This window comes from Capsicum annuum, chromosome 11, assembly GCF_002878395.1.
Source record: "Capsicum annuum cultivar UCD-10X-F1 chromosome 11, UCD10Xv1.1, whole genome shotgun sequence".
In the NCBI taxonomy this organism is placed as follows: domain Eukaryota; kingdom Viridiplantae; phylum Streptophyta; class Magnoliopsida; order Solanales; family Solanaceae; genus Capsicum; species Capsicum annuum.
The window spans coordinates 69,589,120-69,653,774 of NC_061121.1; the positions used below are offsets into that span (position 1 = coordinate 69,589,120).

General features: G+C 36.4%; 1 long non-coding RNA gene across 1 annotated transcript; it reads left to right on the plus strand.

Annotated features, from left to right (window-relative positions):
* Nucleotides 1-49,769: 49,769 nt before the first annotated feature.
* LOC107878405 lies at nucleotides 49,770-54,546 on the plus strand. Its single transcript, XR_007046664.1, has 4 exons — nucleotides 49,770-50,040; nucleotides 51,373-51,441; nucleotides 53,054-53,416; nucleotides 54,271-54,546. It is a non-coding gene; the product is annotated as an uncharacterized LOC107878405 (long non-coding RNA).
* Nucleotides 54,547-64,655: the final 10,109 nt, after the last annotated feature.

The window sequence follows — 64,655 nt, forward strand, 5'->3', positions numbered from 1 at the left end:
AGAGGTACTCATCGTATGGTTGGGTACGACTTGGGTTGGGTTAGTCGTATGTTGGATAGTGTTAGGTCCAAGGGGGAGTCCTTGGTTGTGTTTGGTATATGGAAATATTTTCCATGGAAAATGTTTTCCTGGAAAATAAGTTGGTTTTCTACTTATTTTCTCATGTTTGATTAGTGAGTGAAAAATATTTTTTGAAAAATATTTTATAGTGTTTGGTTGGTAAAGAAAATATTTTTCAGAAAAATATTTTCTAGTGTTGGGTTAGTGAGTGAAAAAATATTTTTTTACAAAATACTACTAACTGTTAACAAGTATATTACTGCCTCTTGCAACCCAACAATTTGTAAGAACTAATTTAAGCATAGCAAACAATATCAATATTGAATACTAAAATATTACAAGTCACTAAAATTTAAGCAACTACTAATTATCAAATACAATCAGTAGAAATACAACGGAACAATAAGCTTATTCAACCTTGTGAAACAAGCTACATTGATGACAAAATGAAATATGTAATTAGCAAAAGTAACACAGGTAAGTCTTACTCCTTGCATATGGAAATAACAGTACATTCAACAAATATTGAAAAAGGGGAAAATTCGAGCTTCACTATTTTTTATTGCAAGCAGTGAAAAATTAAAGCAAAGCACAGTGAAAAATATTTTTGAGTAATGTGATTTTTTGGAGTAATGTGAATATGAGTGTTGTTGGGGTAGGGAAGAGGGGCGGGAATGGGGGCATGTCACATTTGTCATTTTTCTGGAAAATGACTTCCCTAGACCCATGAGGGAAGTCATTTTCCCTTAAATAGAGGAAAATAAGTTATTTTGGAAAATATTTTCCCAATATTTTACTATAACCAAAAAAGCTAAAATAAGAAAATAATTTCCAAAAAAAATTTTCCATCATACCAAACACACCCCTTAGGTACGAGTAGTGGGCACCACTCGTATTAGAGGGTACGACTGGTATGGGTGAGTCGTACCATCTGATGGGACTTTTAAGCAGTTTAAGTTGGGGGTAATCTGGACAATTCCTCACTTATCCTCTTAAGGCCCCATGACTTATATCACACTTGGAAGGTTATTTACCTTATTATTCTAATCTTAAACACTTAGAAATACTCTCTAATTCTCTATAAGGCTCTTGGTTAAAGGAAGTCCAGGGTTTTATTTAGAGGATTAATTCGGGGCATGTACGGGTGATTTCTCTCCATCATGTTCGTAACCTAAGGCATGTAATCCTCCCTCATTGTTAGTTCCAAGTAAATTCATATTTTATATAATGTTTTCATGGCATGATTATTGTATGGTTTTGGGGGTTTTCAAATATATGTTTGGGGTTTTTGTATCAAATGCTTGGTTATGGTTTTTCCATGTTTTAATTATGTTTTTACATGTTTTAATGATGGTTTGGACAATTGGTTGCATTGGAACGGTTAATTGGTAAGTGGAATTAGCTTTGGAAACATTATGCCCCAACATGTTTGATAAAATACGTATGATAATGCTTTTACTATATTATGGGACTTTTAATGGAACTATTGCATGGTATGGTTTGGTATTGGAACCCTAAATGGTCTAAATGGCTTATATGGTTTGGAATGATTAAAATGAATGGTTTGGTGGTCATGGTTATGCTTAATTAAATTTCCTTGTGGGGTACATGGAATCCCCCAACTATACATGATAATGAACAACTTGTGGGGTACATGAGATTCCCCCAAGCAAACTTAAAAATGGAACACTTGTGAGGTAAATAGGATTTCCCCAAGTCAACTTAATAATATAATCTATGGGTATATAGGAATCCTTTCTACATAAATAGGTTGGCTAAGGATATTTCTTGCAAGATATAGTCGATATGACGATACTACTACTTATAGACTTGGTTAATTATAATGGAATAATGGTTTAGTTCGTTTGAAATGGTTTTAATTGGGTAATAATGGTGGGGTGTGATAGCTAACCTTGAACGTACGAGTCAAATGGATGGACACTAGAAACTCATGTTATCCGATATGAGGGGTAGTCATAATGACCTTATATGATACTATGAGGTATATGGGAATCTTCTATGTACATTATACATAAGTATCATGGAGAGCGAAGGGTACTTGGGAATCCACTACTCTTATGGTATCTTCGGTTCATGCGGTTACATGCATCGAGGCCCTTCCAGGGGTGACACTAGACTCATATAGCCTATGCTTGGTTATAGGATGGTTAAGCTACACATACGTAGGTTAATAGTTTTAAAGGCATGTTAAACCCGGTTCCCTTACCCGACATGTTTATATATATATATATGCATGATTTGTATGCATATGGTTGGTTTAATTGGTTTTACTGGATGACATTATTTTATCTTTATCCTGAGTTCATACTACCGTTCACCCGCTAATCCATCTTAAGGTAGATATATCCTCACGCGATGCAGGATTTGGTCGTTCTAATCCTCCTGCTTAGTGATTGGATCCAGGATCATCTATTCGATTGAAGTGATAAGATTACATATTCAAGAAGGCTGTATTTCATATCATTGATATGTTTATATACTTTGGTTTATTTATGGATATTAGTTTTGGCTATAGTTGGGGGCATGTCCTAACTGGATATTGTTCTTCTTTTGGTTAGATGGTTGTGTGACTACTATAGGTTAGAATAGGCGAGATCGGTATTGGTGTCAGCCTTAGTATAAGGATTGGTATTAGGGTTGATACTATTAGACTGAATTTATGGTTGTTCCACCCTATTTTATTTTGGATTATATATTTATACTGGAATTTAATTGGTTCACGATTAGGTTCGATAATGGTTATTGGTTGGATAATGGATGGTTGGAATTATTTGAGTTAGTCAAGGTTATAGAACTATCCTAGATCTTAGGTTATGCTTACACACTCTCTTGTTATATGTTCAGAATTTATTCCACTTAGGGTATGCATATTAGAAGGTTAGGTTGGGTAACGGGAGTGGTCTCTAGTCCTGGATGGACTTGGGATGCCCATTATGATAAGGCCCTTGTTCGGATCGTGTCAAGTTGGTATCAGATCTTTATGTTAATGGTCAATTAGGAGTCCACAAGCCGTGTCGAGTAGAGTCTCTTTTAAGGGTGTGTAACGCACAACACTCACAAAGAGGCTACGTGTCATTTAGGAATATTTTACTTTCTTGGTATTCTATTTTCAAGCTCGGAGTCTAAGTCTTAGAATCTTCTCTAACCATAGTTTTTTCATTTTTTAGATCATGCCTCGACGATCTAAGACTCAAGAAAATTCCTATGTCCCAACTGGGAATGATGTTGAAGGGATATGTGCTACTCAGGGGATCTATACTTGGTCTAGGGGTCCAGTCCCTGATACTTACGGAGTTCCACCAATTGCTACTAGTCCTTCTCTGGGTGAGGTTAGTAATGCAAAATTTTGACAATCGATTCATGTTATTTCCTAGTTGGTTACTGCTCCGGCTGAGCGAATTACATCTAGTATTTATCTGCTTAGGCCTCAAGTATTAGCTAGTTTATGAAGATGAGTCCTTCTACTTTTATAGGTGTAAAGGTAGAGGAGGATCCTTAGGTTTTTTTGGATAAAATGGAGAAAATCTTCAAGGTGATGTAGGCCATAAATATGGAAGGGGAGAATTATATTACTTACAAGCTTAAGGATGTGGCGTACCAATGGTATGAGGAGTGGGATAGGGTAAGAGGTTATGTTAAGGAGTCGACCTTATGGGAAACTTTCTCTAATGCTTTTTTGGACCACTTCTGCCCTCTGGAGATAAGATAAGTGAAGGTAGAGGAATTTGTCAATCTGAGAAAAGGGAAAATGTCGACTAAGAAATGCCTTGAAATTTCACCAACTATCAAGGTATGCTCCAGAATTGGTGTCTGATATAAGGTCAAGAATGAAAAAGTTCACTTCTAGAATATCTTAGGATTTGGTCCTTAAAAGCAAGACTGCATTACTAGTCAAGGATATGGATATGTCTAGGTTGGTGGCTCATACGCAACAGGTGGGGGAGAAAAAAAGAAAGTAGGATGAATTTAAGAAAAGTCATGGGAAGAAATTCAGATCTTCTAAACAAGTGGTGGACAATAACAAGGAGGCCGGGATAGTGGTAAGTGGCCAAAGAAGAAGTGGAGGGAGTTTTAGTTCCTTCTCTACATCTAATGCTCCTTACCCAAAATAGTTATGTGATAGGTATCAATAGGGTGGTGATGAGTTTTTGGCACAGGTACCTAATCCCAGGCAAGTAGAGCTCAGTCGGCCTCATTATACCCTTCTTGTCAGTTCTGTGGTAGGTTGCATAGGGGCTTCTGTGATGAAGGGAGGGATAGGTGTTTCAAATATGGTTAGCCCGATCAAATGCTCAAAATTATCAGGTTGGTAAAGGTGATTCGGGAGTGAGTATGGCTCCAGTTGCTTTATCTTCTGCTCTTGAGCCTAAGGGTGATGCTTTTGCATTAGATTTTGCTTTTGGTACTGGTGCTGGTTGGAATAGGTTATATGCTCTTGCTACTCAACAGGAATCTGAGGCACACCTGATGTCGTGAGTAGTATGTTATAACTCTTTTCTCGTGACATATATTATTTGATTGATCCAGGGTCCATCTCTATTAAGCGACCTCATTTGTGGCTATCTATTTTTTTTTATCCCAAGGTTATTTCAAATTCTTTTGATGTTTCTACCTCGATAGGTGACTCTGTGGCTGTGAAGAGAGTCTATAAGGGGTGTGTGGTATATGTTGGTAGTAGGAAGACCTTGGTGGATATTGTTTGAACTTGATGTAGTGGATTTTGAAATTATTCTGGGGATAGATTGGTTACACTCTTGTTATGCATGCTTAGATTATCAGACTCGAAAGGTTGTCTTTAGGTTCCCTAGTGAACTGGTTATTGAGTGGGAGGGTGGTTCCCTAGCTCCTAGGGAGAGGTTTATTTCTTATCTTAGAGATCGAAGATTAATCTCCAAAAGGTGTCTCAATCATCTAGTCTAGTTTAAAGATTCTAACTCAAAAGGTCCTTCTTTACATTTGGATTTTGTGTTGAATGAGTTTCATGAGGTCTTTTTGGATGATCTTTTCGGTGTTCCTCCAGATAAAGATACTGCGTTTGGTAATTATTTTATTCTATACACTTGTCTAATATCTATTCCTCCTTATAGAATAACTCCGGCTGAGTTGAGAGAACTCAAGGAGCAACTTATGGATCTCCTAGATAAGGGTTCCATCCATCCTAGTATGTCCTCTTGGGGTGCACCGGTGTTATTCATGCAAAAAAAGGATGGTTTCCTTCGGTTGTCCATTGACTATCTGTAATTAAATAAAGTAACGGTTAAGAACAAGTATGGTCTTCCAAGGATAGATGACTTGTTTGATCAATTTTAGTGTGCCAAATTCTTTTCTATGATAGATCTTCGGTCTAGGTATCTCAGCTTAAGATTAGGGGGGTGGATATCCCTAAGATGGCTTTTCATACTTGATATGGGCATTTTGAGTTCTTGCTTATGTCATTCGGTTTAACTATTACCCCAGTGGTATTTATGGATTTGATGAACAGGGTTTTCAGGAAGTTCATGGATATTTTTATCGTTGTGTTCATTAATGATACCTTAGTGTATTCTAATAGTGATGTGGATCATGCTAATCACCTCTGTGTGGTGTTATAGACCTTAAAAGAGCAGTAGTTTTATGCCAAATTTTCCAAGTATGAGTTTTGGTTAAATGTTGTAACTTTTCTCGATTATATTATTCTAGTGAGGCAATCATGGTGGATCTATAAAAAGTGGTAGTGCTTAAAAAATGGCCTAGAACTATGACTCCAACCTATATTCGGAGCTTCTTAGGTTTGGCTGGGTATTCTAGGAGGTTTGTGAAAAGTTTCTCGATGATAGTTCCCCCATTGACTAAGTTGACTCAAAAGAAGGTCAAGTTTTCTTGGTCGGATGCTTGTGAGGGTAGTTTTGATAATCTAAAGGATAATCTAACTTCGGCTTCGATTTTAACATTGCCTGAAGGTAATGAGGGGTTTGTGGTTTATTGTCATGCATCCTGAGTGGGACTTGGTTGCATTTTATTGCAGCATTGTAAGGTGATTTCCTATGCTTCCAGGCAGTTGTAGGTACATGACAAGAATTATCCTACTCGTGACTTGGAGCTTTTAGCGGTGGTTTTTGCTTTGTTAATCTGCGGCATTATTTGTATGGAGTGTACGTGGACATCTTTTCTGATCATAAGAGTTTATAGTATGTGTTTATTTAGAAAGAGATAGATCTCAGGTAGAGAAGATGGTTGGAGCTTGATAGATCTCAGGTAGATAAGATGGTTGGAACTTTTCAATGAAATTGATATGAGTCTTCACTACCACCCATGTAAAGCTAACAAGGTTTATGATGTTCTTAGCAGGTTATCCATTAGGAGTTTGACTCATGTGGATAAGTGGAAGTGGGATTTGTAAAGGATATTCACCGCTCGTCTAATCTTGGAGTTCGTCTCTTGGACTCTAACGATAGTGGTGTGATGGTACAGGAAGTGGGTCGATCTCTCTTGGTGCAGAAATCACAAAGAAGTAAATATTGGATCCTATCTTAATGAAAATCAATAATGATTTTGGTGGGCAAAAAGTAATGGTATTTAAGATCAGTGGTGATAGTACTTTAAGGTACCAATGGAGGTTATGTGTTCCTGACATTGATGGTTTACGACAAAGGGTTTAGCTGAGGTGCATGAATTTCACTATGTTGTTCGTCCCGATTCGACAAAATTGTATCATGATCTCAATGGGATGTATTGGTGGAATGGTATGAAGAGGGATGTGGCTGATTTTATTGCCAAGTGTTGAGTGTGTCAATAAGTGAAAGTTAAGCACATAAGGCCTGGAGGGTTGTGTCAGGAAATTAATTTGCCTGAATAGAAATAGGAGGTAATCTATATGGATTTCATTACCGATCTTCCTCGATCTCAGAACCAATTTGATTTAGTTTGGGTCATCGTGGATAGGATGACAAAGTTCGCTCATTTCTTATCAATGCGGACTACCTTATTGGCTGAGGATTATACGAGGTCGTATATTTACGAGATTATGAAGTCGCATGGGGTACTTTTTTTATTATGTCTGATCATGGTACGTAGTTTTCATCTCACTTCTGGCGGTTTTTTCAATAAAGGTTGGGGGACTAAGGTTAGTCTGAGTACAGATTTTCATCTTGACATGGATAGAAAAGCAGAGAGGACTATTCAGATATTTGAGGCTATGCTCCGGGTATGTGTGATTGATTATGGTGGAAATTGGGTTGAGCATCTATCTTTGGTAGAGTCTGCTTACAACAATAGCTATCATTATAGCATTGGGATGGCCCCTTTTGAGGCATTGTATGGTAGGAGGTGTAGATCTCTTATTGGTTGGTTCGAGCTTGGTGAGGGGGATATGTTTGGTCCATGTTTGGTTTATCGGGCTATGGAAATGGTAAAGGTGATTCGAGATAGTCTTAAGGATGCAGAAAGTCACCAAAAGTCCTGTGCGGATCTATGGTGTAGAAACTTGGAGTTCAAGGTTAAGGTTAAGGTATTCCTAAAGGTATCTCCCATAAAGGGAGTAATGCGGTTTGCTAAAAAAGAAAAGCTTAGTCCCCAGTATGTTAGTCCTTATGCGGTTTTATGGAGGGTTGGTAATGTGGCGTATGAATTGGAGTTGTCTTCTAGTTTGAGCTCCATTCATTCGGTATTTCATGTCTCTATGTTGAGAAAGTGTCTTGGTGTTCCTTCTTCGGTAGTTCTTTTTGAAAGATTGGATATCTCAGATTCTTTGTCTTATAAAGAGGTCACGATTGAGATATCGGATTGAAAGGTCTATTGGTTATGGATCGAGGATATGGCCTCAATTGAGGTTCTATGATAGAAACATAAGGAGGAGCAGGCTACAAGGGAAATGGAAACGGACATGAACTCCATATATCCGTATTTGTTTTCTGCTCTAGATATTCGTGCGGAAGGTATGTGTTCTTGATCAAATCTTTGTTTTCTAACCTAGTTAAGGGTTAGAATAAATCCTTGTATTTTTGTTTTCTAAATTGGTTAAAGGTTGGATTGATATTTGATAATGCAAATGAATCATGCTTGTGTTTGACCTACCTTATCCGTCATTCGAGGATGAATGATCCTAGAGTGGGAGACTAAAACACCTTGGGTTTTGGAATCTTAGCAAATTTCTTGGATTTCTAGTTTTTGGTCAAGATATGACTAAGGGTATAGGTCAAATGATAGGGTACGGTTGGTAAGTCTTGGTTGTACGATAACCAGTGTTGGTTTGTGGGTTGGATTGGTTTCTAGAATCGGAATGACTTGGTGGTAAAAGTTGGATGGTTGGATATGGGTCTTATAGTTTGGGTTTTTTCCTTCACTTAATCTGAGACTTAGTAACTTAACCTGGATTTGAGTACGAGTGGCTCACCATATGCCATAAGATAGGGTAAGAATTGTATCATTGACTCGTATGGTCGACAGTGATCAAACCTTCTTTGATTCTATTCTGCCAAAGATATGGCTTAGGGGTACTGATCATATGGTTGGGTACGACTTGGGTTGGGTAAGTCGTATATTTGATAGTGTTGGGTCCAAGAGGGAGACCTTGGGTACAAGTGGTGGGTACCTCTCGTATTGGAGGGTAAGACTAGTATAGGTGAGTCGTACCATCTGCGGGAGTTTTAAAAAGTTTAAGTTGGGGTAATCTAGATATTTCTCCACTTAACCTCTTAAGGCCCCATGACTTATATCACACTTGGGAGGTTATTTACCCTATTAGTCTAATCTTAAACAATTATAAACACTCACTAATTCTCTCTAAGTCTCTTGGGTAAAGAAAGGCTAGGGTTTCATCTAGAGAATCAATTCGGGGCTTGTATGGGTGCTTTCTCTCCATCATCTTCATAATCTAAGGCATGTACTCCTCCCTCATTGTTAGTTCCAACTAAAGGCATTTTATACAATGTTTTCATGGCATGATTATTGTATGGTTTATGTGGTTTTCAAATATATGTTAGGGGTTTTGGTATTTAATGCTTGGTTATGCTTTTCCCATGTTTTAATTATGTTTTTACATGCTTTATAGTGGTTTGGACAATTGATTGCATGGGAATGGTTAATTGGTAATTGGAATTGGCGTTGGAAACACTATTCCCCCAACATGTTTGATAAAATGCGTATGATAATGTTTTTACTGTATTATGGGACTTTTAATGGAACTATTGCATGGTATGGTTTCGTAATGGAACCCTATATGGTTTAAATGGTTCGGAATGGTTAAAAGGAATAGTTTGGTGGTCATGGTTAAGGTTAATTAAACTTCTTTATGGGCTAAAATAGAATCCCCCAAGTATATATGATAATTAACATCTTGTGGGATACATTAGATTTCCCCAAGCAAACTTAATAATGGAACACTGCTGGTGTACACGGGATTCCCCTAAGTCAACTTAGGAATGTAATCTATAGGTACATGGGAATCCCTTCTACATAAAAAGGTTGGCTAAGGACATTGCTTGCAAGCTATAGCCGGTATGATGATACCACTACTTATAGCCTTGGTTAATAATAATGGAATAATGGTTTGGTTGGTTGGAAATGGTTTTCATTAGGCAATAATGGCAGGGTATGGCAACTAACCATGAAGGTGCGAGTCCAATGGACAGACACTAGAAACAAATGTTTGCTGACATGAGGGGTGCTCATAGTGACCTTATATGATACTATGAGGTACATAGAAATCCTCTAAGTACACTGTAAATAAGTATCATAGAGAGCGATGGGTACTTAGGAATACCCTACTCCTATGGTATCTCCCTTCGTGTGGCTACAAGCATCAAAGCCCGTCTTGGGGGTGACACTAGACCCATATAGCCCATGGGTGGTTCTAGGATAGTTAAGCTACACATACCCAGGTTAACTGGTTTAAAGGAATGCTAAACCCGGTTTCTTTTCCCAGCATGGTTATATATATATATATATATGATTTGTATAGATATGGTTAGTTTAATTTGTTTTATTAGATGACATTATTTTATCCTAATTTTGAGTCCATGCTAGTGTTCAGCTACCAACCTATCTTCGGGCAGCTGTATCCCCACGCGATGCATGAACCAGTCTTTCTACTCCTCCCGCTTAGTAATCAAATTCGGGATCAGCTATTGGATTAAAGTGGTGAGCTTCCATATTTTGGAAGGCTCCATTTCATATCATGGATATCTTTACATGCTTTGGTTTTTTTATGGATATTGGTTTTTGCTGTGGTTGGGGGAATGTCCCAATGAGATATTATTCTTCTTTTGGTTAGAGGTTTGTGTGACTACTATAGATTTGAATGGGCGAGATCGGTATTGGTGTCATCCTTAGTTTTGGCATTGGTATTAGCGCTGATACTTGTAGACATAATTTATGATTATTCTATCCTCTTTTATTTTGGATTATATATTTATACTAGAATTTAATTGGTTCACGATTTGGTTTGGTAATGGTTATTAGTTGGATAATGGATTGCCGGACTTTTTTGGGTTAGTCATAATTATAGACCTATCCCAGAGACTTAGGTTATGCTTACAGGCTATCTTGTTATACATTTGGAATTCATCTGACTCAGGGTATGCGTATTATAAGGTTGGGTTAGGTAATGGGGGTGGTCCCCAATCCTGGATGGACTTGGGATGCCCATTATGACAAGGCCCTGGTTTGGGTCGTGTCATAAATCCACCAACGTTCTTTAGTTCTAAGTATGAAGAGGATCTATAGGGATTCTTGGACATTTTTCAAAAGGTGACTGATATCATAGGTGTTACTTACACTGAGAGTGCTAACCTAGCTGCTTTGCAAGGGGTGGCTCATACTTGGTTCAAGCAGTGGAAGGAAGATAGAGGTGTATACATAGGTCTAGTAGAGAGGGATGAGTTTGTTGCTACATTTATGGACAATTTCTTTCCACTTGAGTTAAGAAAAGCTTCGGTGAAAGAGTTCATTAACTTGAAGTAGGGAAATATGAGTGTTAAGAAGTATTTACTAAAGTTTACTCAGTTACCGAGGTATGCTCCGACTATGGAGGCTGATCTAGGGCCCGAATGAGTAAGTTTTTGTATGGTGTTTTTGAGAGTATGGTTTAGGAGTGTATAACAGACATGTTAATTAAGTATATGGACATCTCTAGGTTGATGGTTCATGCTCTACAGATTGAGAAGGAGAAGCTCAAAGAGAAGAAATGGGAGAATAAGAGGGTCAAAACTGGTAGTTTCAATTTCTCACAACCAAGGTTAGATGGTAGGAATTGTTATCAGTTCTACTAGAAATCTTCAATCACAACCCCATCGTTTGCTAGTGCTCCAGTGCCCAAGTTCAGATAGGATACTCGTGATAGGGTGTCGATCTCTAAGTCCCAGGGTAGCATGAACAATTATTGCACCAACCCAGTTTACAAGAGATTTGGTAAGAACCACAAGGGTGAGTGCATGGCCGATAGTGATGCTTGTTTTGGCTGTGCCAAGACAAAATACATAATAAGGGATTTCCCAGTGATTATGTAGAGAGGTAGGAATGATTGTCAACAGGGTCAGACTAACTCTTCAACAATTCCAACGGGTTTCCATACTCAGTAGGGTGCCACTTCTAGCGCAACTAGTGGACAACATCAGAATAGGCTTTATGCCCTTCAGACTCGACAGTCACGAGATTTCTTATGATGTGGTTACTGGTATATTACAAGTCTTTAACCTTTATGTGTATGCATTATTAGATCCTGGAGCCAGACTCTTCTTTGTGAATCCCTATATAGTAGTAGATTTTAGTGTCTGCCCCAAAATCATTATAGATCCCTTCTCGATTTGTACTCTAGTTAGTAGTTCCATCATATCCAGACGGGTATATAGAAATTTCCTGGTTACAACATCCCAGAAAGTCTCCTTAGTCAATCGGTAGAATTAGACATGAACAATTTTGGTGTTATCCTCCGTATGGATTGGCTTCACTATTGCTATGCTTCAACTGACTATAGAAACAGTATAGTCCAGTTCAATTTTCCCATTGATCTAGTCACAGAATAGAGGGGTAGTACCTCAACACCCATAAGTCCATTTGTCTCTTTCCTTTAGGCAAGAAGAATGATTTTCAAGGGGTGAATCTATCATGTTGTTAGAGTCAAAGACTCAAGTTCTAAAATTTCGAGTCTTGAGTCAGTTGGAGTAGTGAATAAATTTCCAAAAGTGTTTCCTGAAGATCTGTCCGAAGTTTCTCCTGAGAGGGAAATTAACTTCGTAATAGATCTCTTGCCAAATACCTTACCTATCTCAATTCTGCCTTAGAATGGCTCCAAATGAGCTTATGGAATAGAAAGAGCAATTAAAATATCTCTTAGATAAGGGTTTCATCATGCCTAGTATCTCTCCATAGGGTTCTCGAGTTCTATTCATGCACAATAAAGATGGTTCTCTCAAAATGTGCATCAACTACAGTCGGTTGAACAAAGTCACAATCAAGAATAAGTATTCAATCCCCAGGATTGCTGGCTTGTTCAACCAACTTCAGGGAACTAATTATTTCTCTAAGATAGACCTAAAATTCATCTATCATCAGCTCAGAGTCAAAGAGTGTGACATCCCAAAGACAACCTTTAGTACTCGTATGGTCACTTTGATTTTGTAATTATGTTTTTTGGACTAACGAATTCCCCTAATGCTTTTATGGACATGATGAATAGAGTGTTCAAGCAGTAATTGGACATATTCATTATTGTGTTCATAGATAAAATACTTGTTTATTCTTGGAGTGAGGATAAATATGTAGATCATTTGAGGATCATCTTGCAGGCTCTTAAAAATCGCCAGCTATTCACTAAGTTCAATAAGTCTAAATTTTAGTTGAAATTAATAACATTCCTTGTTACTATCATTTCCGGTGAAGGCATTTGAGTTGATCGTAAAAAGACCAATGCAGTAAGGAACTGGCCTAGACCCGTATCTCTATCAGATATTAGGAGTTTCTTGGGTTTAGCCGGCTACTATGGTAGTTTATAGAAGGATTTTCCTCTATTGCTTCTCCTATGTCTAGACTAACTCAGAAAAAAGTCAAATTCCAATGGTCTAATTCCTGCACAAAGAGTTTTCAAAAGCAGAAAACTCGACTCACCCCTGTCCCAATTTTACTCTACCAGAAGGTTCAGATGGTTTCATAGTATATTGTGACGCTTTTAGAGTTGTTCTTGGTTTCGTGTTGATGTAATAGGGTAAGGTTATAGCATATGCCTCTAGAAAAATTAAACCTCATGAAAAAAACTACCCGACTCATTATCTCGAGTTGGTAGCAATTGTCTTTGCCTTACAAATTAGGAGGCATTATCTCTATTAGGGTTCATGTTGATGTCTTCACTGATCACAAGAGTCTTTAGTATTTTTTCATCCAAAAAATCTAAATCTTTGTCAGAGAAGGTGGCTACAGTTTTTTAAGGATTATGATATGGGCATCTTATATCACCCGGGCAAGGTTAATGTCATAGGTGACGCCATTTGCAGATTATCTATGGGAAGTGTTCTTCACAGTAAGGATGATAAGAAAGAGTTAGTTTGTGAGGTTCATCGTCTTTCTAGGTTAGGTATTGTTTGGGCTTAGAATGGTTCAAAATCTAATTTGGTTGCCAAGGTAAAGGAAATGAAAGATAGAGATCCTATTTTTCTTAAGTTGAAGGAGGCGGTTCAAAATCAGAAGGTTGAGGCTTTCTCCCAAGGGGGAGATGGTGTTCTTCGTGGTTAGGGCAGATTATGTGTTCCAAATATGGAATCTTTGAGGCAGCAAAATTTAGAAGAAGCTTATGATTCTGGATATTCTATTCACCCAGGAGACATTAATATGTACTGTGATTTGTGGGAAGTCTATTGGTAGAATGGCATGAAGAAAGATATCGCAAAATTTATGGCTAAGTGTCTAAATTGCCAGCAAGTTAAGGTTGAGCACTAAAGGCCTAGTGGTATGCTTCAAGAGTTTAGTATTCCTACTTGGACGTGGGAAGTAGTGAATATGGACTTCATCATAGGGACATGATTCTATTTGGGTTGTTGTGGATCGAATGACTAAGTTAGGTCATTTCTTGCCAGTTAACACTTCAGATTCAGCTGAAGATTATGCTAGAATCTATCTTAGGGAGTTGCTGAATTTGTTGGAGTCATTTTGATCATTATTTCAGATAGAGGTACCCAATTTACCTCTCATTTTTAAAAGGCTTTTCAGAAGTGTCTTGGTACCCAAGTGGCTTTTCAGAAGTGCCTTGGTACCCAAGTTTATCTTAGTGCCACTTTTTACTCACAAAAAAATGGTTATCCCGAGAGGACCATTTATGCCTTTGAGGACATATTGAAAGAGTGTGTGTAATTGATTTCAAGGGTAGTTGGGATGATCATTTGCCTTTGATTGATTTTTCTTACAACAACAACTCCACTCCAATATTTTGATGGCAACGGTTGAGGCTCTTTATGGTTAGAGGTGTAGGTATCCTATTGGTTGGTTTGAGGTTGGTGAAGCTCCTTTGATAGGGCCAAATTCATTGTATGAGGCAATTAAAAAGGATTAGTTGATTAGGGAAAGGCTGAAAACGGCCAAAAGTCATTAGAAATCCTATGCAGATGTGAGAAGAAGGGAGGTTGAGTTTGATGTTGGTAATTTTATCTATTTGAAGATGAAAGGGGTGAAGAGATTTGGTAAGAAAGGAAAGCTAAGTCCCTGTTATGTGGGTCCTTACAATATTTTGAGTTAATATGGTAAGGTAGCCTATGTGTTGTAATTGCCTGCAGAGTTAGCATTAGTGAATCCAATCTTCCATGTCTCCTTGTTGAAGAAATGCATGGTTGACACAACATTAATAGTCCTTTTATAAAGGATTGATGTGGAAAATAGTTTTTCTTATGAAGAGGTCCCAGTTGAGATACTTGATCATTAGGTTCTATGTTGAGGAATGAAGAGGTTGCCTTAGTAAAGATTTTATGGAGAAATGATTAGTCAGTTGAAGAAGCTACTTGTGAAGTGAAGGCAGATATGCTAGCCAAGTACCCCCATATTTTCTCTTCTAACCCAGTTCCAGCATGAGGTAATAGTTTCCCTTAATTAATTAATTCTTTCAATTCTATCTTCGAACATCCAGTTATTTTCATGTCATAGCATTCATTCATGAGTTTAGTTCAGTCATAAATTTAGACATAAACATGGTTCAGTTTGTAATTATTTAGGGCAAATCCCAGCTTTCTCCCCCTCCCCCCCTCCCCCGAAATGCTTAAGCTTAGTCAGTTTTATTCAGGGATGAATAATCCCAAGGGAGAGCTATTGTAATACTACAAAATTTCAAGATCTAGACCCACCCAAAGAGAGGCCATAAAATTATCTTTCCACCACCACCAATCTCACCTCAATCCAATTTTATAGTGAAAAATGATGGAAAAATTACTAAGAAGCTATCAAACTACCAGTGATAATGACTCAGGCAATGGCCCATTAACAGACATAACGAGTTGTTACCACATTAGGGAAGAAACCAAGGGATTCAACTCCTAACCAGGACTCTTCATGATGACCCATTATCAAACATAACGAGTCATTAGTAGTGACTTGTTGTCAGAACAATGAGAACCCAAGGATCGGTCCCCAAGTCACTACTCCAAGCCATGACTCATGACCAGTCATAACAGGTCATATTGTAAGTCATTACGACTGGAACTAGTAATTTCCTGCACGATTTAAAAAGCATTTTTTGGTCAATTCCCATTCTTTTAATCCTAATCCCACATTATTTGAGAACTCCTACATCAGTTATTGGGGGTCAAATTTACCCTAACACCTCATAAACTCAAAATCACTCAACCCTTCAAAAAAGTGGCAATTCTTTCTTCTCTAAAGCCAAGTTGGGGTTCCTCAAGAACAAGCTCAATTCCAAGGATTTCTCCAAGGCTTCAATCTTCAGATATGTGGGATTTCATCAATGGATTCCTTCCAACCATTGAGTCCCAAAAAATTTTCAATCTTCAAGTTATTTTCCCCTCAAGTTTGGGTTCCATGTCAAATATGAGATTTTCGTAAATTCTACATTTTATTCTTTTATAAAAACCATGAACACATGTTTCCCATAATCGAAGCATCTTCCCATGTTTAAAGAATCATAAATTCCCTGAGTATGATAATATGTTTGATTTCTTGTACTAGAATTGGGATTTCCGTCAAAATGTACAGTTAATATTATCATGTTTAGTGTTGGTTGGTTATGAAAACCCAATACGTAGGAATTCAGACATACATCAGTTTACTTGTTTTTGAGTATATCATATTATGCATGCATTACTATTTTCAAAAAGATATCATGATGAGATATTCAGTTTACGCTTCAGTGTCATTTAGTTGAGAGTCATACATAGGACCGAGTAAACACAGTGATGATGGCACCCCCCGTTAGTTAGGTAGAGACTGTTAGTAGCAGTCCCTACGTTCTAGAACTACGGTTCCACCATAGGCTACAAGGGGTTCCCCATCAGTTGAGGCATGACACCGTAGTCCTTTGGGACATCATTTTAGTAGATCCACGCCAACCAGTGTTGGTACCCTTAGCAACATACTAGCACTCTTCTAATTGGGGTTACAGGTTAGACCCCAATTTGCTCAGGTTGGGTTTTGTCATTTATTATTGGCTCCCACAGTCCAAAGTTTATGTTTAGTTCAGGTTTGTATTGATGTTGTATTTAGTTATTCAGATATTCAGTTTACATTCAGTACATGATAATACTTGGTCTTGCATTCAGTTTACATATTCATGCATTCATGTTCAGCCTATACTAGTTAGTTTCCCATCTCTTACACTTAGTACATTCAAAGTACTAATTGCATACTTCTTTGCACTATATTATCTCATAATATAGGTTCGGATGCTCACTACCCAACCGCACTAGCACGTTTTCGCATCACTAAGCAGTAGCTTTGGTGAGGCATTCTTATTCGAGGGCTAGTTATTAGTTAGTTATTTCAGTATTTTATTTTATTTCAATTAGTTGGAGGCTTGTCCCAATAATTCATTATGACTTAAAGGCTTTCAGACAGATGTTTAGATTATGAGCATATTGGGTTGTCAAATAGTTCTATTTCCAATTTTGATCAACATTCAATTTAATATTATTACTTCTATCAATTATGTCAGTAAGCTTCCGCCCATTATTTTGTTATTTCCTTATTATTCTAATGTATGCCAGGCCATGTGTTAGCTTGGGGTCACTTGTGGCTCTAAGTATCATGTTATGACAAGGGGTAGTCTCTATTCAAGACATATGGTGGGTACAATCAAGAGTAACACTAAGATAAAGATGGAACAACAATGATAATAACCATAAAATGGGCCAACGTGTGAAGAGCATACTTGATACTCCTTTTCGGTCTTTACTTCTAAATCTTATCGGTTCTTATCAGATTTCTAATTCAAAATTAGTATACATACAGGTCATAAATGCCAAACTCAAATCAAAATTAGAAAATAAGTCAATAATAGTAAAATGCCAAACTCAAATCAAAATTGATTAATAACAATAAAGTTGTTGGATACTGGTCTCAAATCAAAACTAATAAATAATAGATAAAAGTAGCAACAATTTTGAGTATATATCTCAATTAAGTCCAACCAATCATAAAATAAAAGCCAGGTGGTTAATCCTCCAAAAGTGATGCAGGTCCAAATCTCTAAGATGAAGGTTGTGATTTACAATCATTTACTATCCTACTAGGGTTAACAAGGAAAAATAGGGCTTTAAAAACTAAGTCATCCTAAACTCAAAAATTAACCTAAGGTAACAAATAGAGGTCATTAGATCCACGAGGGGTTATTCTAGGTATTCTACCTAAAAAGGGGATAGTAAGGCCCACTACCAATCCCAAACCCAACCCAAGGCAAACACCTACCCCAAACCTAGTCAGAGACCAAGGAACTAAGTAAGTCAAGACTAGTCCTAAGGGATAATCATATACAAAAAAATGGAAAATGGGGCCGAATTCTACCAAAAAGGGTCCCTAATCGGCTAATTCATCTAATAAATTCTAAAATAACAATCAACTGATAACTGCCCATCCATAGATAGCATAATACTACACTAATACTATAATAAAGTATAGTCTAGAAGAAAAATAAGATTAGCAAATCCTCTACTCTAGAGCTTTTCCTATCAAAGAAGTCTTCGACCATTGACATGTATCAAAATAAGGTTCTACATGTCAAGACGAGAATATCGATTCTCATAGCGCATATATACTCTGGGCCAAAATCAAACTAAAACTCCTATGTGAGGCCCACTTGCAGAATCACAAAACTAAAACTATTACGTCCTTCTCAGCATATGAATATTTGCCCCAAAAATGAGCAATTTGTGTCCAAATTAGTACTGAAATAGGCCCAAGCATAATTGCAAATTAAAGAATAGAATTGGAGAATTAAAATAGTATTAAGAGGAAACTTACAAGAATAAAGACAAAGATATAATCACATAAACATCCCCAATCAAACTCCTGCACCAGATAGTCAATCCCTCATACTTTTTAAGCTCATAAGAGTCTAAAATGGTGATTTGGACTTGGAAAATTAGCAAAAATGAAGCATCAAATTTTTACTACCAGGGGTCCTTCTTTGTGAATATGAGATCCCTATCGTGATCATGGGAGCTTACCCAGATAGACCTTTACGAAAGCTGATCCACCATAATTGCAAAGATGAAGGCTGGACGGGCCTGGTCAGCTTTGCATTTGTAAAAATGAAAGATGGCGCAGAACGTAGAGAGAAAATCCTTAACCCTCATTATCACAACCAAGGCACACAAACATAGAGACCATTTTAGGCCTGCACCAGGTACATCAGCACCAACAACTTAACAAGTTACCAATATTTTTACCGAGTGCTCGAAATTCATTTAGAATCTTGTGAACATAAATGAACTATGCTACCCCGCCAAATTTAGCATTCTAGACTCAACTGCGCCGTAGAAATTTTCATCTGAGGTTGTTTCAATAAAATATGAAGCCCACGCACAAGGATCCATTTTAGTCAAAATTCATCCAATATCCTAAAATATACGAGTAGCCTCAAGACCCGGACCAAGGTCCTCCTAACCTAAAATTGACATTTTAGAGCTAATAAAACTGTCAGAATTGACATCTGAGGCTATTTACTTGAAATTTAGGCCCTAAATCAGTTTTTTCAACTTTAAAAGATCTAAAATAAGAAAATGGTTATAAAATCAAACAAACTACTTAGTAACTAAACTATCAGTCCATCAAGTCATAAATGACTTGGGGAAGCTATGAGAAAGCTTTACACATTGAAAAATCATGAAAATGAAATCAATGAACTGGAGGTTCATTAGAAGATCCACTACTAAAAGGACTTTGATTTGTGAAAGTAAAGGGTTAAAAAGTACTTAAAGGCTCGAAAAGGTAGGGACACTGGGTCTATATCTTATGCTTGGTCACAAAGATAGCCTCCTCAACTAGATGGTGTCTCTACTAACCCTTAACCATAGGAATATCTCTAGAATACAACTGTCTAACATCTCTTGATAGGGTAGATACTAGCTCCTGAACAAAGGCCAATATCTTATCCAACTTAATCGAGTACCATTGGAGCACATGAGACTTATCTAGAATATAATGTCACAATATAGATACATGGAAGACTGGATATATAGATTAAGACACTAGAGGGAAATCTAACTCATATGCTACCCCTCAACTATCTAAAATATCTCAAATAGTCTAATATGCCTGTAGTTTAGCTTGCCCCTCTTCCTGTACCTCATCACACCCTTTACAAAAGATATGTTAACAATGACTTGGTCACCAACTCTGAATCTCAAAGCACAAAGTCTATGATCAACATAGCTCTTCTCCCTGCTCTGAGCTACCCATAGCTTATCCAAAATCACTCGAACCCTAGCCAAAGAATTACAAAGAAAATTAGTACTATGGTGTCTAATCTCTAAAGTCCCAACCAACCGGAGATCAATAATACCTACCATACAATGCCTCGAATGGTGCCATCTAAATACTTGAATAGTAGCTATTATTATGGACAAACTACACTAAGACTAAAAGTTTCTCCCACTAACCCCCAAAGTCCATCATACACCCACGACATATATCCTCTAAAACCTAAATAGTCTACTTTGACTGTCCACCAGTCTAGGGATGAAAAATGGTGCTAAGGTTAGACTAGGTACCCAAATCTTCCTAAAATATTCTCCAAAATCTAGAAGTGAACTTACTAGTAGATTAAAAGAGCACTTTGGAATGACATATATAGATTACATATCCTGGATCAAGTAAAATCTCTAACATTCCAACTGAGAGCATCTATTTAAACTATATTTTCCATCCTTAGAACACAAATGCAACCGTCGAATATCAAAATTCTCTCAAAAGGTATACCTCCTAGATTCACCTCTTAATACTCAATATTGAATGCCACACAAAACATTATCCTTAGATTGATGACCTAAATTTGCACCAACAAGGTAGATCTAGCCTCCACACTAACAAAAATCTTCCTAGGTATGATATATCAAGTCGAACTATCATGTTGGCTATGGAATAAATATCGAAAGCCAATGGTCTCTTAGAAACTGAAATGAAGGCTAAGCTTCCCACATTTACCACCTTTCCTGTTAAGCCATATGCTACCATATTTGCCTTGCTCAGATGGTATAGAATGGAAATATCATCGTCCTTTAGTAACTTAATACACATGTATTGTCTCGAATTAAGCTCCTTCTAGGTTATAATATACTGAACACTATGATAGTTAGTTAAGATCACTCAGAAAACACCATACAAGTAATGACTAAATCTTAAGCGTGAAAACTACCATCACCAACTCTAAGTCATGTGTGGGATGGTTGCACTTATTGACCTTCAGCTGCATCAATGCATAAGCAATAACCCAATCCCCTACATCAAAACATACTCAAAACCAACACCTGAAGAATTAAAATAAACAATAAACCTCTTACCCTCATCTAGAAATGTTAATATAGGAGTTGAAGTGAGCAGGTCCTTGAGATTTAAAAAGATCACCTCACAACTATCAAACCACTTAAACGAAACCTCTTTTCTAGTCAGTTTAGTCATAGGCACTGCAATAGTAGCAAATATCTCAAGGAACTTTCTATAGTAGCTTGTCAACCCAATAAAACTATAAACTTAGTTAGAGACGTAGGCCTAGCCCAATCATAAACAACCTCAATCTTCGTTGAGTCTACCATAATCTCATCATTGGACACCATGTGTCGTAAGAAAGCTATAGACTTAAGCTAGAATGCACACTTTGACAATTTGGCATAAAGCATGTGATCTCTCAAAGTATGGAGCACAATCCTCAAATATTACACATGCTCCTCCCTACTCCTTGAATATAAAAGGATATCATTGATAAAAAAATCATAAAGGGTTCAAATAAGGCCTGAAATACAGTTCAGCAAGTCCATGAATGTTGTTGGGGCATTGGTTAACCCAAACAACATTACCAAGAATTCGTAATTGTTATAGCGAGTCTTAAAAGCTGTCATAGGGATATACTCCACCCGAATCTTTAACTAATGGCAACCAAACCTCAAATTATTCTTAGATAGCACTGTCGCAGCCTGAAGCTAGTAAAATAAATCATCTATACAAAGCATAGGATATTTATTCTTCATTGTCTCCTTATTCAGCTACCTAAAGTCGATAAACATAGGCATAGAACTATCTTTATTCTCCATGAAAAAAATAGGATCATCCTAAGTCAATACACTTGCCATGATAAAACCCTTACCCATAAGGTCTTAAAGATAAATATTTAGTTTGTTAGCTCAGTAGGAACCATATGATAAGCTTACTCCCTAGTGCACAGAGCAAGAGTAAGCCACTTTACTCGATAAGATACATGCTAATGATTGACTTAGATATAGATACCTCTTTTCTTTCCAAGCTAGCTTTGATGCAATTTCTATTAAATTATCTCTTAGGGATATCATAGGTAAGAAGGAAGCCAATATTCGAGAAAGTTAATCAATCATAAGAGGTTGTTAAAAAAGGTTTGTTACTTACCCGAGTAAGGAAGGGATTGACCTAAGGAAAGGTTAAATTATCCCACTCTTGTGCTGGTAGGAAGCCTCATTTTGAATAGTCTTATAGGTCAGACTGATTCCAACTATTCTAGCTAAGGAGATGCCAAAGAAATAGGTTGGGTGCTTGCCTAAAGGATAATACCAAACTCTATGTCATGCTTAGGAGGAAAGTTAGGTAGGTCAATAGGAAAAATATTAGGAAAGTCACAAATAATAGAAACTGAGCTAAGTGAAGGACTCTCAATGCTAATATCGCAAGCATAAGAAAGGAATGACTCACAACTGCTCAATACCGGTCTCTTATCCTAAATATAAGAAATAATCCAGTTGGCGTGTGGCTAACAGAATCCTACCACACAATTAGGGGTATGCCAGATATTACTAAGGTAACAATCTTGGCAAAGAAATCCAAGACTACATGGTAGAGGGATAACTAGTCCACGCCCAAAATTATATCAAAATCCACCATACCTAGCATAATAAGGTCATCCTGACTGTCATACTCTCAAGAAATCACCGAACACGATCTATATACTCGATCTACTACTAAAGAATAATCCACAGGGGTAGCTACATACAAAGGCATAGATAAAAGCTTTGAAGATAACCCCAACCATGGTGTCTCATATAAGGAAACATATGAATATGTGGAACCCAGATCAAATAAAGAAGAAGCTAAATGATGGCATACTAAAATTGTATCTATGATCATAACATTTGAAGCCTAATTCTCTGGCATACCAAGAACAACATATAAGCGACCTAGTATGCCTTTAAACTGGGTACCCACCTGACCTAACTGAGGACCTTCTCTCAAACCTTGGGGACCACCATTGTATCCCAATTCACCACCCTAGCTTAAGGCTATATTGATCTAATAGGTTGGGTACTCAGTGCGACTGGTTCAATTATCCCATATCAGGAACACTCTCTAGACTAATGACCAATAACACCTCAATCATAACATGCTCCTACTATATTCAGTCGAGAAGTTTTACCTGATTCAAAATTGCCACCAGATCTAATATGAACCCCTAAAAAAATGACCATTGTTCTACCTGTATAAGTCACCATAGCCAGGCTGACTGATGTTGCCCAAATTATACCTTTAAGTAATATAATTTGGTCACTATCAAATATATAATTCAACAAAGGTTGGGGCCAAACCCACAGGGAAAAGGCCAAATATCTATCTCAAATTTGTTGAATTAGATAAAAAAAAAAGCAGGAAAGTAAATTGGGTGATTTTGTGAGAACAGTATCAATAGTAACAAATCTTGGTCGTTTTTGGTTGAAATTAATATGAAATAAATATTAGGACTGTGTTCTCCCTGACTTTCTATCTCCATAAATTTATCATGCTCCGCTGAACTATCCTAATAACTTGTATACAGAATTTGATACGATATGTATCATCAATTATCTTGTGAACACCTCTGGTAAATTTCACTCATTATCTTTTGAGTATCAAAGTCTCTCCTTAGTAACCCTTATCCTGGATCCCAGATTAACTGTTACCTTTTTAGTTCCAAGTTAATTAGATAAGGGTTAGTAGCCTCAAATTACTATTGTGATCTCCTTTTCCTAATATATAACTCTCTTTTGAAGTAAGTATCAAATACAGGCGGGTTTTTAACTACTACTATCATAAATAAAGATATCATACGAAAGAATATCATAATACATGCAAGATTATTAATTAAGAATAACTTTGCACTTTCTCTGCTTTGTTATTCCATCTGGATTCCCACAACCATAGTTAGGTGGTTTAGCTGCTCATGTTTGTAAGAACATCTATTGAATTTATAAAAGAAAGCATATGAATAATCTTACAATAATCTAAAAAACTAGAATCTCAAATTAATATTCAACCATAAAAACAAAGAACAATGGATTCCAAGATCAGAGTTAAATCCCAGAATTAATATAGTGTTGTGAATATAAAGAGTGTGTATATTAATACAAGAACATCAAAGAGGTATGTATAGAATACATCATGACCCTAAAATTCCTAACAAAAATGAAAAAGGAAAAGTAAGTCGACAAAAATTTATGGACCCACCTATGGGCCGTAAGTACTACTTATAGCCCCTAGGTGGGTCGTAATGGTTAGAACAACTTTTCATGTTGTATAAAACCACCTACAATGGAACTTATGAGGGTTTTAAGTACCACTTACGCCCCATAAGTAACCCTCTATAACTCTGAGAACAAACTTCAGACTTCAGATCTTTAGAACATTATTCTTCTGACACTTATGTGACCACTTACGGTGGTTGTAAGTGCTATTTATGGCTTGTAAATGGGACCTTAAGTAGGTTCCTATGAAAAATACAACTCTTTTTCTTATTTTCATCTCCAAATCCTAGTTTCCTACAAAACATACATAAAAATACATCATATCTAACAAAACAAAACATAAGTACTTTTATATTTTCCATTTTTAGGCATCAAAGGAGCCATAATACCATGGCACATCACTGAACCCCTTCAAAAATGTGGACTAATAGATGGACCCTAATGTCTATAGGTTTGATTCTAGGATACCTACTCTAAACCTTCTACCTCAAAACTATGGGATATTGTGGCTCCCACTATAATTATCCTGCTAATATTGTCTCTTATGGCTGCAACCTTAAGCATCATGATATATCTCCTTTATAGTCTGTACATAATCATAGATATCTATAAAATACTTACCTATAGCTACCAAACTCTAAGAAACCATGTGAAGGAGAAGACACATCCCTCTAACCAAATACTGAATCCGTTCATACTTAGTTGGTAGAATCATAGTGACATGTTTGGCCAATTTGTGGAACCTCACCTCGTACTCTACCATAGTCATAGAACACATCTCCAATTATGTAAGCTAATCTCCCAAATTCTTATGTAGGCTACAGAGCATATACCTCTTTAAGAAAGCCTCAGAAAACTAAGTATATGTCATAGAGGGAGATCCAAGTGGGCAACAATCAATATAACCCTCCATAACTATCTAGATACCCAATAAAACTAAGATATGGTGTAGTCCATGCCACAAGACTTTACCAAGCCCAAATTATAGAGCCTCTCCTCACAACTAGTCAAAAATTTAAATGCATCTTCATCTGGGCCCCTACAAATCTAGGTAGAGAAAATTACAGAAACTAGCCTGGAATTTGCTGTCCCTCTATAGTCATAACTAGTTGGGCTAGTATTACTGGTGGAATTACTAATGTTGGTGAGGGTGGTACCTCTACTCTAAGAGCCACAACTGCAGGTTCCACTCTTAAACCAATACCTCCCTAGGCAGCGCTGTCTGAGACTCATTATAGTCGAACCACCTACCAATCCCAAAAGTTGTACTGAGTCATCACAAAGAATTGAAGACAATATAAACCGCGATGGGCCTTTGGTTGTCCCCTAGACCACTTACTATTATGGCGATTGACCTTTTGGTGTTATTTCTAGATCAATAGCAATAATAGAATTTGGGAAACACTTCCAAGACCGATGATGCAGCTCTAACCTATCCTTGAACTTTAAGTTGGCTTTAGCCTCTAATAGGTTCCCTGGCTATAGGCTTGGGATCTTGATCCTCAACTATCATGGTCATATCCTAGCCATATATGAAAGAGTGACATAAATAAGAATATAGAAACTAATATAGACACAATGCTTGAAAATAAATTAAAAGGGTGAGATTTTCCAAAGAATATGTTGTAGGCTCCCAAAGATAGGATACGAATGTCGTCATACCAATTTGTAAGACTTCACTAGATACTTGCTATTGTACCAATAATATCGATGAACCTAGGATCTAATATAAAACTAACATAACCCAATTTCTCGAGTCATGATGGCACCTACTTTAACCTACTAGTAGGTAAGTTTATCCATTGCTTAAAATAACAAGTAACGGGCTAACCATGAAAGATAAGAAGAAAAAGGAATATGTATGCAATAAAATTCTAAACAGCAAGGATAACATTGTTACTATAGACAAATATGCTTATAATAGAATGAAAAGGACAAAATATGCTACATTAGTCCCTCCATTACATGGTAAGGCCGGTACAAAAGCCACTAGATCAAAATTGACTACTAGACAGTGCCAAATATATAACATAGTATCTAAATACACAAAAATACTATCAAAAAATAACAGGAGGAGGAGGAACTACTCTTAACTATATTATCTCACCCAAACTTTAAACAATAGCACAATCTGAGAATAACTTTAGCGACAGTGAATTGTACTTAGATTTACATCAGGAAAAAGATGTAGAAGTGAAACATAGGTACAAAAACAATAGGTACTCAGTAGGCATCATAAGTCGATTGAGCTAAATTATAGTAGAAGTATAAAAAAAGTGCAAGAATGTAACTAAAGTCAGAAATAAAGAAGAAAAAATAAAAATAGTGGAACATGCCAAGCGGATGCGATATATAAGTAAAATAAGTACATAAATATGAAGGTAGAGTCTAATGATAATACAAGATAAATTGCCTCTGGACATTTTGATGAGATACGTATGATGCTCGAGGTGCTTGATGACTCTTTAGTACCATTAAAATAAGCCATATGGATGAATATTAACATTAATAAGGGTCAAAGGACTTTGATGAGGTCGAAGGAGTGCAAAATGGGGATCAAAATCCCCTTGGAAGGGTCATGCACCCAAGGTACTTTGGATCCGCTATTTATCTACTCTAGCATTTCAAAAGCGGGTCAAAACATCCCCTAGTGGGAGTTTTCTTGAATTTTGGTCACTTATAATCCCAAATTATGTAATATTTTGCCAAATAATAAATACTTGTAGCTAGGGTTATTTAGTTTGTTTTGTTGATTGATAATAATGAATTCATGAACCTCTATTAGGAGTGTGTTGAGAGCTTTGAAAAGTAAATGTTGATCTTTGATTAGAAATATTGGTTGTAGGATATAAATCCACTTTGTAGTCACATAAGAGATATGTGCTATTTGGTAATTTTTAAGAGAGGTTTTTGGGTTTGATACACCCTTTGATAACCCTTTTGTTATCATATTTGTGTCTATCTATATTTGATATCCTACACCTCTATCTTTACTTTTCAGATTTTTGATTCTAGTCATCATGTCAAGAACCATATCATTTGGTATCATATTCGAGCTTGATTTCGTTCCTATGAAGTCAAATCTTTGGTCTAGTCGTCTTAGAAAATCAAAAATTACAAAAAAAATTATTGTTCACATTTTAGGTCTTAGGTCAAATTTTAAGTTTTTTTATTTTTGTGAATTTTTGTGTTTCTAGTGTTTGAATTGTGTTCCTTAACACTATACGAGTCTATGAACCAAATTTGAGTCAAATTAGAGCTTATTTGAGTGCTCAATCCTTGTTGGAAGCTTGGGTTGAAGAAGTTTGAGGTAAATTAAAAATCTGAAGATTTTTGTGTATAATTTTGACAAATTGATGTTTGGAATGATTTTAGAAGGCTAATAAGTGTCTATTTTCAAAATTTCAACTAATTCCATACTCCATAGAAAAAGTTAGAAAGAGTGATGTTCTTGGTGTTCTTGGTGTGTTCTTGAGGAGATTGTTATATTCATGTTGAAATTTCAGCCAAAGGTTCTTGTTTGATCCAAAAATAAGGAAGAAAAAAAGAGTTAAAATTATTTATTCTAAGTCATCTACAATGATTCCAAGGATAGCTCAACAAAAGAGGACATAAAGGACCAATTGGAGGGCATTTTGGCCAATTCAAAGGCATGGGGCGGCCAACTTGCTTTGCAAGTGCGCCCAAGGTACTACAACACCTCAAAGAAATAGAACCTATGTCCAGGCTTCCTTGTACTTGTGCCCCACCTGCTAGAGCAGGTCTCCAAATGCAGATCAGCCCCTTCCAACGCAGATCAAGTCCCAAACACAAAATTCAAGCCTCCAAACTCAATTCAACACTTAAATTACTCCATTGCTCAAGGTTTGATACCTTAGTTTGATTTTTTTGATTCCTTAACTCATATTTTGATTATTAAACTACTCAACAACTAAGTAATTCATCTACTAAGTTGATTAATTAGTTCTTGAGTCCCATTTCTTTCATCGTCCAATCTCATTCAAGTTTTTCTTATTTTCAATTCGTTGTGATTTTTTGATTCAAGTCCTTAAGTAATTTTTATTTTGAGTTATTTAAAAAAGAATCCACTCTGGTCTGAAGTAGTGATTGACACCTTATTTATCACAAGAGTATAAGAAATTTTCAACATTCGATGCTCCAATTGTGTGGATCACAAAGTGAGATTCATATGAGTGTTGGTGAGGAGCTTTACTAATAATCTTTTTTGTTCAATTTGTAGGTACTAGTTGATATAAGGAAGTATGTCTTTAATAGCCTCGGATAATTATTACTATGACACATGAGACTATGATTATGTTGAAGATAGTTATGGCTACAAAGAAGAGGGAGATTATGGAGGTTATGAATATAGCTATGATAAATATTTGGATGAAAATAAGAGCTACTATTCCTAAGGAGAATATGAGGTAAATGATGATCCTAGTTCTTATAGAGAGTATGGAGATGATAAAGAGCCTTATGATGGTTTTTATAAGGAAAATAGGGCATATGAGGAGTATTACACTTCCCACTCTGAGCCTAGAGGTTATGTAATGTATAACCCATTCATTTACAAATCTTATGAGGATCATGGTAAGAATGTACATGAGGATTGTGAAGTTTTGTATTCCTCGTCTTGTAGTACTTCTTGTCAAGGTCGAATTGATGTGAATGGTTATGCTAACTATAGTAGAGGTTGATCCATGGGAATGAAAGAGCATGCATCTCCAAAGCCTAGAGTTACTACATCTTAATCTTCTTATCCTAGAGACCAAACATATGGAAATGGGAACTAAGATAGATATGGAGGGTATAGTAAGAGTCAAAATCTTCCTACTCTCCCTATTTTTATAAGAGAGTTGGCTCCCAAAAAATATCTTTATTAGGAATGGGAGTGTGAAAGGATCTTCATGGATAATGGTATGAGCAAAGTTAAAAAAGCTATGTGTACCCTTAAACATATTCAAGGTCCGACTACGTTATAGTGGGAATACAAAAGGAAGTCCAGCCAAATGTGGAGTGCCTTGAAAGAACTTATGAGGGGTACCCATGTACCAATGGGGTATACCAAGCTTTATAATGTTGATCGAAAAAGAAATGTTCACTCTAGAAAGGTAATAATTTGTTGGGTTTTGGGATGCCTCCTTATGCTAAGTGGTTGGTGCTATAGAAACTACATCATTCTACCTATGGTTTCTATCTAATGATACCTCGAGAACCTCTACGTGTTTCATACTTCTTGGATAGGTATAGGGTTTCTATGAGAGTGAAGACTTCCTTCACCTGATATGGGCACTATGAGGAGGTATGTTGTGAAAGATTCACTTTGGAACATGGACATTTAGGCTTGGGTGCCAATTATTTTGCATAACATAAGGTTCCAAATATACAAAATTGGCCTAAGATTGTAAAGGACCAATGGGAAAATCATCTCTTTCCATTCATTCTTCCCAAATCTCAAAGTGATATGACCACTTACTCTAAGCCTAAAGAAATTGAGAGACAAAGACTTGAGTTGAGTAAGAGATAGAAATAGAGAGGTTGTGAGGAGTGAAGTAAGGGGGTTGCCACCAAATTGAGCAAGGGTTGCCACCAAATCGAGCAAACATTGTTTGTCTTTCTTTTAATAAGGACATATGTGTAGGTACTAATATGGAAAGTGGAGGAGAACAAGAACCAAAAGAGAACATTAGCTTTGAAGATTCGATGAGAGAAACCTTATATGCTTCCAAGGCTTGTGAGGGACCTTTACACAAAGGCAAAGAAGAATATTCTCAAGAACTTTAAGGTAAAATAGCTAACTTTTACACTTTTATACATGTGAATGATATTGAGTGACTAGTAACATATTAAATATGAATATTAGCTTATCTATATGTGAGTCTCATGATTCTTTGCCTCTTGTTGATGATGTACCCGTTGAGAGTGTGGAAACACTAGTCGATTCTATTGATGACCCCATTGACTCTTCTAGTAAGATCAATTTGAGTCCACCTAGTGTTGAAGCCAATGTGATAAATAATGTTACATTGTCTTGTGAATTTTATGTTGACCAACTTATAAGTGAAACTAGTACATCACTTTCGGATGATTGTGATTTGATTAATGAACCTCAAGTTAGTGATGTTGTTGAAAATGTTGGTTAAGTAAATCGGAGTGACCCTTTGAGAATGTCCTTTAGTGGATATCCTATTGTTGTCTTGGTCATAGGGAAAATTATGTGTTTGAAACATCTTTGGAACTTGATAGTTGTGTTATTGAGAGTGAAATTACAAGTTCTAATCCTCATTCATAAATTGATCCTTCTCTCTTAAGGTACAATATCATGTTTGAAGATGGTATAATAACTCCTAGTGAACCTAGTGGTGTGAATAATGTTGATGGTGTAGATCGACTTGAGGGTTGTAGCCTATATAACAAACCACTATGGTATGACTACATTTCTCCTAAAGATGGAAATCACTTCCTTAAACATTAGAGTACTCTTAAGAGAAAGGAATGTGAGGTTTTAAAAAGGAATGATCAGTCGGGTGATGATAACTTTGATTTTCTTGAATATTTAAGAAACCCAATTAGTAATTGTTCTTATGAAATTACTTGTGGTTCCTATACTTTGTACGATAACCCACCCTTGTTTGATAATTATGAGCATAAAGTTCTTGATTCTTATGATGACTTGAGTAATGATTCCTTTGATGTTAGCGGTGGTAAGTGTCTACTTGAGGATTATTCCCTTAAAAGAGAAAGTATCAATTATTTGGAAACTTTTTCTTCTTCTACTTTGTGTGCTCCTATTGTGGAGAATACTCATGGTGATGATCTTGAATCTAATAGTAGTATATACATGAGGACACATTGATTGAAGTTAACTTAAGTAATACCTTTTTCTACTCTATATTTGCTTTTGATGATGCTTATGCTAGTGTAGAGAGTATATCTTTTGATTTTACTGATGTGTTTGGGGGAAAGAAATGTTGTCTAGACCCATGATATGGCCACTCTATCCATTTAACCCCGGTGATAAATTTGAATATGGTGATTTCCATACACCCAACTTAATGTTTGGTTTAGTTGACAAGTAAAGTTATATGAGTATGTTGAAATCCTTCCCAATGATAGAAAGTCTTTCTTGGTGATTTGCAACCCACTTGATAGACCAAGTTATTCATAAGAGGCATTTCCAACAAAGATAAGCATTTATTAAAGAAGGGAAGTAAAGAAAAGATCCAATATAATTCAACATTATGTGTTTCCAATCTTGACCAAGGTTTCATTACTTGTAGGTCAAGAAGAGAGTCTTAATTTAAAACACATTGGATGGATTCGATGCTTATGATCCCCTTCTTTGTGAATTGTTTACAATTGGTGACCTTTTTATTAGGGGAAGTTGTTTGAAAGGAAAAAGTCATATGTTTTTAAATGTTTTGATTCCATCCTTGTATGCATTATGTGTTATATCTTTTTAAGCTAAATGTCCTTCTTATAGATAATAGTACCTTGGATGATGCTTTTACACTTTATTTCTTTCTATACTACCTCTTTGGTTATGTTGATATCCATGTTAGCCTTGGTTTTCTCTATGTATAGGTAGGGAACTTGTTGGTTGGTCTATTTGTTTTAATGGAAATTCTATATGGATCTTGTGGACTTCAAAACCAATTGAGGCACCACTCCTGATGTGGCCTCTTAAAGAGGTGATGAAGCAATTGTATCTTATGGCTCCTATTGTGAAGGTAGCCTTACCTTATGGATTTAGTAATGCCATTATGACCTTTGTGGTTTCCTTACCTCTTGGTGATTCCCATAGCTAACTCCTTTGTTCATTTTTAATAAGTTTCTAATATTTAGCATGAAGGATCCTTGGTTATATCTTAAGTGTTTGCAACTTGGGAATGATGTTATGATTATTTTTACTAACCCTAACCCTCATGTCATGAGGATGTTGTATTTGTTTGTCCTTCCTTTAGTTTTGTAAGGTTTTGATTCTAGGTCAAATCCTTTTCAAGAAGGGAGGATTATACAAGCCAAAATGCCTTAGAACCTTTGGATGAGATAGGTATGATGCTCGAGGTGCTTGATGACTCCTTAGTGCTATTAAAATATGCCACATAGATGAAGATTACCATTAGAGAGGGTTAAATACTTTAACTAGGTTGAAGGAGTGCAAAATGGGGCTTGAAAGCCCCTTGGAAGGGTCATGCACCCAAGTCACTTTGGATCCACTTTTGATACGGTCTAGCATTTCAAGAGAAGGTTAAAATAGCCCCTAGTGGGTTTTTCTTGAATTTAGGTTACTTTTGGGCCCTAATTATGTAATATTTAGCCAAACTATAAATACTTGGTAGCTAGGCTAATTTAGTTAGATTTTGTTGATTGACAATGATGAATTCATGAACATCCATCAGGAGTGTGTTGAGAGCTTAGAAAAGAAAATATTGATCTTTAATTAGAAACGTCGGTTGTAAGTGAGATTCAATCCCCTTTGTGGTCATGTAAGATTTAGGTGCTATTTGGTAATCTTTAAGGGAGGTTTTTGGGTTTGATACACCCTTTGATTACTCTTTTGTTATCATATTTGTGTCTATCTTTCGATCTTTGATATCTTATCTCCTTATCTTCACTTTTCTTTATTTAGATTTGAGTCTTCGTGGTGATAACCATATCAAACTATAACCTAACTAGACTATCATAAGTCCAGAAGTCACAAATAAGAAGGCAAATTACCTAATTGAGCTCCCCATAAGCACGGTGGGTACAATAACAAGTAACACTAAGATAAAGATGAAACAACTATAGTAATAACCATAAATGGGCCAACGTGTGAAGAGCATACCTGATATTCCTTTTTGGTCCTTACTTCTACATTTTATCAGTCTTATCATATTTCTAATTCCAAATCAATATTCATATAGATCATAAATATTGGAATCGAATTGAAATTAGAGAATGATATTATAATAGTAAAATGTTAAACTCAACCAGAATTAATAAATAATAATTAAGTTGCTAGATACCAAACTCAAATCAAAACTGATAAATAATAGGCAAAAGTAGTAATAATTTTGGGTATATATCTCACATTAAGTCTAGCCAATCATAAACATAAACCAGGTGTAACACCCAAGATTTTGGCCCTAGAAAATTTCTAAGATTTTTAACTCACTTCCCTAACTATAACGTACCTTATGAGCCGTAAGGTGTCCATACGGGCCGTAGGACCCCAATCGTAGGGTGACAAGTAAGGTTGCCCAATGTAACACCCCATATTTTTTAGGTAGAAATCAAATCATCGTTTCTTCGTGTGTAAACTCTAATCCCATGATTTATATTTAAATACATGTGCCATGATCATTAGTCTAGTGTGAAGAGTGCTTATGAGGTAGAAAAATGTTCATAGGAATCACTTAGAGCAAAGTTGAGCTAAGATCCTTTGATTCGGCTAAATTTTGGAATTCGATTCTACCAGGGTCAGCTTTGAACGTGTATAACTTTTTACATATGTGGAATTTTTCATCTCAAGACCCACCAAATTATAGATAATTGAATTAGCTTTCCAACAATATGAATTTTTTCTTAATTTGATATCCGAACAAAATTTAAGACAATTTTTATGAAAAACAGTAAGTGTAACACCCCATTCTTTTAAGGCTCTAATAGTGTAATAAAAAAATACATTTAGGATGCCTATTTCAATGGTAGACCATGTTTAGATGTTATGGGTTGTGTTGGGGGTGTTTTTGGATATTAGAATTAGGTGTGCATAGCCAAATAGACCCTCCGCTAAGGCCGTGAGTCGCATGACAAATGCCAATAGCCACTGGATGGGGTTTGCTTTTGGTTTACGCTACACACCCTTAGGTGTACTTTTGGCATGCACCTCCCACCCTCGGGTGTGCTTTGGCTGTGCGCTACCCAGCAACATCAAAGTTCAAAAATTGCTTTGCTTTGACTTATTTTAAAAGGGCGTTGAAGTTTTTTCACACCCCCAATACGTTTCTAATCATTCTTAAATGAATTAAGAGGTCTTAAACACGTTACTTCAACCCTCTTAACCCTAAATGTCCAATACAAGATTTGAAACCATTCCCCTCTTCCCAAGAACGAAATTCAAGCTTCTTCCCTTAAGAACTCAAGAAGTTAAGTTCCAATTTCAAGCTTTCTTCAAGAATTTGTCCAATCGAGGTATGTGAGGTTTATGAAGAAGGTTACTCTTTCATCTTTGTGTCCAAAATGCATGGTTTTAAGATTTAATTCATCTATTTTGAGTTAGGGTTCATACCTAAATTTCTATATTCTTAAAGTATGTTACTACCATGAGATTGAAAGCTTTAACTATATAAAGAATTACATATATTCATGTTTTGACTTATAAGACTTATAGTTATTTTAATTTCATTATCTTGACTGGATATTGTTGAAAAATTTCAAGATGATTATTGCACATGAAATTTTGTTATGAATTTCCATGAATTTAAAGCATGAATTCTAAGCCCTAAGTACAAGTATTGAGTTTACAAGAAGATTATGCTCTTAAGCTCCATTGATAAGTTAATTCGATGATTCAAAGCAAAGATTGATCTTACGATAAGATATTGAATTCACATTTGTTCATCTTGATTATGATTTAAAGTAAAGAGAAGCATAACTGGTTTTCACTCTATAAAACCCTTATGATAATTTAAGGTGGATTTGCTAAAGTATGAGTATGTAAGTATTCTGGGAGTAGTATTTAGCATCGAGAAGGGAATGCAGGTGAGTGTATCCTTAATTCCTAGAAACTATGAGCCAATGTAGGTTAAGCTTTTTCCCACTATGGATAAAGTTCAATGATTATTAAGAGTAAGGTTTTATTTCGATGGAAAGGATAGGAAAGCTCTCCCCAACGTGGGTAAGACGTTGGACTCCATGATAGCTCACATGGAATACGTCAGTAAGAAGACCCTTACAAAAAGTTACAATAGTAAGTAAAGCTTTTAGAACTAAGTGTTATGGATCACAAAGTTTATCCTTAGGCTTCATTACTCATGTTTATGAGTTTGTAGTCTTTGTTTTATTCAAACTTCAGGTGAGTTTTTTACACTTAGCATGTATCATTTGAAAGTCTATGTGTATATTCAGTTATTGTTTTACTTATGCATTCAACCTCCACATACTCAGTATATTCCAGAAGTACTAATCCACATATATGTCTATGTGCTACATTGTCTGATAATGTAGGTACCAGTTGTAGCCCACACATCATATCAGATACTTTGCTGCTTCCAGTCAGCAGGTGATGAGTTCATTAGATTTGAGGAGTCGAGTCAGCTATAGTTCTAGTAGCATGCTTTATTCAGTCTTATTGATTAGGGATAACTGGGGGTCATGTCCCGACTACCTATAGTCAATATTAGTAGAGGCTTCATAGATGATCATTTAGAGTGGATATTTTTATTTTTATTTTGTTTTGTATAGCTAGAGTTGTAATCTTTTTAAATAGTTCTGTATGGATCATATATAGAAAAGACATTTTCTTTGCATAATTCTTTTAGATTTATGTAATATTTTCAGTTGCTCACAAGTTATGCAAGTATCATGGGTTAGCTAAGGATCACTTGTGTTTCTAAGAACTATATGACGTCCAGGGGGTAGTCTTGAGGCATGAAAAAAATAGTATCAGAGCCCACAGTTCAAGTGTCCTAGGGTGTCGATGAAGTCGTATCTAGTAGAGTCTTGCGGAACGGTAAGGAGATGTTTGTATTTTTCTTCGAAAGGCTACAAGAGATGTTCCATAAGAAGCTTATATTCTCATCTTGCTCCATTCATGCCAACTCTACCTTAGTTTCGAGGTAATAGAAATAGTCAAGCTTAAATTCCAACTAATAGAGTTTTCTCAAACACTCCCAACAGGTAGTTACAGGATTGAATGTGTGCTCAAAAAGAATCCCATCAGTTCCTTTATGTTCTAAAGTTTGAAAGATTTCATTTATGATTATGAAAAATCATGCATTGAGTCGAAGTCAGATGTGTTTTTAGATCCCTTATCAGAATGCTATGACAGTATATGACCTAGAGTAAGAAGCACGAATCCAGAAGTTTAGAAGTAGTAAAGTGGGGATAGTGTTTATCTGGAATTAGTACATTATGTATCCATGGGGCTATTTTTATGAAAGGTGAATAAGTAGGCTTGAAACAGTACATGCAATAATTTAAGTTTACTTATTCGAAATTTAGTATGATGGTGTAGGTGTGATTTAGAAGTGCGTTGTAAGACCCCATAAGATCCTAGCTCTTTCAGCTTACTATTGCATGTTAAATGGATCCAAGACTTGGAAAAAAATATCGCTAAGTGTTAAGACTTAGACATTTCCAAAGCCCCTTAAACTTCGATGATTTTATTTTCGACCTTCCCAGCCTTAGAATGTTGATTTTAAAGTTGATTCATGATCAGGATTTCAAGGGTATGTCTCGAGTAAGTTTTGAAATTTTAGGACTAGAGTAAGGGCATATTTGGACTTCCAAAATAGTAGCTTCACCGAGATAAGCCCCCGGCACCCGCTGTAGTGCACCGCAGTAGATCCCACAGTGCCCGCTCCAGTACACTGCATCAGAGCTCGCGGCACTCGCTCCATCGCCCGCCCCATATTTTTCTAGCTTTTGATTCTATTTTTCCAAGGGCAAATGGGTCATTTTCCTTCACCCAATAGGTCCATAGCAAAGGCTTGAAGGTCCCAAAAGCATAATTGGTAATCTTTTACATAAATTCTCTCAAAAGAAAACCACTCTCTCATGTACAAACCCTAGCCTCTTCAAGATTCAAGCTCAAGCTTCAAGAAAACCCCCAAGAACTCTCATAAATTCATCAATTAAGGTCTGTGTAATGTTTATCCATGGGCCCTTTTCACCCATAGAGTCCAAGAATTAGTTTTCAAGTTTTAAGTTATGATTTCTACATGTTGTTATGAATTATCTACATAAAGCTATTTGAACTCTGATTTCAAATCATGTTTACCATGTGTTTTCATTGGAAGTTATCCGTGACACATTTGAATAGGGATTTCGCATGTTGCATCTTTAAACCATGATTTTGTTATTGCAATTATATTAGTAGAACGTGTTTAACTATTCTTATGCTCAAGTCTATGAATTCCAAGTGTTTGATGAAATGCCAAAGAGAATAATTTTATAGAATGATTTTCCCCATTATGGTTTTGAAGCTTTTACATGACTTTATTGTTATTTTTTATTCAGTGTTGGGCTTATGAATACCCAAAACTTAGATGTTTGCCTAGTTTTTAGATTCTTCAGAATGGTTTCAGATAAACTATGAGCCTTGTCATTCAGTTAGTATCATTGCTCAGTTGTTGGTTCAGATAGGCTTAGTTTAGTTCAATGATTAGTGTCTTTCAGTTGGAAGTAGGATTTAGCACCGAGCAACTATAGGATTGTGGATTCCCTGTTAGTTAGGCAAAGGCAAAGTTATTAGTAGCAGTCCCTGTATTCCTAAACCACATAGCCAGCAAGGGCTATGAGGAGTCACCGGTCAGTTTAGGCTTGACTACCTCCTAGGGGTCACCCGTCAGTTTAGGGTTGACTCCGTCCAGGGATCACCCGTCAGTTTAGGCTTGATACCCTAGTTCTTCAATAGGTTAGTGGATCCACACAACCATTATTAGTGCCTGTGACATAGTACTGACACCCTTCTAACTAGGGTCACAGGTTGGACCCTAATCAGCTTAGAATGGGCATGTCGGTTAGATGATACCTCCCACAGTCTCAGTCCAGTCTTAGTTTGAAAGTCAGTTTAGGTTTTCTTGATGATAGCATACAGTTTATTAGTTAAATCAGTACTCAAATTTTATTATTTCATTTATAGACTGCTTTAGTATTATGTTATATGCTTGGTTATGCATTTTCTAATTTTATAGCTTTCACACATACTATGCATCAGTTATTTCATGTTATTCATTTAGAAAGTTATTATTCATGCACATGCACCTATGCATATCATCCTAACCCTATTTAGCATACCAATGTATTCAAAGTATTAACCACATACTTGTTTCTTATGCTATGATGTCTCATATCATAGGTTCGGATGCTCAGGTTCCCAACTGCACTTGGACATTCTAGAGAAGAAACAGGAGCAGTGGTGGTTAGTCCTCATATTTTGAGGATCGATTATGTATATTTTGATGTTCTTAGTTCTGTAGTCAGTTGGAGTTAGTTGGGGCCTATCCCATTAACTCATATTCAGTTAGTTTTAGAGGCTCTAGGATACTTCAGATAGTCAGTTTGTCATTACATTTATCAGTTTTTAGACATTTGTTTTTCGGTAGTTGTGTTTAGAATTATGATTCAGAAATGTTTTAGTAGTTAAAACTCTATGGTGTATTCAGTTAGTCCGCACTTGTGTATTTTTTATTATTATTCTGTAAGACCCCATAAAATTCTCTCATAGTTTGAGCCTTAGAGTATGTTTAGTAAAGTGTTAATTTGGCCCTAAAAGATTGAGAAATGTCTTTCCAATTGAGAAGTATTTTGAACCATGTAGAATTTCTCTAATATCGACTTTTTATTGTATAGATCATTGAATAAGCTTTCTGTCGATACCAAATTCACCCAAATTCGACACTTGGACGAAGAGTTTGAGCCATTTTAGTAAGACAGTGTACCACCTGGTACTTTAGCACATTGTGAAGCCAGCCAAAATGGCAATCTTCAAAATCCAGTGAGCCTCCGCAATTATGGCACGTCGCACCAAGACTTAATCTCAAAGTTGTCAATTTCTAGTGCACCAACGTAATTCTACTGCGTCGCAGTGCCTTTCTAGTTTGTAACCAAGGTGGCAATGCGATTTCCACTGCGTCGCACCACCAATCAGTTTCCCAATATTCCATTTTCCAGTGAGCTGATGCGATTCCACCGTGTCGTGCTAGCATGTGACATCAGGATTTTCAAATTCTATTTTTAAATTTCAAGGACCAATTGGTAATTTCCAAAAGCCCCAAACCAGTCTATATAAAGGATTTATACCCTAAATAACAAAAATACTTCTTTATTCATAAATTTTTTTCCCAAATCAAAATATTTTCTCTCTCAAGAAATCAAGAACAAGACCTAGGCCCAATCATCAAGATTCTTTCATTAACTTTTCAAGAATCAAGAAACTAAGGTAAGCTGATGTTGATTCTTAGGTCCCTTTCATCCAAGAAGCTCAAGAACCCTTTTCTAAATTTCAAAGATCTTATGTTTATGAGTTTTCATGATTCATGTGAATTTAAATTGGAGTTCATGCTATTATTGAGTTTTTAATTCATGTTTTGTTGATGAGGTTTCAAGCTTTGACCCTAGCATGTGATATTCATGTGATGTTCATAATAAACCCTCTTCAAGTTGCTTGTTAAGTAATGTGTTCATATCAATTAAGTGTAGAAATTGTTGAATAAGCAAAGCATGCTCCCCATATGTTTGATAAAATACTTATGTGAAGGAATTAGAGCCATTATAGCATGTTGACTAGAAATCCCCAATTGTGTGCATGCCAATGCATGCCAAATGTTTGTTGAAAAGACTTAGTGAATGAATTATGACATGATAGCATGAAATTCCCCAATTATGTGCTCTTCGATACATGATATGACTTTAATACATGCTAAGTGTTTGATGCAAGACCTTGTTGAATGGAGTATGAGCCAATAGCATGTCTCCCTATACTGTCACATGTTTATGGTTTCTAAATACCCGAAGAGATGTTTTAGTTATTGTGGCAGTGAACGAATGTCCATGATCTTGATTATTCAAGAATGGCTATGTTTTACTTTTATGTTATCGAGTCCTGGGGGTATTTATAGCTGACAAATTAGCTGCAGTCTAGAGCCCGTGTCAGTTTCCTTGATAATATCAGTTAAGCTACGATTCTCAAAACTTAGTGAGTTATAGAACTCTGTACTCTCAGACAGATACAAAACTTAAGAAATCTCAGCAATCTCAGTATCGCTAGTATTCTAGCCTCAGTTCAGTATTCAACTCAGACCTAGTAGTATTCAAGTGTTCAGTTCGGAACTTAGTATCATGCAGTTAGATAATGACATTTAGTAGTACTCAGTCAGATACGAAACTAAGTGAATTCAACGTAACTTAGTCAGGTCATTCGAGAAATATGATTAGTAACAGATTCAGCTCAGTTTGAGTTTAGTTAAGAATAAATTTAGAGTCTTAAAGTTGGGAGTAGGAGCTAGCACCGAGCGAGTGCAGGGATGACGGCTCCCCATTAGAGAGGCAGAGTCGTTAGGAGCAATCCCTAAACTCCAGAACTGGGTAGCCAGCACAGGAGAAGGAGTCACCCGTTAGAATAAGGCTTGATATTATACTACCTTAGGCTTGACTTCCTGTGAGGGTCACCCATTAGAGAGGCTTGACCAGAGTAGAGGTATTTACCCATGGCACGGTATTGACACCCCTCCAGCTGGGGTTACAGGTTGGACCCCACCAGTTCAAATTTGGGGCTTGTCGTCTAAGTGAGAACTCCTATAGTTACAGTTTCAGTATCAGTCTTTAGATTAGAACTCAAAAATCAGGACTGTCAGATACAATCACCTATATCAGTAAGGAACCTAGATAGTTCCATTGATTCATAGACCACCCACTAGATAGGCATGGTCTCACGTAAAGTTATTAAGTAATCTCATTATCAGATCCAAAGATCACCCATTAGATAGGCTTGATCTTAGTCTTAGATTCAGTTAAGTAATCTCATTATTAGATCTAGAGATCACCCATTAGATAGGCTTGATCTCAGTCTCAAATTCAGTTGAGTAATCTCATTATCAAATCCAGAGATCACCCGTTATATTGGCTTGATCTTAGTCTTAGATTCAGTTTAGTAATCTTATTATCAGATCCAGAGATCACCCGTTAGATAGGCTTGATCTCAATCTCAGATTCAGTTGAGTAATCTCATTAGCAGATCCTGAGATCACCTATTAGATAGGCTTAATCTCAGTCTCAGATTCAGTTGAGTTATCTCATTATCAAATCCAGAGATCACCCATTAGATAGGCTTAATCTCAGTCTCAAATTTAGTTGAGTATTCTCTTTATCAGATTCAGAGATCTTCCACTAGATAGGTTTGATCTCAGACATAATCTTTTCTTATCATTGATAGTAGATTTAGAGATCATCCGTTAGAGAGGTTTGATCTTAGATTCAGATAGTCGAGAGTAGTAAGATAAACTTTCAGTCATTGATATGAGTAGATTCAGTTAATCAGCTTCAGTATCATCAGTTTCTGAGATCACTTACTAAATAGAACTGATCTCAATTTCAGTACTCAATTTTCTATATCAGGAGATTCAGTTGTCCAATATCTCAGTATTAGTAGTGAGTTTAGATGTTAGTAAATCAGTATTCGAGTTATGATATTTTCAGTTATGGTTTGTGCATTTATGTATATGTCCTCATTCAGTATTCTTATGATTATTCAGTTAAGTAATTGTTCATGCATAAACCCTTGCATTTAGCCTGTACCTCATCTTCATACTCAGTACATTCCCGTACTGACATATTTACGCTATGGTGTTTTCTTTGACACCATAGGTTCAGAGGCACGAGATCCAGAGCACCCCTAGCAGCTCAGTCCCAGTCAGCAGCAGTAGACGTAGCAGTGAATCCTCTTTATTCGACGATGATCCTTATTTTATTATCGTATTAGATTTATTTTATTTTTAGTAGACAGAGTTAGTTGGGGACATATCCTGTCAACTCTACAGTTCAGACAGTTTAGAGGCTTTTCAGACAGATGTATCAATATTTTGTTTTCAGTTTTGAGTATTCTAGATATTTTGAACCTTATGGCTAGTTTTTGCTAGTTTTCTGCATTTATTAAAGATATCATGCAATGCTCAGGTATAGATATCAGTAGAGGGTTAGCTTGTTGTCCTTCGGGATCATGAGCACCGTGTGACATTCTGGTTCTAGAAAAAATTAGGTCGTTACATATTCAGTGCTCACAATAGGTACCAGCTCATGGGTTAGCTTATGGTCACTTGTGACCATAAGCACCATTGTTGCGACTAGGGGGTAGCCCCGGGTCGTGACAAAACTTGATATTTGAGCCTAAGGTTTTAAAGTATCCTAAGGAGTCTAAAAGATGCATTGACTAGAGTCTTGTGTATGGGTGTGAAGCGCGCCACATATATAGGCAAGAGGCTACCAGACATTTTAGGAAAAGTTTCCCTTTTTTCAATATTCAGGTCATGCAAATGAGAATGAGCTCAATTTAAATTCTCTTTCTAATTCAATCTTCTTTCTGTTTACAAAACATGCCTCCCAGAAAGAATAACGGAAGGAAAAATGGAAATTAACCTACACCTCCGCTTATTCAGGAAGATCCCCTGAGCGAGCATATCTCTCATGCCAAATTTAGAGTTGCATTCACTACTTTAGCTCATTCAGTAGAAGATCAAAATAATTAGCAGTCTACTACCCTAGCTGTTTTAGTGGCTAAAATAGTCGCAGCTAGGATTTGGGAATTCACCCATATGAATCCCCCTCTGATTTTGAGATCTAAGTCTGATGAGGATCCATAGGAGTTTCGTGACGTAGTTTAGAATTTGAATGATATTATAGGTGTTACGTATAGTGAGATTGCAAAGTTGTTACTGGATATAGCTCACAACAAGTTTAAGAAGTGGAAGGAGAATAAAGGCACAGATGCAGGGTCTATAGAGTGGGAGGACTTTGCTAAAATCATTTTAGATAGACTCTTTCCCTTAGAGTTGAAGAAAGCTAAGGTGATGGAGTTTATTAATTTAAAGTAGGGCAGTATGAGTGTGAAAGTGTATTCGCTTAAGTTTACTCAGTTGGCGAGGTATGCTTCTCATGTAGTGTCTGATAACCAATCTAGAATGAGTAATTTTGTGTTTTGCATATCTGATAGTGTGGTCAAGTAGTATAGGACTGTGATGTTGATTAAGAAGATGGACATATCTAGGCTTATGGTCCATGCTCAACAGATTGAGGAGCAGAAGTTTAAGGAGAAAGAGAGGGAGAATAAAAGAGCCAAAAAAGGTCATTTTAGTTTTGCTCAGCCAAAGTCAGAGGGTGGTAACCATTCTCAATTTCGATAGAAGTTTTCATCCCCAGCTCCATCTTTATCCAGTGCGCCAGTACCAAAGTTCAGGAATGACAATCAGGATAGGGCACCAGGCTCTAAGCCCTAGGGTAGTGTGAAAAGTGGTTGCACTAATCCTTTTTTTTATGGAAATATGGTGGGAATCATCAGGGTTTGTATAGAGCTGGCAGTGATGTATGTTTTGGATGTGGCAAGCTAGGCCATAGGTTTAGAGAGTGTCGATTAGTTGCTTAGAGGGGAAGGATCTTTCTCCAATAGGGTCATTCCAACCAGTCATCAGCTCCAGCAGGTCACCAGAATCAACAGGGTGCTACTTCCAGTGCCACCAATGATCAGTGCCAGAATAAATTATATGCACTTCAGTCCTGGCTAGATCAGAAAAGTTCTCCTAACGTAGTCACAAGTATGTTACAGGTCTTTCATTTACATATTTATGCTTTGTTATATCCTGGGGCTTCACTCTCTTTTGTAACCCCTTATATAGTTTTCAACTTCGGAGTCAATCTTAAAACATTAGTAGAACCTTTTTCAATGTCCACTCTAGTAGGTGTCTCCATTGTATCTAAGTAGGTATATAGGAACTATCCGATCACAATATCCCAGAAAGTCACTTCAGTTGATCTTGTGGAATTAGAGATAACAATTTTTTATGTCATTATTGGCATGGATTGGTTCCACTCATGCTATGCTTCAGTTCACTATAGAAACAAAGTTGTTCAATCTTAGTTTCCAGATGAACCAGTTATTAAATGAAAGGGTAGTACTTCATCACTTAGGGGTTAAATTACTTTATACCTTAAGGCAAGAAAAATGATTTCGAAGGGTAGTGTTTACCTTCTTGTTCGAGTCAAAGACTAATTATTAGTCCTCAAGTCTCGAGTTAGTTTCAGTACTAAATGAATTTCCATATGTGTTTCCTGAAGACCTTCCTAGAGTTCCTTCTAAAATATAAATTGACTTTGGAATAGACCTTCTTCCAGATACCCAGCCTATCTCTATGCCGCCCTATAGAATGCCTCTAGCTGAGCTTAGGGAGTTAAAGAATAGTTGAAAAATCTCTTATATAAGGGATTCATTAGGCCCGGTGTTTCCCCATGGGGTGCTCCAGTCTTTTTTATGTGAAAGAAAGGAAGTTCTCTTAGAATGTTCATCGATTTTCGTTAGTTAAACAAAGTCACAATCAAGAATAAGTATCCACTCCCCAGAATTGATGACTTGTTCGATCAACTTTAGGGTGCCAGTCATTTCTCTAAGATAAACCTCAAATCTGATTATCATCATCTCAGAGTCAGAGAATGTGACATTTCAAAAATAGCTTTCACAACCCGATATGGTCACTTCAAATTCTTAGTTATGTCTTTTGGACTAACGAATTTCCCAACAACTTTCATGGACTTGATGAACTGAGTGTTCAAGTAGTACTTGGACATATTAATCATAGTCTTCATTGATGATATTCTTGTCTACTCCCATAGTGAAAATGATCATGCATACCATCTCAGAATTATATTGCAAACTCTTATAGCCCATTAGTTATTCACCAAATTTAGTAAGTGCAAATTTTAGCTAAGATCAATAGCTTTACTTGGCCACATTATTTCTGGTGATGGCATTAGAGTTGACCCTTAAAAGACTAAAGTAGTGAGAAACTGGCCCAGACCCATCTCTCCATTTGATATCAGGAATTTCTTGGGTTTGGATGGCTATTATAGATGATTTGTTGAAGGGTTATTGTCTATTGCATCCCTATGTCTTGATTGACTCAGAAGAAAGTTAAGTTTCGATGATCAAATTCTTGTGAGAAGCATTTTCAGGAGTTGAAGACTCAGCTCACCTTAGCCCCAGTCTTGACCTTGCTAGATGGTTCAGATGGGTTTGTTATTTACTGTGATGCTTTTAGAGTTGGTTTGGGTTGTGTTTTGATATAGAGAGGTAAGGTCATCACCTATGCCTCTAGACAACATAAACCCCATGAGAATAATTATTCTACCCATGATCTTGAGTTAGAAGTTGTAGTCTTTGCCTTGAAAATTTAGAGGCACTATTTGTATGGGGTATATGTTGATATGTTCACGGATCACAAAAGTTTACAGTATGTATTTTCAAAGAAAGATTTAAATATTCATCAGAAAAAGTGGTTAGAGTTGTTAGAAGATTATGATATGAGCATGTTGTATCATCTGGGCAAGGCCAATGTAGTGGAAGACATCCTTAGTATGTTGTTTATAGGTAGTGTTGCTCATGTTGAGAATGATAAGAAGAAGTTAGTTAGGGAGGTTCACCAGCTTGCTAGACTAGGTGTTTGTTTGGTTGATTCAGCTGAGGGTAGTGTACGGGTTTAGAATAGTTTGAAATTTTCTTTGGTTGCCGAAAGGAAAGAAAAAAAAGATAGGGATCCCAGTCTAGCTAAATTGAAGGAGCCACTAAGATAAATCATGATTTCTGGGAAATCTATTGGTGGAGTGGAATGAAGGGAGATATTACAGAGTTTATAGCTAAGTATCCTAATTGTCAACAGATTAAGGTTGAGCACCAGAGGCCTAGTGGCACGATGCAGAAGTTCCGCATTCTGACTTGGAAGTGGGAAGAGGTGAACATGGACTTGTGATAGGGTTGCCCCATACGCGTCGTCAGCATGATTCGATATGGGTTATTGTCAACAAAATGACCAAATCAACTCATTTCTTACTAGTTCATACTTCCTATTCAGCAGAGAATTATGCCAAGCTCTATATTAGAGAGTTGGTTAGGTTTCATGGAGTCCCATTATATATCATTTCTGATAGAGGTACCCAGTTTACCTATAACTTTTGGAAAGGTTTTCAGAAAGGTCTAGGTACCCAAGTTTATCTCAGTACCCATTTTCATCCCAGATAGATAGTCAGGCAGAGAGGACCATTCAGACCCTAGAGGATATTTTGAGATCATATGTTATTGATTTAAATGGTGGTTGGGATGATCACCTGCCTTTGGTTGAGTTTGCCTACAATAACAGTTATTATTCCAGTATTCAGATGACTCCGTTTGAAGATTTCTATGGAAGAAGGTGTAAATCTCCAATTGGTTGGCTTAAGGTAAGTTAGGTCCAGATTCAGTATTTAATATGATAGAGAAGGTTTAGTTAATTAGGGATAGGCTTAAGACATCCTAAAGCCGTCAAAAATCCTATGCAAATGTGCATAAGAGAGATCTCGAATTTGCAGTTGGAGATTTAGTCTATTTGAAAATCTCTCCCAAGAAGGGAGTAAGGAGATTTTTCAAGAAGGGGAAGCTTAGTCCCCAATTTGTTGGACTTTACAGGATATTGAGTCGTTATGGAAAGGTAGCTTACGAGCTTGAGTTTCCTGCAGATTTGGCATCAGTGCATCCAGTATTCCATGTATCCTTGTTAAATAAGTGTATCGGTGACCCAGCTGTGGTTGTTCCTTTACAAAGTGCAGATGTTCAAGATAGCCTTTCTTAAGAAGAAATTCCAGTTGAAATTCTCGATCATCAAATTTGTAGACTAAGGAACAAAGAAGTTCCCTTGGTCAAAGTTCTTTGGCGGAATCAGTCCGTAGAGGGAGCCACTTGGGAAGCAAAAGAATATATATGATCCAAGTACCCTCATCCTTTCTCCGTAAACTTAGACTCAACTTAAGGTAATAGTTTTCCTTAGATTATCTCTTTTCCAGTCTCAATTCTAGAAATATGATTATCTGCATGTCATTGCACGCATTTACGAATCAGTTCAGTCGGTCACTATGTGTCAGACTTAGTCATGAAATCATGTTTTCAGTTATGCATATTCAACCTTTAATCTTAGTACCTCAGTATTTCTCAGCTTAATCAGTCTCATTTGAGAACGAATATTCCCAGGGGGGAGATAATGCAAGACCCCATAAGATCCTAGCTCTTTTGGCTTACTATTGCATGTTAAAGAGGTCCAAGACTTAGAAAAAATATTCACTAAGTGTTAAGACTAAGTCATTTCCAAATCCCTTTAAAATTCTATGATTTTATTTTCGACCTTCCTGGCCTTAGAATGTCGATTTTAAAGTTGATTCATGATCGGGGATGTCAAGGGTACATCTCGAGTAAATTTCAGAATTTTGGGATGAGTGTAAGGGCATGTTTGGACTTCAAAAATAGTAGCTTCACCAAGATAAGCCTGCAACGCCCACTCCAGTGCACCGCACTAGATCTCGCAGCGTCCGCTCCATCGCCTGCCCCTTATTTTTCAGCTTCTGATTCCATTTTTCCAAGCAAATAGGTCATTTCCCTTCACCTAATAGGTCTATAACACAGGATAGAAGGTCCCAAAATCATAATTGGTCCTCTTTTACACAAATTCTCTACAAAGAAACCATTCTCTCTCAATAACAAACCCTAGCCTCTTCAAGATTCAAGCTCAAACTTCAAGAAAACCACAAAGAACTCTAGCAAATTCATCAATTAAGGTATGTGTGATGTTCATCCGTGGGCCCTTTCACCCATGGAGACTAAGAATCCATTTTCAAGTTTAAAGTTATGATTTCTACATGTTGTTATGAATTATCTACATAAAGCTATTTTGAACTTTGATTTCAAATCATGTTTACCATGTGTTTTCATTGGAATTTGTCCGTGACGCGTTTGAATGGCGATTTTTGCATGTTACATCCTTAAACCATGATTTTGGTATTGCAATTATGTTAGTAGCACATGTTTAAATATTCCCATTCCCAAGTCTATGAATTCCAAGTGTTTGATGAAATAACAAAGAGAATGATTTTCCCCATTATGGTTTTTAAGATTTTACGTACCTTTATTGTTATTTTTCATTCAATGCTGGGGGTTCTGAATACCTGAAACTTAGTTGTTTACCTAGTTTTTAGATTCTTCAGAATAGTTTCAGATAAACTATGAGCCTTGTTATTCAGTTAGTATTATTGCTCAGTTGTTGACTCAGATAAGCTCAGTTTAGTTTAGTAATTAGTGTCTTTTAGTAGGGAGTAGGATTTAGCACCGAGCAAATGTAGGACTGTGGCTTCCCTATTAGTTAGGCAAAGTTTTTAGAATAAATCCCTGTATTCCTGAACCATGTAGCCAACATGGGTTATGAGGAGTCACCCGTCAGTTTAGGCTTGAATACCTCTCAGGGGTCACCCAACTGTTTAGGCTTGACTCTACCCAGGGATCACCCATCAGTTTAGGCTTGATACCCTAGTTCTTCAGTAGCTTAGTGGATCCATACAACCATTGTTAGTGCCCGTGGCATGGTACTACACCCTTTCAATTGGGGTCCCAATTTGTACCCTAATCATCTTAGAACGGGGCATGTCAGTTAGATGATACCTCCCACAGTCTCAGTCCAGTCTTAGTTTGAAAATCAGTTCAGGTTTGCTTGACCATAACATAGAATTTATTAATTAAATCAATACTCAGATTTCAGTATTTCAGTTTACAGACTACTTCAGTATTATGTTATATGCTTGATCATGCATTCTCATATTTTACAGCTTTCATGCATACTATGCATTAATTATTTCATGTTATTCATTCAGTCAGTTATTATTTATGCACATGAGCCCATGCATATTAGCCTAACCTTATCTAGCATACCAGTATATTTAAAGTAATGACAGCTTACTTATTTCTTGCGCTATGATATCTCATATCATAGGTTTGGTCAGTGTTCCCAACCTCACTGAGATATTCCAGCACATCAGCAGCAGCAGCAATGGTGAGTCCTCATATTTTGAGGACTGATTATGTGTATTTCAGTGTTTTCAGTTCGCTAGTCAGTTAGAGTTAGTTGGGGCTTGTCCCATCAACTCTTATTCAGTTAGTTTTAGAGGCTTTCAAACACTTCGGACAGTCCGTCAGTTTGTTAATACTTTAATCAGTTTTCAGACAGTTATTTTTCGAAGGTTGTTTTCAGACTTATGATTCAAAAATGTTTTAGTAATTAAAACCTTATGGCGTATTCAATGCTCACGGTAGGTAGTAGCTCATAGGTTAGCTTGTGGTCACTTATGACCATTAGCACCATTATCGCGACTAGAGGTAGCCTTGGGTCGTGACATGCGCCCAAGGTCATATGGATTGTATTATTTCTATGTTTTAATAGTGTGTGTTCTTAGATAGTACCCTTGAGTCACTACTAGAAAAGTGGGCTATGGTAACGATAGTTTAGGCGACGGTTATAGAACCGTCACTATAGACTATCTATGGTAACGGTTGTAATCGTTATAATATTTAACCATGTCTAATGGGATAATTAACTAAAATAACCAGCACATATTTTTATAACTGTCCTAATAAACTGACCTATAGTAATAGTTACTAGAACCGTCGCCATAGGTCACCTATGTCTACGGTTAATATTGTACCAAAAATAAATGACGCGTATTTTTCCCTCCATTATTCATTATACCCACTTAAATTTATATAATAATTTAGAAAAATAAAAAAAGAATGATAAAAGTTAAAAGTTTAGGGTTAGAAGCTATCGTCTTCATTCTGTTATTCTTCTTGTCTGAGCTTAGGGTTAGCATCGCCATTTATTTCTCCCTTGTTCGTGGCTAAAAAGCTATCGTCTTCATTCTCTTCTTCTTATTTTTTGAGCGTAGGGTTAGCATCACCATGTCATTCTCCCTTGTTCGCAGCTAAAATTGACAGTAGAATTCAAGGGTAAATTGGCAGCCGAATTCAAGCTATCGTCTTGCAATTGTTCTGGGATTAAGAGTTGTAAGCAACCCGTTTCTTTTTCCCTTTTTTTCTTTGTCTGAACTTCAAGAGTACGGATAAAATTGGAAGTTTATGATTGTTCGTGAATAAAATTGGAAGCAGAATAAGAGGGTTCTCTTAGGATTGTTCTGGGATATAGAGTTATAAGTAACGAAAATGGGATTTACGATTCACTGAGTTAATTTGTCACCCAAACAGAGTTGTAACGAAAATGGTGGGAAAACCTCTTTTCCGCCATTTTATGCTTTGAGTTAAGGTCCATTTTCCCAAACTATTGTGATGATTTTGATTTTGTAGTATTTTTGGTGCTTTATAGTGTAAAGTATTCCTCGATCGACTTCTACTTCGGACTCTATTGACTTCTACTTTTCGGATAAAGGCTGCTTTTTCAATGAAAGGTGTTCTTAGGTAGGTGTTCTTACTGTGAAAGTGGTTATTTTTGTGTAAGAATGATTGGATATATTGTTCCTTGAAGTGTTTCATTTCCTTGCAAAAACTGAAATGTTGTAACTAGGGGCAGGGGATATCTATATATTACAATATCCATTTGGAATCTTATTCATTTTGTGATCCCAGATCTTGCAAGTATTTCTTATAAATCCATTGTGATACACTAAGGGCATCTCCTGTAATGCCACCTATTACTTGTTCCCTCCCTATGAGTTTAATCTACATTAAGGTTCCAGTAGTAGTTGGTTGTCATCTGTTGGACTTAAGTTAATGAAACTATTGGTAGATGTATGATTCATAGAGCTTATACACATCTTTAACAGGGTGGTCTTCTTGCACCTATCCTCTTTCCTTAATTTATTTATGTCCATGTCTTTTACCTTGGACAGCTACATGGTTGTTTGACTTTCTGTGTACAATATGTCATCAATGTCGAGGAACCTCTTTAGTAGGATTAGTGAACAAGCACTTATTTATTTGAAATAAGTACAAACCTTTTGCCCACTTTAGTTTTTTCTTTTATATTTATTTGAAAAGGTACTACAATTTTTTCAGTTGTCTATGCCTTGTCTAGATTGTTTTATATTGAGCATTGTTCTATTTTAAGCCGAGGGTCTTTCGGAAACATCCTCTCTTTCTCATTTTTGTGGTAGCGATATGGACTACGTACACTTATCCTCACTGGACCCCACTTGGTGGGAATATACTATTGGCATTGGTTTTCATCATTCGAATTTTGTGTGAAAGTCAATTTGACATTTGGATAACGATAAGAATTTCATGTTTTCATTTGTTATATATGGCAAATTTTGCCCTTAGATAGAATCAATTTGTCTCTAATGGTTCTGATTATACTATCTTTATGGATGTATTTGTTTTCAGGAAAGGCGTGGGTTTTCGGTCATTGTGTTGATGAATAATGTCTCAAATTGTAGCTCCAATTGTCTAGCCGTAAGTGCTCTTACTGCTTACAAAATATAATAGAACTGGTTTTGGTTTTCCTATCTAGATGACTCAAATTGGTTTGTGTTTGAGGTATTATTGTTGTTGTTATTGTTGCTGTTGTCAGTTGTCTGTCATCTTCTTAAATATCTTTGTGCACGCTGGCAGCATTGGTAATCTAACAGCTATCGAAACTTGAAAGACATAAGGAATGCAAAATCTGAAGGGATTTGATTTATTATAACACTTAAACTGTAACAACTTCAATAAATTAATTTGTAAAAAGAAGAAAATAAAAAATAAAAGGACTTTTATGCAGAAGAAACCTGTTAATACACATTTTAATACCTGGTATGCTTTGAGAATTTAGAATCTGATTTGCTAGGGTAAGATATTGTAATTAGAGTTTGCAGTTTCGCACAACCTAGATCAACATGTCTCATTTGGTACATTTTGTTCAAGCAGATGATTTAGTTGTAATTCAAATGGTTAATTGTTTGGCTGTGCTTATGGAAATAGGTTTTCATTGCTTTACGAGGGTTTAATTGAGGCTATAACAAGCTTCTTTGTGTGTTTCAAGTTGATTACATGTCTATTAACTCCTTTATAGCTAGAAAAAGTTTTTCTTATATTTCTTCGAAAAGTCGAACAATGTGTTCAACTAGATGACTTCAATTTTCTATATTAGTACTTTTGAGTTGATGACTTCACATGGTCATAAAAAATGATTTAGTTGCAGTAGGACACCAAGTAGTGACCACTTTAGTATTTTGGTTTGAGGTGTGGATTTAGCAATTGAAGCAGCTATAATATGATAGGATACTTCGGCCTCACCCTTGTGTTTTTGCTTAACATATATGAAGTCATAATTCCTCTATCAAAGATGTTTCCAGTAGCATGATACCTGAAATGAATGTACCTTATACCATATGCCTATGTCCTCATACATTAGTCTCTTTCTGGTGATAGGACATTCTCTTTTTGATACTTGAGCTAAGGGTCTATCAGAAACAACCTCTCTACCTTCACAAGGTAGGGGTAAGGCTGATTATACACCACCCTCCCAAACCCCACTTGTGGGATTTCACTTGGTATGTTGTTGTTATCATGACTTGAACGTTCAATAGATCAAGACAACTAGATTTTATAGATGATGGATGTTGCTTTCCCTTCGAAGCATCTATGACTTGTCTCAACCCAAACTGATGAAAATATGCAGTTGTGCACAGAGGAGTGGTTCTTCACACTTGTCCCTGATCTTTCCTCAGGTCCCCAGCTTTGTAATATCTGTTAAGGGAGCTTTGTAATATCTGTTAAGGCCATTTGACATCACCTGCCGCACTCCACTAAATTCAGAAACATGCATCAAATTTTCCATTTCTTCCCAGTGTGTAGAGCAGCCAACTCAGTACATTATCATCTCAGTTTTCTTTGAAAAATAATATGGCATGTTTAGAATTACAATATGAGGATATCTGCTCCAAATTACACAAAAGGGTCTAGATGAGGACACCACCGGTAAAATTGTATGAAACTTATTTTTTTTAAGTTTATATTGACATAAAAGATCAATTCTTAATTTTTAATTACTTGAATGTGCTTTTGAATATATGATTATTAGGCTCAAATGGAGAAAATTGAAACACAAAAGGGAGCAAATGAACAGCCCGTTGATGCATTTTCAGCCATCATGGGTGCCGAACATCCGAGATGTGTAAGACTGCTTGGAGGAGGGTTACAAAGACTTCTTTGAAAATCTTAAATTGCAGCTCCGGACAAACTTTAAATGCCACAAATGATGTTATGCAAAAAATGGAGTATCAAATCGAGGAGCAAAAGAGAACAATTCGACAAGAAGTTGTTGTAGATGTAATTGCTCAACTTTAAAATGCAGCAATAATTGATCCGAAGATGCTGGTGGCATTGTCCATTCCTTCACCAACAAAATCTACTTTTACCCTAGCAGCCTGTCAAAACAATCAAGGTTAGTATTTGAAATTTTGAATTTTACTCCATTTCATGTGGTGGTTGATATTGTTATTGTTGTTAGACTGTATTGGAGTGTTATTTATGGTTGGTAACTAAGAGAAAGGAGTCAGTAGAATAGAGTCTTGTGCATTTCTAAATTGGTTGTTGGAGTGTTGCTGTTAGTTGGTAAGAGAGTGTTTTAAATTGGAGTGTTATTGGACTGTTGTGGTTGGTTGGTAAGAGTGTGTTTTGAATTGGAGTATTATTTGTGGTTGCATTTCTGATGATGATTTAAAGCAAACAATGGAGCTGTTTTCTCTTGATCAAATCCAGTAAGCTGATAAAGCTGCAGTCTTGTGCAAATGAATGAATTCCAAATGCTTTAAATCAACATCAGAAATGCTCTTAGATATTGTATCTACAACCTGTCCAGCTACAAGTCCCTCCAGGCCATAAAATCTGCAGATGAATTTTCAGAAACCAGACTAGTTCTCTGAATTGATATTCTCTGTCAATAAGGACTTGCCTACATCAGCCTTCTCTGATGAAACCTGACTGGTGGGAAAATGATGCTCTTGAGTAGTATGAGAGAATCTGAAACTGGCAGGATGTGTGGTGAGCACGTGGGACCATAATTCCTCTAAGTTCCTAGAATTTCTAGTACAATGAATACATTGGAAAAGCATGCAATTTTCAAGAAACTGTGAATGATGCCTTTCCTATACATGGGTTACCAAAACTTTCTTATTAGTAAAAGCGTCCAGGCAGATACCCAGAATGTACACTTCATAAAAATATCTCCGCCTTCATTATAGCACAGTATGACTTCTAAATTGCTCAACTTTAATTTTGTTTTTCTTATTGTTGTAGATGATCATGACATACAAGATGGTGGGAATGAAATTGATGAACTAGACTTTATCTAAGAGATCGATCACATTGGCTTCATGCCACACTAGCTGTTGGAAAAACTTGTGTATGTTTTGATTGAGATCGATCATATTTGACTGACTATATATACGTAGTTTCAATCATCTTTTATTTTTGAACATTCAAAACTTATGTGTTTTGATTTTTTTGAATGGTCAAAAAATTATTTGGTCTCTTATTGGTTGATATTTTATTGGGAATTTATAGTTACTAGTACTCTTGATGATTACGATATACGTATATTTTGTGTTATGGTAGCTTTATAAAATCATTGCAATAGCATAACATAATAGCCTAAAATAACTATCCCTACAGCTAAAATTAACCGTTGTTATAGCTCATGTTTGTCCTAATAGCCTAAAATAACTGTCTATATAGCCAAAATTAACCGTTGCTATAGTTCATGTTTAACTGTTGCAATAGCTTGCAAAAAAATCATCCTATAAAGCTTCTAGGACGGTTTATAACTGTCATAATAGCTAGTCGTAAAAATCATCGCAATAAGTTTTATTGGGACAGTTAATAGACGTCCCAACATATAATAAACTGTCTCAAAAAAGTTTTATGGGAACAGTTTAAAACTGTCCCAACATATAATAAACCATCGCTATAGGTTGATATATGCAAATAGTTTACAACCATCTCAATAGCCTCATAATCGTGGCCTCAGCATACAGATAACCATCGTCATAGATTCTATATAGGAATGATTTAGAATTATCCCAACACCATGAAAACCGTCACCATATGGTTAATGTAAATAATTATCACTAAAGGGTTCACTGTAGGGATAGTTTTGATAACCGTCGCAAAAAACCATTGTCGTAGGTCTATTGTAATGCCTCTGGTTGTGTCCATTCTCTAACCTTATTTATAGGTCTATAGGAATGGTTATGGTACCTATGAAGACGGTATGAGAACCGTTTCCATAGCCCATTTTTTTAGTAGTGAGTTGTTAAGTGTGAATGAGGCTAGTAATGTAGTATATGATCGACTTACTAGCTAATTTATGGGTTATAGGTTGATGGTGTTAGGTATGTTGGTGTAATGGTAATTCTATGTTTTAGGGAAAATATAAGTTTAGAGATGTGATATTAGTAGGCTATTAAGATAAGGAGGCAGATTATGTGTTTAGTAAGGCAAGTATGTTGTCGAGAAGGGTGTTAGTATGTGATAATGATTTCCAAAGCTAAAGAAAGTTGAGGATATTATATATTAATGGAGTGTTCAAGAATGAAGTTAGTTTAGTTCATTAAAGTTTGGGAATATCCATATTAAGTGTTAGAATCTAAGTTTAGATCTTAGATGATTGAGCTAATAGAAAAAAGAGTTGAATCTCTCAATGGTGTGAACTTAGGGTATGGTGCTACTCTTGAAGATTTTAAGTTAATAAGTGATTAAGTTATTATACGATGACTATTGGGGCTATAGAAAGAGAAGAGTTATATCTCAAAAGGAAGTATTAGCAGTGAGTTTTACACTTTCAGGTGCAGTCTTTCAGGGTTAGTTTAGCATTCATGTGTATTATTTTATCTTAGACTCTAGAGTAAGGTGGCTTCAGTTCAGTTTAGAGTTCATTAAAAAGGGTCCACAGACTTAGAATGATAGCTTAAAGCTAAGGGGGAGATGATGTATGATAGAACAAGAAACCAAGTCAGGCTCTCAGATTCTAGTAGTGATGCCATTGTGTTGTAGAACAGCAGTATGGGAGGAAGATACCCAACCTATTGTTATCTCAATGCAAATTTTTGTACATAAGTTATCACGATTTCTACTCTTTCCATACAAGTTTGCTCTATTATCATAGCTTATCTTCATGTACTTTCCATAGAATCATGTATGCTCCCAGTTCCTAGTATGAGAAGTTCCAGTTCACTTAGAAGTACAAATCATATTCCATAAATTTATGAACTCCAAACCCAGGTCATGCAGCTCATGACTCATGTACTCATGTTTTACAGTATATGCAGTTCCAGGTACTCATGCTACACTCTTAATAATAAAAAAAATTAGATTATGTCAGATATGTCTTCAGTTTAGATCTCTTTACTGAATCTATGCCATGGATACCCTATTCCTCAGGCTTCAGTTAAGTGTCAAAGTTATGCATAGTATTCTTTCATGCTTCAAGTCCTCATGTTGTAGTGATGGAAAATTGTTTAAATGGGAGAGAGTAAATGATTCTTGTTGAGGAAAGATGGTGGTATGCTTGTGTAGTCCAAGGCTATAAGTATGAAGGAAGATTAAGGTGAAGTTTTTAGTATATGTCATGGTTAGTTGAGAATTCTATATGTGTCTTCATGGGATAATGCGGGGAAGTTGTTATTGATAGAAATATTAGAGGATATGAGGAAAAAAATTTCCTAGGAAGGTTGGTTGACGAGAATTTCATAGGTGGTTATAACGATAGGCTTGGATGTTAAGTTGGTGTATAAGTAGATGAATGTATTGTGCGCTAGTGAATTCATTGTAAGAACTTGAAATTAGTTGATGGAGTGGTAATAAGTATTAATCTTTAGATGAGGGCTCTAAAAATACATAGGATATTGAATCCATGGTTTAGATTAGTACTATGGTGTTATAGGCAGTATCTTATGATTTCGAGTTAGGCTTAAACATATTGAGAGTATGTAGTTCAACTTAGAATTTGGTCGGAGTAGTTATACATACACATGTGGGTATGTGAGAAGTATGGCTAAACTTGAAGTGGGCAATTGCATTGCCTAAGGCAAAGTGATTCTATCTTATTTTACGTTTAATAGGCATATAGTCCATGTTTATAGAGTTGTATCCATGTTTCGATTCCTTATTCAGACATCCTACTTAAATCATGCCTAAAACTCTTTGCTCCCTTATATTAATAGAACTTCTTAGAAAGAGTGTTGAAGGAAATACTCTAGTTGAGTATAAACTTTCAGAATGATTCAATCTATGTAGACCAACTCAGTTTAGCTGTCAAATGGATAAGCTCCTATGGTTTTCCAACTTTCCATCTAGTCTTACTATTCGAATTTTCATGAGTTTGGCCATTCTATGAGGTAAAATATTTGCATCTATGCAAATTACGAATTCAGTTCAGTCCATGCAGCATGTCAACGATTCAGATATTTAGTCATGATTCAGTTCATAAGTGTTCAGTGAATGATCTCAGTTTTCCAAGTATTCCAACTCGGACATTGTAATACCCTTTGTATGGCATTAGCTTCATTATCACATGATTCGTGCTTACATAATGTACTTGGCGATGCCATGAAGCCTTTTTCTTTTGATTCCTATACGTGTCTTGTTAAGGGACAATTCTGAGTGAGAATTTACGTACCTTATTCCATCCTTAGTAACTCTTGGGATTTTGTTGCACTAGTTATTACTTCGCAGTTGTATATGTATGATCGCATCATTAACATTTCAAGTGAGTTCTAAACTATCAGCATGAATCAGCTCCTTGTAGTTAATAAAGTCAAGTCAGCTCAGAAATCCCTTTCATGATAAGTGTTTTAATGTTTCAGTTCAGCTAGATCCTTAATTAGCAGACATGTTATGTGTACCTTACTCCATACTTCAAAAACTTCAATAAGTTCCCACCCATCATTTGAGGACGAATGATTTCAAGAGGGAGATAATGTAACACCCTGCATATTTTAGCTAAAAATCAAATCATCATTCCTCTATGTGTAAACTTTAATCCCATGATTTATATTTGAATACATGTATCATGATCATTAGCCTAGTGTGAAGAGTGCTTATGAGGTGGAAAAATGTTCATCGGAATCACTTAGATCAAAGTTGAGCTAAGAGACGTTGATTCGGCCAAATTTTGCTATTCAATTCTACAAGTGTCAGCTTTGAATGTGTATAGATTTTACATATGTGGAATTTATCATCACAATACACACTATATTATAGATAATTTAACTAGCTTTCCAATGATATCAATTTTGCCTTAATCCAATATCCGACCGAAACGTTATGACCATTTTTGTGAGAAATAGTAAGTGTAATGCCCTATCATTTTAACGCTCTAATAATGCATTCAAAGTGACCTTTAGGACCCCTATTTAGATAATAGACCTGTTTAGATGTTATGGGTTATGTTGGGGGTTGTTTTTTGACGTTGGAATTAGGTGTGCTTTTCCAAATAGACCTCCGTTAAGTTCGTGTGTCGCATGACAAATGCCAATAGCCACTGGATAGGGTATGCTTTAGGAGTGCGCCACACACCCTCAGGTGTGCTTTTGGCGTGCGCCAAAGCAAAGTGCCAAAATTTCTCCATTTTGACTTAGTTTAAGGGCATTGAAATCTTTTCTCACACCTAAACCATTTCTAATCATTCTTAAATGAATTAAGAGGTCTTAAAACATGTTATTTCTACCCTCTTCACCCTAAATGTCCAATACAAAATTTAGAACCCTTCCCCTAATCCTAAGAACGAAATTCAAGTTTCTTCCCTCGAGAACTCAAGAAGTTAAGTTCCAATTTCAAGCATTCTTCAAGAATTCGTCCAATCGAGGTATATGGGGTTTATGAACAAGGTTATTATTTCATACTTGTGTCCAAAATACATGGTTTTAAGATTTAATTCATTTATTTTGAGTTAGGGTTCATATCCTAAAATTGCTATATTCTTGAAGTATGTTACTACCATGAGATTGAAAGCTTCAAGTATATCAAGAATTGCATATATTCATGCTTTGACTTATAAGATTCATATTATGATTTTAATTTCATTATCTTGACTGAATATTGTTGAAAGATTTCAAGATGATTATTGCGCATGAAGTTTTTTTTTATGAATTTCCATGAATTTAAAGCATGAATTTTAAGCCTTAAGTGTAAGTATTGAGTTTACAAAAATATTATGCTCTTAAGCTCCATTGATAAGTTTATTCTATGATTCAAAGAAAAGATTGATCTTTTGATTCTAAGATAAGATATGAAATCCACATTTGTTCATCTTGATTATGATTTAAAGTAAAGAGAAGCATAAATGGTTTTCACTCTATAAAATCCTTATGATAAAGGTGGATTTCCTAAAGTATAATCATATAAGTATTCTAGGAGTAGTATTTAGCACTGAGAAGGGAATGCGGATGAGCGTATCCTTAATTCCTAGAAACTACAAGGCAACGTAGGTTAAGCTTTTTTCCAATATGGATGAAGTTCAGTGATCACTAAAATTAAGGTTCTATTCTGATGGCAAGGATATGACAGCTCTCCCCAACATGGGTAAGAAGTTGGACTCCGTGATAACTCACATTGTTTATGTTGGTTAGAAGACTCTCCCAAAAAAAAAGAATAGTAAGTAAAGCTTCTAGAACCAAGTGTTATGGCTCACAAAGTTTATCCTTATGCTTCATTACTCATGTTTATGATTTTGCGGTCTTTGTTTTATTCAAGCTCAAGGTGACTCATTTACACTTAGCATGCATCATTTTAAAGTCTATGTGTATATTCATTTACTATTTTACTTATGCATTCACCCCCACATACTCTGTACATTCCAGAAGTACTGACCTATATATATGTCTATGTGCTACATTGTCTCATATGTAGGTACCAGCTGTAGCCAACACATCATAATCAGATAGTTTACAACTTCCAGTCAGCAGGTGATGAGTTCTTTTAATTCGACGACTCGAGTTAGCTATAGTTCTAGTAGCATTCTTTATTCAGTCGTATTTATTAGAGATAGCTAGGGGTCATTTCTTGGCTACCTATAGTTAGTATTAGTAGAGGTTTCATAGATGGTCATTCAGAGTTGATGTATTTTTTTCTGTTTGTTTTGTATAACCAGAGTTGTGATCATTTTAAATAGTTCTTTATCGAACATATTTAGCAAAGACATCTCTTCCGCTTATTTCTTGTAGATTTATGTAATGTATTCAGTTGCCAAGTATCATGGGTTAGCTTAGGATCACTTGTGATTTTAAGCACCGTGTGACGTCTAGGGGGTAGTCTCAGGGTGTGACACCCAAGGTGTCTGTACTGATTACGACTAGACCCAACGAATCGTCAAGTCTTTAAATGAATCATATAATTCTCCTTGTAGCCAAACCAGTAAAGGTACCTGAAGTTTCTGCCTTGACCATGACTAGGACCCTACGTGCTGAAGTAATACCTCACGAGTCGTAGTGTCTGACTCGTAGGGTCAACAGTGGGGGATTGACACGATCTGAACTAGGGTCTAGTCGTGTCTGGCATCTCATGTCTGACCCAGACCGGAGACCGCCCCCAAGATCCAATCATCACCACCCTACACCCTAGGTCGGATGAATTTTGAACATATAACAAGATATAACACTATCAATTGAAAGATATTTAAAAGAGTGCATAACCATAACCAACCAAATATCTAATATAATATTCAACCGGTGCCAACACCAATACCAATACCAATACCAATACTAATACTATTGATGCCTATAGTAGTCTGACAAATCTTCTATCCAAAATTAATAACTTTCGGTCAGACATGCCCCCGATCATATCCAAAACCAATCCAAATAAATAACAAAGATATAGAAGTCCATAGCAAGAAATAAAGCCTTTTAAAGTATAGAAGATCACCACTTTAGTCTTACTCAAAGCTATCCTCGAATCCAAGTCACTGAGCAAGAGAAATGTTAGTATGGCCCATTCCTGGATCACGTGGGGATATAGCACCCAAAGATGGTTAGCAGAGTGAGCGCTAGAATGTAGTCAAGGATAAGATGAAATAATGCTAGTAATTCAAAACCAAAGTAAATCACCATATGCAATCACATAGGTACACATACATACACACATCTATATATATCATTCTGGGAAAAGGAACCGGATTCAGTATACATTTAAAACCTTAACCTGGGTTGTGTAGCTTGGCTTTCCTAAAACCACTCATACGCTATATGGGTTCAGCTCCCCCTACTGAGAGGAACCCAGTACATGTTAGCTACACGACTAGAGAATAGAAACTTGGATGACTAGTACATCTCCTAAAATATAAAGTGTAACATAATGTGCATGGTCACCAAGACCACCCTCACATCAGCAAATGTGAGTTGCCAATGGTGATCCCCTCAGGACCCCCACCTTTCACGACTTTGCTACTCGACCCCCTGTAAGTCTAATTAAACCTTTTTCACATAACCAATCTATTTACCAAGGAGTCTTTTCATTAGGCATTAACCATTGGTATCGTCATACCAAAATTAGACCTTGCAAGTCTATCCTTTTCTGACATACCAAAACCGTTAACCAAGTTGTCTCCCAAGTTTCCTATTAAACTAAAACCATAGACATTAAGGACTTTCCAAACCATTTAAAACCAACCAAACCAATTTAAGTTCCATTACCATATTATGCAATGCAAAGATTTAAAGAATATGCAAACTATGTGACAAAATCATTCTCATTGGCATTTTAACAAATATGTTGAGGGCATATAGTTTCCAAAACCAAAAACCAAGCATCAATTGACTATTCCCATGTAACTACATGTTCAAACCATAAATATAACACGAAAAGCATAAGAAAAGCATGGGAAAACATTATCCAACCATAAAAAATCCAAAATCCCCAACATCTATTGCAAAACCAAAACAATACCACAATAATACCATGAAAACCATTCATTGAAACATGCTTTTAGTTTTACTAATAATGAGGGAGGAGTAACATGACTTAGACACCAAGAAAGACGGAGAGATTCGCTTTTGAAAGCCACTAATTGATTGCCTTGTAGAAACCCTAGCCTTTTCTTGAACCAAGAGTTTGTGAGAGATTTTAAGAGTGTTTGATTTAGAATAATAGGTTAATGTATACCCTAATGGTGTTTTATGTCATGGGTTCAAAAGGAGTTAAGAAAGGTCCAGAATACCCCCTACTTGAAACTATACAAAACTCACAGGTGGGTATGAGTGGACCCTTCAACTCGTCACCACATCATATGACTGGTACCATCAAGTCATACCCAGAACAAAAAGTTGGACATCCACACTCTATCCACTATACAACTCCGTTGCCCCAACTCCTGACTAGACCATACGACTAGTATGGTCCAGTCATAACGAAGATAGAATCTAAAGGAATTGACACTGGACAACATACGACTACATTTTACCACTTGTACACTATCCTCACGGATCTTAATGAGCCACTTATACTCAGAGCCAAGTCAAGTTACTAAGTTACTTATTTGATTAAGGGATCGACCCAAATGAATCATCACCACCCCTAACGACCCATACTCACCAAATCGTAGCCACAATAGAAACCCAACCAACATTATCTAGACTTCTAAGATCTAGTATCCCTTGATCATACCCACACTATACGACTCATATGGTGAGTCATTACAAGTACACTGAGCTCAAAACGTCAGAAATTTCCAAGGGCCAAAACCCTAGGCATTTCAATTCTCCCCTACTTGGATCATTAATCCCTAAATGATGTAATAGGGCAGTGACTAGCATTATTAAACCCCCAAACGCCTCTACTTTTACCTTTAAGATAGAAAATAGAGATAGCAAGAAATCAATCTTGCCTTTAACAAAATTAGAAAACAAATATGCTAAGAGCAACACATACCTTACACACGAATTTCTGGAGCGGGTAATAAGAATGGATACTTGGATTTTATGTCCTCTTCCACTTCCCAAGTAGCCTCTTCCACCTTGTAGTTCCTCCATAAAATCTTTACCAAAGCCACGTACTTGGTCTGGTACCAACGAACCTTTCGATCCAAGATCTCAATCAGGACCTCCTCATAAGACAAAGAATCTAAAATACCAATATCCTTGATAGGCAAAATTTACGACGGATCACCCATACACTTCTTCAACATAGAAATATGGAATACCAGGTGAATAGAGCTCAAACTAGAAGGCAACTCCAACTCATACGAAACGTTGGCAACTCTTCTCAAAATTAAGTACGGACCAACATACCGGGGACTGAGCTTCCCATTCTTCCCAAACCACATTACTCCATTCATGGGAGACACTTTTAAGAACACCCTATCCCCAATCTCAAACTCTAACTTCTTATGCCTTACATCCACATAGAACTTTTGGCAACTTTCGGAGGCTTTAAGACTATTCCAAATCACCTTCACCTTCTCCATAACTTGGTGAACCAAGTCCAGACCAAACATGTCCGCCTGACCGACCGCAAATCATCCAATAGGAGACCTACACCTTCTACCATACAAAGCTTCAAATGGAGCCATTCTAATGCTAGAGTGGTAGTTATTTTTGCATGCAAATTCCACTAGAGGCAAACGCTCAACCTAACTACCACGATAGTCAATCACACAAGCATGTAGCATAACTTCTAATGTCTGAATAGTTCTCTCTGCTTGCCCATCCAACCGCGGGTGAAAAGAAGTACTAAGACTCACCTTTTTCCCCAGACCTTTTTGAAACGACCACCAAAAGTGAGATAAAACTGCATACCACAATCAGAAATAATAGAACCAGGTACCCTATGCAACTGTACAATCTCTTGGAGGTACAACCTTGCCTAGTCCTTAGTTGAGAAATTAGTCCTTAAGGGCAAGAAATGAGAAAACTTCGTCATCCAATCCTTGATGACCCAAAACGAATCAAAGTGATTTTGAGACCGAGGAAGACCGGTAACAAAATCTGTATCGATCACTTCCCACTTCCATTTTGGCAACTAAATTTCTTGATACAATCCTCTGGGCCTCATGTGCTCAACTTTCACTTGCTGGAACACCATGCACTTGGCCACAAAACTAGCCCTATTTCGCTTCATATTGTTCCACCATCACATCTACTTAAGGTCATGATACATTTTTGTCAAACTAAGATGAACAACATATCACGAATCATGCACCTCAGCTAAGATCCTCTCTCGTAAGCCATAAACATCGAGAACACATAATCTCCCTTGGTACCACAGAGTACCATCACCACTAATAACGAAGACCATCACCTTTTGTCCACCTATATCACCCCTGATCCTTATCAAGATAGGATCTAGAATTTGCTTCTCCTTGATTTTAGCACCAAGAGACGATCGTCTCACCTCCTTAACAAACACACCACAATGAGCCAGGCTTTTCATGGATAGCCTGCTAAGAGCATCAGCAACCACATTAGCTTTACTTGGATGGTAGTGAAGACTCATGTCTTAATCCTTTAGCAGCTCAAGCCATCTCTTTTGCCTGAGGTTCAACTCTTTCTGCGTAAATATATATTGCCGGTTATTATGATCGAAAAAGATATCTACTTGCGCTCAATAAAGCTAATGATGCTAGATTTTTAACGTGAACACCACAGCTAATAATTCCAAGTCATGGGTTGAATAATTTTTCTCATGCATCT